General features: G+C 44.2%; 4 protein-coding genes and 2 non-coding genes across 8 annotated transcripts in view; 5 read left to right on the top strand and 1 right to left on the bottom strand.

Moving 5' to 3' along the window:
* The window catches only part of LOC103163467 (pescadillo homolog), a 9,627-nt gene extending 5,169 nt beyond the window's left edge, over window positions 1–4,458 (top strand). The window contains 10 exon segments of the mRNA XM_035453724.1: window positions 186–215; window positions 917–1,033; window positions 1,128–1,202; window positions 1,318–1,404; window positions 1,567–1,697; window positions 2,038–2,163; window positions 2,301–2,485; window positions 2,826–3,007; window positions 3,099–3,260; window positions 4,065–4,458. Of these exon segments, the coding sequence (XP_035309615.1) occupies window positions 186–215; window positions 917–1,033; window positions 1,128–1,202; window positions 1,318–1,404; window positions 1,567–1,697; window positions 2,038–2,163; window positions 2,301–2,485; window positions 2,826–3,007; window positions 3,099–3,260; window positions 4,065–4,148 (1,179 nt within the window). The 3' untranslated portion in view covers window positions 4,149–4,458.
* A 30,846-nt stretch (window positions 4,459–35,304) lies between these two features.
* Rpl4 (ribosomal protein L4) lies at window positions 35,305–37,703 on the top strand. Its single transcript, XM_035453725.1, has 6 exons — window positions 35,305–35,350; window positions 35,972–36,101; window positions 36,508–36,664; window positions 36,894–36,977; window positions 37,072–37,192; window positions 37,388–37,703. Exons 2-6 carry the CDS (start codon window positions 35,990–35,992, stop codon window positions 37,619–37,621), a joined length of 708 nt encoding a protein of 235 aa, XP_035309616.1. The 5' UTR covers window positions 35,305–35,350; window positions 35,972–35,989; the 3' UTR covers window positions 37,622–37,703.
* On the top strand, window positions 35,666–35,764 carry LOC113838813. The gene has a single exon (XR_003488739.1). It is a non-coding gene; the product is annotated as a small nucleolar RNA SNORD16 (small nucleolar RNA).
* On the top strand, window positions 36,301–36,372 carry LOC113838812. Its single transcript, XR_003488738.1, has one exon. It is a non-coding gene; the product is annotated as a small nucleolar RNA SNORD18 (small nucleolar RNA).
* Window positions 37,704–37,847: 144 nt separating the features above from the next.
* On the top strand, window positions 37,848–46,746 carry Snapc5 (small nuclear RNA activating complex polypeptide 5). Of its 3 annotated transcripts, none has more exons than XM_027434327.2 (4): window positions 38,035–38,950; window positions 41,069–41,158; window positions 41,952–42,083; window positions 43,294–44,047. In XM_027434327.2, the coding sequence occupies exons 1-3, from the start codon at window positions 38,861–38,863 to the stop codon at window positions 42,063–42,065; spliced, it is 294 nt and encodes a 97-aa protein (XP_027290128.1). In that variant the 5' UTR covers window positions 38,035–38,860; the 3' UTR covers window positions 42,066–42,083; window positions 43,294–44,047. The 3 variants fall into 3 exon arrangements, with proteins under 3 accessions (XP_035309617.1, XP_027290128.1, XP_027290127.1); XM_027434326.2 differs by lacking the exon at window positions 43,294–44,047 and adding an exon at window positions 45,771–46,746 and having other exon boundaries at window positions 38,039–38,950; XM_035453726.1 differs by lacking the exons at window positions 41,069–41,158; window positions 43,294–44,047 and adding an exon at window positions 45,771–46,746 and having other exon boundaries at window positions 37,848–38,950.
* On the bottom strand, window positions 45,632–47,112 carry LOC113838810 (dual specificity mitogen-activated protein kinase kinase 1-like). Its single transcript, XM_027434328.2, has 3 exons — window positions 46,894–47,112; window positions 46,517–46,562; window positions 45,632–45,984 (listed from the first exon to the last, which is right to left on the bottom strand). Exons 1-3 carry the CDS (start codon window positions 46,971–46,973, stop codon window positions 45,871–45,873), a joined length of 240 nt encoding a protein of 79 aa, XP_027290129.1. The 5' UTR covers window positions 46,974–47,112; the 3' UTR covers window positions 45,632–45,870.
* Between the last annotated feature and the right edge of the window lie 13,963 nt (window positions 47,113–61,075).

Raw genomic sequence — 61,075 nt, 5'->3', positions numbered from 1 at the left:
ACAGGCAAATATCTGTGACACTGCAAGACCCCTGTCCTGTGCATCCACTCTCCATGGAGGAAATGCTCGGAAGCCTTTACCACAGCATCGTTGCCCCTCCTTCCAGGTGTTTGTTCGGAAGCTCTGCAAACCCTATGGGAAGAGTGAGTGGAATTTGTGGAGCGCCTGAAGGACAATAAACCAAGCTACAAACTCGACCACATTGTCAAGGAGCGGTGAGTCCTGCTCCTCAGAGTGCCCCTGTTGCTGCTGAGTATTGTCCCCATTGTATCCCAGCACTAGGACAAGACCAAGACTGACTGACAGAGTGCATTCCTTTTAGAGGAGTTAGACCAAAACCACGCTAGTAAATCAGTGTCGTGATTATGAGTTGCACTGGGTACAGTAAAGGTTGTAAGGCAGTGTGCAGAGAACTGGGGTGTGCAGTACATTTACATTGATGACCTGTGCCCCTCCCCTGGGCAGCCAGTGGTTGGGCATACAGCAGTGGGACTTGGGGTAACCTTTTCTGGCCCATGGACCATGAGCTATATACCTAGGCCTTGCTGGGCTCTGGAAAGTCTGCCTTAGTGCTCACAGCAGCCCTGAAGCAGATCTTAGGCATGTGCTGGGATGTGGGTGGTAGACAAGGTGTGTGTTCTGTCTAGGTCTCACTGATAATTGAGGGAGGAGTGGGAGAGCCAGGCCAGGAAGAGGTAGGGTCGGCTGTAATGGTGCACTGTGGACTAATTCCCTTGTCTCTAGCCTGACTCCCCTTTATCATATGGGATCCTGGCACTGATCTCCATGTACTCATAGCCTTTGGGTCCTGCATCCAGAGCCTGTGTTGTACTTGAGATGCCTGTGAGTTTGTGTGCATAACACCTACATCCATCCCTGTGCTTAACACTGCTGATGTGTCTCTTTATACCCCCAGCATCCAACAGATGTGGACTACAGGGTCATGGCCACCTTCACTGAGTTCTATACCACTCTTCTTGGTTTTGTGAACTTCCGCCTTTACCAGTCACTCAACCTTCACTATCCACCCAAGGTAGAGACCCAGCACCTTCTCACTAGCTTGGATCTAGCCCTTCTAGCCACATATTGAGGCTCGGGGCTGTAGTTGTCCTCTTCCTTCTTTCCAGCTAGAAGGTCAAGCCCAGGCAGAGACATAGATCAGCGAGGACACATATGCATTGGATTCTGAGAGCTCTCTGGAGGTAAGTGGGTGCTTTTATGACTTACCCTTAGCGCCCAGACCCAGATGTGGCCTCGAACTGTTTTTGCTCCCCACCCTACCCCACACCCAGATGAGGCTCTGCTTCCCACCTACAGAAACTAGCAGCGCTCAGTGCCAGTCTGGCCCAAGTGGTGGTGCCTACTATAGAGGAGGCTGAGGCCAATGAGTTTCCTACTGATGGGGTGAGTGAGCAGTGTGCTGCCTTCCGGCAGTGCACAGCATGGGACAGGATGGGGGCCGGGTCATCACCTAGAATCTGTGGGATCTAGAAGGAAGCTGCCAGTCCCTTCCTTCTGGTGGAGCTGGATGGCCTGGTGGTGTGAAGCTTGGCTCCTTGTCTCCAGGAGGTGACAGCACAGGAGGAAGATCGCAGGAAAGAGCTGGAGGCACAGGAAAAACAAAAGAAACTCTTCGAAGGCCTGAAATTCTTCCTGAACCGAGAGGTGCCCCATGAAGCATTGGCCTTTATCATCAGGTGCAGAGAGAGGCCTTTAGCCAGCCTATAGTTGGGGCTGTACAGTAGTCCAGTCTCCATCTTAGCCTAGAGGCCTGATGGTAACATCATGAGGGTGTCTCCACTCGGCTCAAAGCCGTGTGCAGAGCATTCAGACAGACACCTTCAGAGCACAACTGAGGGGAGAGCTGCTGTCCTTCCTGTCACTGGCTGAGTCCTACTGGACTAGGAGTGCAGGTGTCACCCAACCAAACAGGAAGCACTTCCTTGAAGGGTGGGTTTGTGAGTAGTAGGTCCAGAGAAGCTTCCAGGGCAAGCAGCTCATGCCTAAAAGGCTTACAGGTTTTCCCTGGACCTGTAGAAGTTTTGGTGGGGATGTGTCCTGGGACAAGTCTTTGTGTATCGGAGCCACCTATGACATCACAGACTCCTGCATCACCCACCAGATTGTTGACCGGCCTGGGCAGCAAACCCACATCATTGGCAGGTAGACTCCCAAAGCCCTCGTGTGACCTCTGTGGGGTGGGGCGTGGGGGTGAGGGGAGTGCTAGGCCCTGGTGATGCGGTGGTTGGTGCCTCTGGTTGTTCCCTTGTGACCTGTCTTTGCTGGCCGCTCTGCACCAGGTACTACGTCCAGCCCCAGTGGGTGTTTGACTGTGTGAATGCCCGGCTCCTCCTCCCTGTGGCAGAGTACTTCCCTGGGGTGCAGCTGCCCCCACACCTCTCACCCTTCGTATCTGAGAAGGAAGGAGATTACATTCCCCCTGAGAAGCTGAAGCTACTGGCTCTGCAGCGGGGAGAAGATCCAGGTGAGCTGGACAAGGAGGGATAGCAGTATGGACAGGCTCTTCTGGTGGCCCTGGCTCCTATGCCCAAGCTGGCCATTTCCTTTGGCTATGGAGTTGGCAGGCTCCAGAGAGGAGGACAGCTGGAGCAGAAAGCCCTCTAGCCTTTCAAGCATTTGCAATGGTAGTCTGGTGTTGACATTTGGAGTAGCTGAGCAGAACAGCCTAGGGTTGCCAGTGTTTGATGGATAGCAAGCGTGTTTCCTTTGAAGGCAGCTCAACTGGGGCTGTGCGAGCTGTTGGGGGCCATTGGGGGAGCATCCTTCTGCCTTTGGAATGCAGACGCTTCACCTGCTGTCTGCAGGAGACTTCAAAGAGGAAGAGGACGAAGATGAGGATGAGGATGATGAAGATGATGACAAAGAAGGTGATGGTGATGGTGATGTTGTGGGGGAAAATGAGGATGAGGAAGAAGTGGACGCTGATTCAGAGAAGGAGGAGGAAGCACACCTGTCGGTCTTGGAGCAGCAGAGGCTGGAAGGGAAGGTAGGGAGGGAAGCACTGGACAAAGCCCTATTTGGGAAGGAGCCCAGTTCCCCAAACACCAAGGGCACATGCAGCTACATTGTTTCCGCAGAAGCCCAAGGTGGTGGCCGGCACTGTGAAACTGGAAGACAAGCAGCGGCTGGCCCAGGAGGAAGAAAGTGAGGCCAAGCGCCTGGCCATCATGATGATGAAAAAGCGGGAGAAGTACCTTTACCAAAAGATCATGTTTGGCAAGCGGCGCAAAATCCGTGAGGTGAGCTCAGGCATGTGGCTGTCTTCTGGACAGACCCTGGCCCATTTGGCCAAAACTTGCCGCCTTTGGAGTTCTTTTGGTTTGGTTTGGATTTACGCAGCTGGGAATAGAAACCAAGGCCTCACGCTAAAGAGTCCCGACCACTAAGGAACCTAACTAGTCCCCCATGCCTACCCATAGCTGTCCTAAGGATGGGGTAGCCCAGCAGACTTGGGAAGTCCTTCAGCTCGGTGTGCTTGTTCACAAAGCTACCCGTGCTTGTTCAGCGTGTGTCAGCTGGGAGTTCACTTGAAGTGGCTGGCAGCCTTGCCTGGGTGGGGGGGTGAGCAAGGGGACCAGATTCTTCTTACATAGCAGTAGCATGGTAGCTCCTCAGGTCTTTCCATGACATTGTACAGTGTGACCTGTTCCCTGTTGATGGTCATGCTCAGGAAACAGATCAAAGCCTGCCCACCTCTGAATGGTTCTTAGTAGCATTACCTGTGTTCCAGGAAGGAGTCTCCTCCTTATGCCCTCTCTGCCAGCTCCCAGTAAAGGTTTGAATGGTGTTCGTCTTTCCCTCAGAGGAGCTTGGGGAAGAGCCAGCCTAGATTCTCCAAGCTGGAGATTTGTGAACCATAAAATGAGCTATATGGGCAATAGTGGGGTTCTTCTCTTTCACCCTGAGGTACAAGTCGGGGGTCTTTGGTTATTTGTTTGTTACCTTTTCTAGAAGCTCTGCTAGTAATGGGTAGCTGTAGTAAGGGAAGAGATCCCTCCCTGCTTTCCCCCAATCTCTCCTGAGTTCCTCCTTTCTTCTCACAGGCCAGCAAGCTGGCAGAGAAAAGGAAAGCCCATGATGATGCTGGGAGGTCTGAGAAAAAAGCCAAGAGGACAAGGCCTGTATGAGCACCAGCTACCTCTCACTGGGAGTTGGACAAGGCAGAAGCAAGCTAGTGCAACTCACGAGTACCAGCCCAACACCCTCATACTTTTGGTGGTGGTGACCAGCCCTAGCCTCCCGTGAAGTTCATGCTGGTGTCTGGACAAAGAGGCCTCTACCCAGCCCAATTCTTACTCCAGGAGTCTGACAAACATCCTCATTTTGCTTTGCTTTCCACAGCCTCCTACACAGCTGTGCCTGTAATTCTCAGGATGCTGTCTTGGAATAAGGGGGGGGAGCTCTTATTAAATGGCTGGACTTTTGCAGTCAATTGGATTCTGTGTTCTGAAGTCTACCTGGGGTTGGAAAGGAGTCTGTCACCTGGACAAACCCAGATGGGTCCAGGGATGCTAGGAAGGACATAGGTTCTGGGCGTGGATTTCACATTCACCCAGGCCTGGTTCCTGTTTCACAGCTCAGGTGATTCTCTGAACCTGCTTCCTCAAGTCAGGGTCTGACATTCTGGAACCTTTCTACAAGCAGTGTTCTGAAGGTTCACTCGCCCAGGTATGGGCTATAAACGTCTCCTAGCTTCTATCACTTCCTGCTGGAGCTCATCAGAAGGTGGAAGAAGTTTTAGGATTTCTGTTGTGGTAAAAAATCATGACTAAAAGCAAGCTTGGGAGAAAAAGGTTTATTTGGCTTACACTTCCATATTGCTGTTCATTATTGAAGAAAGTCAGGACAGGAACTCAAACAGGATGGGAACCTGGAGGCCCGAGCTGATGCAGAGGTCATGGTGGGGTGCTGCTTATCTACTTGTTCCTCATGACTTGCTGAGCCCACCCTAGAAAACCCAAACCTACCAGCCCGGGGATGGCACTATCCTCCATGGGCTGGGCCCTCCTTCATTTGTCACTAATTGAGAAAATGCCTTACAGCTTGATCTTATAGCGAGCGGCATTTCCTCAGCTGAGGCTCCTACCTCTGATGACTTAAGTTGACACACAAAACCAGCCAGTACAACGGACTCCGTATCGACTTGACATACAAACACATCATTAAGCCACAACCCTTCCTTTCTTTTTTCATCCCCAAGATCTCACATTAAAAACATAAATAAAAGCCCCACAGTCTTTACCAATGTAGTTCAGGTTGGCCTCAAACTGGACATGTAGCTTAGGCCGGCCCAGTCTTCCAGATGCCAAGCTTTTTCTTTCTTTCTTCCTTCCTTCCTTTCTCTTTCTCATTGCTGCGGAATTGACCCAGGGCCTCAAAAATGTTAGCAAGCAACTACATCATGTTGTTTTTCAGGTTGGCTCACTTCTCGTTCTTTCTTTTCATCTAGATGACTTCTGGGAATGGGCCTGGTATATATGATGTCCCTTTTTTCCCTTGACGATGCTCACTGAAGTTTCTCTCTCTCTCTCTCCCCGTTTCTAATCAAGTTGCCATTGGCACACATAACTTGGTACGCTTTATACACTTGTCTATAGTGACAGGTCAGTGAGACTCATTTGACACCACTGCATTCTGGAAACATTCTCTCCAGCCTTTACCCATCTTACAGAATGAACAGTGCTTCTCTCACTGTTACAGGGAAGGAAAAATTCCCTCCTGTGTGGTTTCTTCCTCTAACAATTGCTTCACTCTGTCCTTTTCTGTGAGGCAAATTTCCTAATTGAGGGTTCAGCAAGTGCTGCCACCTTTTCTGGGGGTGGGCCTGGAGGGCTCCTCTCAGCAAGCAGTCGTGGGCACCTTAGGTAACTTTCCCAGGGAAGCTACCTGGCCGTGCTGCCTCCAGATGCAAATGGTAGCACACCACACATGTGGTCACGGGCAGTGTGTATGACCTCCTGCAGCCTCGGGAGTTTGGAGCATCAGCTGGGAGAGAACTGGAAAGTTTTAGACCTTGATTTTACACCTCCCTCTATCCCCAGCTTCAACTCTCTTGGATTCCAGTTCTGAAGCTTGGACCTAACCTCACATCTCTGTCTCCTGTGAATAAGGCCACTGCATCCAGATCAAACCACACTCCTCCCAAACAAACAAATACAACAAAAACTCAGCAAGACACCCTGTTAAAATGTTAGTGGTTTTGTCTGTTTGTTTCTCTGTGTAACAGCCCTGGCTTTCCTGGAAATCACTCTGTAGACCAGACTGGCCTCAAACTCAGAAAGATCCACCTGCCTCAGCCTCCCAAGGGCTGGGATTAAAGGCTTGTGTTACCACTGCCAAGCTGAGTTAGCAGTTTTAATTGCAGCAGGGAAAGTGGTGAAGTAGACAGGGAAGACTGGTTCTGCCTTCTGAAAAGATTCTCTAACCTTCCCTATGAGTAGGGTCTGGAGCACTAAGAGGTTAAGAGTTCTTCTCCTTCTGTTCCTCAGAATGCATTCATTATAAAGTCCAAAAGGCCTACAAAGGAGGGTGTTACACACGTGTCCTTACTAGTCAGCTAAAGTTAGAACTGTGCTCAGAAGAACCTTCTCTCTGCCCATTTGCCTCCTCTCCTTGAGTTAAGCCTGCTGTCTTCCTCCTCTCTAACTGCTCCAGCCCTGTCAGCATCCTTCCTGGGAGTCCAAAGAGCTGGCAAAAGCAGCCCCCTGTTGTGAGCCCTGACAGCTGTACAGACTCTGAGACTAACCTCTCCACACTTTTGTTTTGTCTGTACTGTCCCTAACAGTTGCCCGAGATGCCTCTGCTGCCGAAGAAGCCCTGAGAGTCCAAGGCCAAGGGGCTGGTGCTGGGAGCTCTCTTTACCAGTTTCCTGTTGCTGCTCTACTCCTATGTGGAGTAGTCTTAAAAGTCCTTGTTAATTACGAAAACTAGAAGCCGTATTTAAGAGTTCTTGTTTTCTAGATCTGATGTAAAAGGCTTGCAACCCCATTCACTCAACATGTATCCTTGCCTTTTGTTCCTTCCCTTTTCATTGTATCCTAAGCAGTGTATAGACACCATGCCTTCTCACCCCGTGAATACTCCTCCTAGAAGACTTTCGGAGGCCAGCAGGGGTGCCCTCAAATCCCGATTTAGGTTGAGGCAGCCAGCTGAGCAGTCCTGGTGCACCCCACAATACAGCTTGCTTAACTGGGTAACTGTGGACTTGGTCTTTGATCCTCACAAGTCTCAGGCTTAACAAGTCTCAACCAGAAAGTTCAGATTCAGTTTTAAAGAGCAGTACTTTAGAGGGTAATGGGGGAAAGTATGGCCCCGTTTCATAAACTACTCTGAAGTACTAGGATTATAGCTATTCTTCATAGAACGATACTACAGCAAATGTAAATCACAAAAGTGATTGAAGCCTGTTTTGTTTCCCAAAAAGCTTCCAGATGCACATGGAGTATTTAAAAGACCTGACATTTACAATGAGGAAAACAGAACCACAGCACTTTGGATGCCAGGCTGATAAGAAACTATCTGTCAGTTTATTTGAGGAGCTAGAAGCTTAGTGGCAAGGGCTGAGGGACTGCAGAGTCCCGAGACTATATCCACAGTGAGCTTTATCACCTGTGTCCTGATCACAGACAGCCAAGTCACCCCCTTACAAAGGAACTCTGCACTAATGGGAGGTGAGCCACATTGATGGTCCTTTATCTTTCACAGCTGATGAGCTGTCATTGGATCATTTTGCTTGCTTAATGGGATTCTGTGTAAAGGCTCTGTTTATGGTCTCAGGCTCATCCCTCATTTAACCATCAATGACTGGAACAGCAGTAATAACAAAATAAAGGATTAGTTGAGCCCTGTGGTGCCTGCTGGGCATAGGCTGAGGATAGCAGGGAATTAAGACTTCCCCTGAGGAGGCCCCTGCACTCCTGGGAGCCTCCGGAGGTGGACTGGCGTTTTGCCCTGCTGGGCAGGGGGACTTCGAGAGCCCATCCCACTTGAAGGGATTCGCTCTGTCTCTGAACACATGGGGAGGGGCCTAGGCCCAGCACAGGAAGATTTGGTGGACTTGGTGGAGCCCCGGTTGGGGGCCCTACCCTGCCTGGGGAGTGGCGGGTGGATGGGGTGGGGGGTAGGTTGGAGGTGGGGGAGAAGGAATGGGGGTGAGGGGAGGGAGAGGGAGAGGGGAAGTACATGTGAAACAAGCCTGTTCCCTAACTTGAATTAATAATAATAATAATAATAATAATAATAAAAGACATAAAAAAATAAAAAAAGACTTCCCCTGAACCTTAAAGGTGGTGTGCCCTTGTTTACTTTTATAGTCCAACAGGAAGAAAACAAACATCCTACCTCACTGGAGTTTCCTACCTCTCTTGTGCACAAATCCTCTCCCCCCCCCCAGCCACATACGGGAACTTTGGGGGAGCCGAGGTTGTGTTTTGCTTTTTTTCTTGAGAATGTAACTCACAGGCCTCTCCCTTCCCTTTCCTTCCACCAAACCCTCCCATGTACCCTTCCCCAGCTCTTTAAATTCCTGGCCTGGAGCTTTTTTGAGCCTGTAAGTCTGTCCTCCACGCGCCCCCCTCCCCCAGGTAAGAAAGAAAGAAAGCTTCTTGGCTTTCTTTTTTCAGAATATGCGGATTCAGACTTCTCGCTATGCAATTCCCAGGGGCCTTTTCTGAAAGACCAGGAGAGAGTTAAGAAACGAGGGAGAATTATAGGCTGTAGAAAGCTTCAGAGAACGAAGGAAGCAGTTTGTCTCTTTGTGGGTGGCAGGGAGGTAAAGGCAAAAGGAGGCTGCCAGTGCAGCTGTTGGAAAGAAGAGCAGAGACACAGCATGAGAAGAGAAGAATTTTTTGCCTAGCAGATGCCCCCATGGTAGAGGAGTCATGAGGCAGAGCCATCCTTAACGGTGAACAGGTTAACGGGATGAGCAGGTCTGCGGCTGAGCCCCCCCCCCACGTCTCCTTCTTATAGACCCTCTTACTCCTCCCCCAATTAGCGTAAGCATTGCTCATTGGTTGAGTTCTTTCTTCCCGTCCTACTGCTGGGGCAGCTGGGGCCTTGCATTTACTCAAAACCTTCTGCACCTGCCTGAAACACAAAGCTGAAGGTGAACTCAGGATCAAGGCCTAGCAACTAGGCAGCTAATCTAATGAGACAACCCTTCACTTGGGAAACCTGTGGCTTACTTAGTAGGTGTGGTGAGTGGTGAAATTCACCTTTTTCAAGCTGGGGTAGAGTTGAAAAAACACAAACATTTCTCCAGTTTCAATATATTAAGTAAGCCGGAAGCATGGCCTAACTGAGAACAAGGCTCGGTGATGCTACATGCTCACCCTTTACCTTAATAAGTCCTCAGGAGTTCGGCTGAGGTCTAGATGGCCATTGTCTCTTCAGAGTGTTTGCAGAATCCCCACATCATTAAATCCAAGTCAAAATCTACCTTGTTAGCCAAGGTGGCATGCCCAAGAAATTTAAATTTTATATTTTCCACCTGGGTGTCACATCTCACATGACATATTCTCATAGTAGCTTTCCAGGTACCAAGCAGGACTTTAAAATTTATACACATACATACATACATACATATACATACATGTAACAATAATGCAAAAAGAGATAATGAATTTGAAAGAGAACAAGGAGAGGTATATGGGAGAGTTTGGAGAGAGGAAAGAGAAGGGAGAAATTATATAATTAGAATCTTGAAATCATTTTTGTAAAACAAACATTTTTGTAAGTTATTATTTTAATCACTCAGATTTGTGTGCTTCCAGATGGTGTTGTGATTCATGCAGACGGCATGCAATGATCTAATCAAGGTCATTAGCATTCTATCTACGTAAACATTTTATATTAGGTGAACATGTAATCGTTGCTTGCATTCTTAGGATACAATGTGGTTATTTTGATGCAATTATACAGCATATAAGAAACAAATTCAAGTAGTGTTGCTCTAACTTCATCATATGTTTGGAGTCATTGAGACCCTCTTTTCTAGCTATAATATATACTGTATATTAGAAATATAATACAAAATAAGTATAATATAAAATTCATGAGTTTACTGAAATTAGTCTGCACTGAGCTGTAGGACTTCAGAACTTTACTCTCACTGTATTTGACACTTGCTCTCTGACTCCCCCACTTTGGCTCCATCTCAGCCTTTAAAATTCGTAAGACATCAGGTATCTTGCTTTGTCATTTTATCACGCCTCCTTATTCACTTGAGACAAAGTCTCTTCTAAGCTTGGGGTTCACTGTTTGGGGACTAGGCTAGCTTACTGACTGACAAGCTTCAGTCATCCCCAAACCTCAGCACTGGGGATTTTAGGTGTGTGTAGACACACCTGCTGTAGCACAGATCAATAAAAGACCCAGAGACTGATATTGAGGTACAAACTTCTAGCTGAAGATCAGCAAAGCAAAGCAACTGATCACTAGCTCTTACTCTACCTCAGACTGAAAGGCGATCCTGGGTCCACCAAACCTCAGACTGTAGCCTCTCCTCAGTGTGGCTAGAGAATCCTGAGAGTTCAGAGTCTTCCTATCCTCAATCCCTGATACTGACTACTGAAGAGCCTGCTCCTATCTTTCATACCCCTCTAGTGCTGGATTAAAGGTGTGTGATTCCAGGTGCTGAGATCATCTTTGTGTAAGCCACTTCTCTTTAGGACTGGATCAATCTTGTATAGATCTGGGCGGCCTTGGACTCACAGAGATCCATCTACCTCTTAATCCTGAGTGCTAGGATTAAAGGTGTGTACCACCACCTCCTAGCTTCTGGCTGCTGGGATCACTACTGCCTGATCTCTATAGCTGGAGGCTGACTTTGCTTTCTGAATCCTCAGGCAAGCTTTAATACATCATAAATAATATGTCACCACATCTGCTTTTATGTAGGTGCTGGAGATCTGATCTCAGGTTCACATGCTTGTGCCATAAAGGCTTTTACTCAGTGAGCCATCTCCTGTGCACCTTCATATTACCAGCTGACCTAGCCTGTGGGGCACTTATCAATGCAGGAACCTGGGTGGGGGATACAAATGAAGGACAGCAGACACAAAGAAGGGTAACAAGACGAAAATGCTGATCAAGCTCTAAGTTTATTAAAGGAAGGGCAGGGTTTTTATAGTGGTGGTGGTGGGGAGGTGTTTTCCAGGGTGGGGAGGGTGATAAAGGAATGCTCAACCAGGCAGGAACTGTTGCAAGGAGGTAGCACATCTCTGGTCTGCAGGCCTAACTGCAGGTGGTCATTTGAGAAACAGCTCTAAGAAGAGGAAGCAGAAATTTAAGCTTTGGGTTTTCCACAATGGTGTTGCTCAGGATCATTACTTGTTAATTAGGTTGGCTCCCTGAAACCAGCTTTTTACCCAGTTCATGAACCTAGAATTTAAAAGCAAAGCATTCAGGAAATTTAAGGGTCATTTTATACTTTGCAAAAGTGTCTAAAGCATAATTTAGGTTGAACAAGACAGAGTATCAAAGCAAGTCATTTAGGAGTGGGCCAGACTCACCTCCTTTTCCTTTGGCTCCACACCCCTTCCACACAAAAGGATCTGAGTTTCCCCAAAGTGTTTGCTTGAAGGATTTGCTCAAACCTATTTATTTAGAGCTATGTAGGTTTTCTTGCTAACCTCATACTAACTGATATAGCATTTCAAGCCTGCACTTCAATTTCATGAAGTGGCCCTCCTATGCTTACTAGTCATACTGGGATGTCTAAATGACCTCGGGATAATTCTGGATAGAGGTGACTTTGGAGTGTGAAGCTACTGAAGTGACCAGTGTAGCACCATACTGTTCTGATTTTATCCTGATTCCATTTTGTGTTTAATCGGGCACTTTTCAACTCCCAGTGCCCAGAAGAGTCTTGGCAATACACTTGGGAGTTTCTACTAGCCTGTTCATGGCCCAGCTGTAGAACCAAAACAGCTGGTATGTTTTGCCAAAACAAATGGTACAAGGGTCCCCTGAAGTATCTTGAGTGAGAATAGTGTGGTTCTTCTGATTTGTGCCTTTATAAATGTTGTGTCCAGCCAGGCTATGGTGGCACACACCTTTAGTCCCACTACTCAGGAAGAGGCAGGCAGATCTCTGTGAGTTTAAGGCCAGCCTGGTCCACAGAGTAAGATCCAGGACAGCCAGGACTGTTGTACAGAGAAATCCTGTCTTGAAAAACAAACAAACAAACAACTGCTGTGCCCCTCAGTTTCTGTGCCAAGAATTCTTTGATAGTAAGAGTTTGTTCTAGATTGCTGGCTTTAACAAAAGACTCTTATTTGGCTTTATATGTGTGTGGTCTGTAACTCCCTTGCCTGGACTATGACATTATGCACTGAGGTGTTTTAGTTTCTCTGGCTGATAATGACAATCCAAAGCCAGAAAGGAAAGGAAGATGGGACCCCTAACAATGGGAGATACGCAGCCTGAACTGGCCATTTCCTGTAACCAGGCAAGACTTCCAGTGGAGGGATTGGGACATCAACCCAGCAACATGACCTTCAACCACAATTTGTCCTACCTACAAGCTGTGCTGGGGAAAAAGTCGTGCAGAAATTGTGCAAGTGGCCAACCAGTGATTGGTCCAGCTTGAGACCCATGTCATGAGAGAAAGAGCTCACCCTTGATACTGGAGGGCCAGGACCCAGAGGCTGGATAGCCCAGAGACCTAGGATAGAACCAAACATGACTGGCAAAAAAAAAGTCATGAATGTTGGGTTCTGGCCTCCACGGGGTCTCTCTGAGTTGCTTGTCAGCCAATAGCCACAGGTGCATCCTGTACTCTAGTCCTGGCTGACAGCCCTAGCCTTGCCCTCTAGCATCAACCTCTAGTTGTGACACCTGGGAAAACATGGACTCTCACACCTGGGGTTTCTCCTCTGTGCTGTAAATGTATATAAGGCTGCTCTCCCCCTGGAATAAAGTCAGACAGATGCACATAGCATGAGCAGCCGGACGTCTCATCTTTTAATTAAATCTCCAGGCTTTCACCTAATACTCAGACTTACTTGTGGTTTAGATGCCACAAATGAAATAATTTGTAATGATATTCTGCAATACTCATAAATTGGTTCTCGAGGTCAACTGTCATCGGAGAGGCTTCATCCAGCAACTGATGGGAACAGATACAGAGACCCACAGCCAAACATTTGGCAGAGCTCGGGAATCCTGGAGAAGAGGGGGAGGAAGAATTGTAGGAGCCAGAGAGATCAAGGAAACCCACGGAAAAAATTAACCTAGTCTCATAGTACCTCACAGAGACTGAGCCAACAATCAGGGGCCTTCATGGGACTGACCTAGGTCTTTGCATATATGTGAGAGTTGTGTAGCTTGGTCTTCTTGTGAGGTTCCTAAGCAGGGGGAGCAGGGGCCGTTCTGACTCCGTTGCCTGCTTTTGGGACCCTTTCCTCCCACTGGGTAAGGTTGTCAAGTCTTACTGCAGAGGAGGTGCCTAGTCTTCATGCACCTTGATATGCCATGGCTGGTTGATGTGCATGGGAACCCTGCCCTGTTTTTGAAGAGAAACAGAGAAGGAATGGACGTGATGGGTTGGTGGGAACAACTAAGAGAAGAGGATGGTAGACTAACTGCCTTCAGGATATAAAAACAAAACCAAAGTAATAATAAAATGATAGCAAAAATAATAATCATGACAATAAAAGAAGAGGAGCCCACTCTAGCTAGAGGACCAGGGTCCATGGACTCTATCATTTTCTGTTAACAGAATTGGGTTTTGGTAAATTGATTAACCCCTCTGCTCCTCAGATTACTTGGATGTAACATAAATATGTGGATCATATAATTTCTTTCCTTAAAAGGTATATTTTAGTTTTAATTATATGTATGCGTCAAGGTGGCATATGCAAATGTCCATAGAGGACAAAGGTGTCAGATCCCCCTGGAGCTGGATCTACAGGAAATTAGTTATCAGACAGGAGTACTGGGAACTGAACTTGTGTCATCTGCAAGATTAGTACACACTGAGCTGCTGAACCATCCCTCTAGCTCCTGGGTCATATGATTTCTAACATTTCCCAATTCAGCTGTTAGAGTCCATGAATATTTGAAATTTCACAATTAGACATGATTGTCACTTTCACTCCTTATAAATGATTTAATGAAAATTCAGAAAAACAATGTATCTTTCTTACTCAACTTTGGAAAAGTGAGTCATTGGGACAGCATTACCCAGGAGATCAAAAACCCTGAGTGTTGTTTGCTGATAAAATGTATTATAAAATTATATATTTCTTCTTAGAAGAAAAAAAAGCAGAGAGGCAACTGTGAGGTATAGACAGCTTTTACAGTCCAAATGTGAGTGGGTTGTATGTGATCTTGGATCGGGTTCACCAAAACTCCACCAGGCCCCAGTCCTGCTGAGACAACCACCTTGCCTTCCTCTGTGCCATCTGGGTCAGTTGGGGCAAGCCTTTCTCACTGTGTACCTCCCAAATCCCACCCTTGGTCCTATTGGCTTACAACTGTTTGTGGAGATGGAAAATGCCCTCCACTGCCAAGGGTAATGTTCTAACTGAGCCAGCAAGGACCTAGAAACAAATATAGAATCCCCCATGATTTATCTAGTGCCTGCTGGGTTTCAGTCCTTGGAGCTTTAAATATGCTGTCTCACACCACCCAGGAATATAGTTATGCATTGCAGACTGATAATTAACAATAATCTTTCAAGTCGTTAAAGTATCCTGACTTATTTTTTAATAGAACTTTTTGTCTTATTTCAAATGAAACCATATATGGCTACCTCTTTACTCACCTCATTAACTCTTGTACTTAGATATGATTTGTGGGTGACCTACCCAGCAGTTACTGGCTCTGTGTAAGAGCGAAAAGCCTTAATGGAAGCCAATCTTGCTCTGGATGTGGGGACTCTCCATTACTCTGTGCAGGCAAGGCTAATGGAGCCTTCTGGGAAGAGTTGCTTTCCATGTTCGGAGAAGTCTAGTGTAAAGCACTTTCCCTTCTCCCCCCTGGATAATGGGTTGGTATTTGAAGCATGGTATTGTCTTGGGCTGGGCATAAAGGCACACAGCATGATGATGTATTAAAAAGACAGGAAAATCATTAGCCTTTGACAATAACATTGGCTCACTGAACTGGCAACTGTTAGGTCTCATTTTAGCTTTAAATCTAGAGTCATGTGCAGTAATATACCCCTTTAGTGGCTAGGTAATTTTGAACCTGGAGTCTGATGACAAGGAGTCCAGATCCTCCTGCTTGGGGCGAGCACTCCATGGAGCCTACCAGGCTTGTGCCTTCAGGCTAGATGCTGAGGTGAATTCGAAGGACTTGAAGGTATGTGTACAACAGGGTACATGGGAACTCCAAGAAAGGAAAGTCTAAAATCTGTGAGATATTCTGATGAATCTTCTCATGACTAATGCAATAGGATAACAGCATTTTTTTGTTTGGTTTTTTGAGACAGGGTTTCTCTGGGTAGGTTTGGAGCCTGTCCTGGCACTCGCTCTGGACAACAAGGCTAGCCTCAAACTCACAGAGATCTGCCTGCCTCTGCCTCCCGAGTGCTGGGATTAAAGGTGTGTGCCACCAACACCCAGCAAGAGCATTGCTTATATAGCATTCTTGACTCACAAACTGTCTGCTCTGTCTTTCATAAGGTTATTACCTGATTTAGTAGTTTTTAGTTTCTCCATCTTACAAATACTCTAGGTGAATTTTGCACTCATGAGCTGTGGGCAGTTTAGCTCTATGTTATCTGTATTGGTTGTGTCATTCCATTTTATTTCATCCCTAGAACATGACTTAATTTCACTGTGGTCAGAGGATATGGACTGTTTAATAATTTCATCTTCTTGAAGGTTTTTTAGATAGTACCTGAAAAGTATAAGAGTATAGTATAAAAAAAGTATAAGTATAGTATAAGAAAAGATTATTCCAGTTTAAATTGTGCATTCTAAGTGAGCAGCTATATTGTGTATTCTTTTTATTCTTTCCTCTTGCTATGTTGTAGCATCAACACATACTGCACTTGAATGGAAGTGACTGTAATTAGTGTGCTTAAGCTTTGGTTCTTTCTTATGTTATATGCTGGGGATTGAACCAGGACCTTCTGAACTCCAGGAAAGTGTTATTCTCAGACTAAAGGTGCTTTTTAAAATTGTACAAAGGCACTACCATTATATGAAATACTAGCAAGATAAGTTGTACATGGAAGAGAGGGTGTACAGAAGCTTTAAAGTGTATGCCCATGAGTATTCTTAGAAAGATAAGCATTTTATACTAAAATAAATTTAACCTCAAGGATTAGCTCAATGAATAAAGCGCTTGCTTTTCAGCCATGATGACTGGAGTTTGAAACTAAAAGCTAAGTGAAAGACTGGTAAGGTGCCCACCTGCAATCTCAGTACTTGCAAACTAGAGATGGGAGTATCCTTGAAGTAAGCTGGCTAGCCAGGCTAGCCAAATCTGTGACTTTCAAGCTCAGTGACGGACCCTATCCCAAAAATAAGGGTCAGAGTGATTCAAGAAAATACCCAGTGTCAACTTATGGCTTCTACATGCATGCCCACACACTTATACCCATCTACTGTGAACATGCAGACACACATGCACAAACCATACACATGGCAAAAACAGCTTAACTTGAAAGAAAAAGTCAGAGTGAACGTGGTAAAACATTACAGTATCATCATGACCAGCAGGAGTCACGGGCATCAGAGTATGTAGCTGTGATGCTAGAGGAATGGAAAGGGTTGCTGAGGTGGCCGTGGAGGGGCTAAGCGAATGGCTGCACCAATAGTGAGTACAGGTGATTGGACCATAGATTCCGAGACAGAACATCACGAGTAGAAATGGGAGACGGACATTGGCAAGTCCATGAAACCTTCTGGAAACCAAAGAAAGAGCCACTGAGAGTTTGAACCAAGGGTTATATTATGTTTCCCCAGAGACAGGAGTTGGCAGTGGCTCCAGGCCTTATCTCAGGAAGTATTTTCCTTATCACTGCAACAAAACACCTGACGGGAATCACATAAGAGAGATGATATTTACTTTGGTTCAGAGCTTTATGTGCTATCAGCCCGTAGTTGTGGAGATGGCATTTTGCTCATGGTGGCGCTGACCATGGTGATGGGAGACTGTGTGTTAAATTTGGAAGGATTTGGAAGCAAAGGGAAGGGTGGGAGTTATAGCCTCTCCCTACTCTTTAACTTTTAAAGGGTCACACCTGATTACCCACCTTTAAGGACCCACAACCTGCAAAACTTTCAGGCAACCAGGTATTCAAACAAGTGAACCTGTTGGAGGCCATTTCAAACTAAAATCATAAGAGATCTTGTGCTAGTGAGAAAAGATAAGCCAATTTGGAGTATTTTCTAATCAGGAAAATCTGAAAGGTCTAATCTGGTGTTTCTCTATACCGAGAGAATAGTGCTAATGGTACCTATGGCCCCTGGACAAGCATCACTCAGTATTTTAGAGTTTGTGAGTGCTACATAAAATTATTACACTCAGATGACCCATGTAGCTTCTGTCTGTCCACACTAATTGATGGTAGACTGCCCTGAGAAACAGGTGGCCTGCTTGTCTGTAGAATTTGTGTGGGGAGTACCCACACCAGATTTGGAATGGAGCAAAACTCTAGAAACTGAAATTCAAAGCATGAAATTATGTCATAATCCAACTATCTTAATAGAAAGATGCAGAAGAAAAACCCTAATGTGGATAACATTAAAATCACAGAAATGGTTCCAGCCCACCTTCCAGCACCCTTCCTGGAGCCCCCTGAGGCCTGGAGACTGTGCACTGGGGAATCCCATCCCAGTAATCCAATCCACCCAGAGACTGCCAGCACCATAGTACCTTTTTCCTTCAGCAGCATGAGGTGTAGGCATGGGCCTGATTGTAGCCTGCCTTCTGATGCCTGGCTCAGAGCAGCTTGAGGCCTGGGGACTACTACTGGAAATCCCATCCTGGAGGTCCAGCCAACCCAGAGACTCACTGGTACTTGTCCCACCTTCACCCACTGGAAGAGGAGAGTCATCAGAGTGTTGGACCTGCTCACACCCACTGGAAGGGAACCTTGGACCCATACCAACAGGACAGGCAGAGACTCCTCCTGCACTGTAAGAAAGGATGGGAAGAAGACAATACAAAAACAAATTCACGAACAGAAAAACCAATATAACACCACCAGAGTCTACGGACTCTACACCAGAAACACCTGAACATTCCAATACAGAAGAAACAGAGAATGACCTTAAAAACAACTTCATGATGATGATAGGGGCCCCCAAAGAGGTTATGAGAAAATCCCTTAAAAAAATAAAAGAAAAAAACAAACAAACCAAAAAATACAAGAAATCAACAAATCTCTGAGAGAAAGCCAAGAAAAAAAGCAAACAATTCAAACCATTCAAGACCTGAAAAATGAAATAGAGAAAATAAAGAATATACAAACTAAGGGAATACTGGAAATAGAAAAGCTGGATAAATGATGAGGAACTGCAGATGCAAGCATAACCAACAGAATACAAGAGATGGAAGAGAGAATCTTAGGCATTCAAGATACACTAGGAGAAATAGATTCATCAACCAAAGAAAATCTAAAGTCCAACAAATCCAGGAAATATGGGACACCGTGAAAAGACCAAACCTAATAATAATAGGTATAAAAGAAGGTGAAGAAACCCACCTCAAATGTGCAGAAATCACATTCAACAAAATCATAGAAGAAAACTTTCCCAACTTAAGAAAGACATGCCAATGAAAGTATAACAAGTTTACAGAACAGCAAATAGAGTGTACCACAAAAATGTGCCCTCATAACATAATAATCAAAACCCCAAACATACAGAATAAAGAAAGAATATTAAGAGCAGCAAAGGAAAAAAGGTCAGGTAACCTATAAAGGCAAACCTATCAGAATTACACCTGACTTCTCCGTGGAAACAATGAAAGCCAGAAGGTCCTGGATAGATATTCTACAAAAACTAAGAAACCATGGATGCCAGCCCAGACTCTATATCCAGCAAAGCTTTCAATCACTATAGATGGAGAAAACAAGATATTCCATGACAAAACAAGATTTAAACAATACATATCCACTCTTCCAGTCCTATAGAATATTCTGGAAGGAAAACTCCAACCCAAAGAAGTTAACTACACCCAGAAAAAACATAGGCATTGGATAATTCCACTTTCCAAACAGCCAAAAGAAAAAAAATGGGTGGAAATCCACACATAATTCCAGCACTACTAACAAATCCAAAACAAACAAGATGAAAATTAATGGTCATTAAAATACCTCAATATTAATGATTTTACCTTGCCTATAAAAAGACATAGACAAACAGAATGGATAAGAACACAGAATGCAACCTTCTGCTGCATACAAGAAACACACCTTAACCTCGAATACAGATGGTACCTCAGAGTATGCATCAAATGGATGCATAAACAAGCTGGTATACTAATTCTAATATCTAACAAATTAGATTTTACACTAAAAATCAATCAAATCAGATGAATGAGGTCATTTCATTTTCATCATAGGAAAAATCAATCAAGATGAAATTTCAATTCTGAACATCTATACCGAAAATAAAAGGCATCCACTTCATAACAGAAACATTACTAAAACTCAAATCAAAGATAAAACCCCACACACTTATAGTGGGAGACGTCAACACCCAACTCTCATCAATAGACAGGATCTTCAGACAGAAACTTAACAAAGAAACAAAGGAACTAATAGAAGTTATGATCCAATTGGGTTTAACAGACATCTATAGAACATTTCATGCAAACACCAAGAATATAACTTCTTCTCAGCACCCCATGGGACCTTCTCTAAAATTGACCACATATTGGCAATATAGCAAATCTCAACAGGTACAAAAATGGAATAATCCCCTGTATCTTACCAGAAAACCTGCTTTAAAGTTGGAATTCAACAACACAAATTGCAGAAAGCCTACCAATTCATGGAACAGGCACAATTGCACCATTCCCGGGTCAAGAAAGAAATTAAAAAAAAAAAAAACATAAAGACTTCCTAGAATTCAATGAGAATGAAAACACCACATACCCAAAATTAATGGGACACTTTGAAAGTAGTGCTAAGAAGAAATTTCATAGCACTAAATGTCCACATGAAGAAACTTGAGAATAGTCACACTAGAGAATTAACAGCAACACTGGAAGCCCTAGAACAAAAAGAAGCAAACTCATCCTAGAGTAGTAGACACCAGGAAATAACCAAAATGAAGGCTGAAATCAATAAAGTGGAAACTAAGAAAACAATGCAAAGAATCAATGTAACAGGAGTTGGTTCTTCATCAAAAATCAATAAGATAGACAAACCTTTATCCAAACTAAGCAAAAGGCAGAAAAACAGCATGCTAAATAACAAAATCAGACATGAAATGGAGGACATAACAACAGACCCTGAGGAAATCCTGAGAATCACCATTTCATACTTTGAAAATCTATACTCCTCAAAATTCAAAAATATAAAGGAAATGGACAATTTCCTGGATAGATATCATTTACCAAAATTAAAACAAGAATGATAAGCAATTTAAATAAACCTATAATTCCTAATGAAATAGAAGCAGTCATCAAAAGTCTCCCAACCAAAAAAAGCCCAGGGCTAGATGGCTTTATTGCAGAATTCTACCAGAAATTCAAGAACAGCTAATACCAATTCTCCTGAAAGTATTACACACAATATAAGCAGAAGGGATCATTGCCAAACTCTTGTTTTACAAGTCTTCAATTACCTTGGTACCCAAGTCACACAAAGACACAACTAAGAAAGAGAACTACAGACCAATCTCTGTCATGAACATGATGCAAAATATTCAAAAAGCACTGGCAAATTGAATCCAAGAACACATCAGAGAAATCATCCACCATGATCAAGTAGGCTTCATCCCAGAGATGCAGGGATGGTTCAACATATGAAAATCTATCAAAGTAATCCACCATATAAACAAACTGCAAAAGAAAAACCACATGATCAACTCACTAGATGCTGAAAAAGCCTTTGACAAAATCAAACACCCCTTCGTGATAAAGGTCTTGGAGACATCAGGGATAACAGGTGAAAGACCCCCTAGTCCTCTAAGGGCCTCACGATCCCAAGGAGCTCCCAAGACTCAGAAACCAGACCAAGAGCTGCAAAAGCAAGAGGGTTTATTGAACGAATGCGCATTCGGGTGTCAGCAATATGGGGAAAGCTGCACACACCCCAGCAAGGGTTACAGGCTCCTTATATAGGAAAAAACCGCAGATCAGCATACAGGCAAGGGGCACAAAGTGATTGATTACAAAGTACGATCTCATGTTAGGGTGGTCACCCAGGTGTGACCTGCTGTTTTACAAAGGAAAAACCGAAGAACGTACCCTGGAAAGTCCTTGATTGTCTGTTAGCCAGCCAGGTGTGACCCAAAGAGGGTTGTCTTGGCCATTGCCCCTGTCTAAACCATAGGATGTGCCCGGGATTGGGCCCAACTTCCTTGTAATGGCCAAGGCCTGTGGGAAACTTTTTTTCTCTGTTAACTAAAATCTTTTAAAACTTTTTCTCTCGGCAAACTAAAATCTTTCACAGGAACATACCTGAACATAATAAAAGAAAGATACAGTAAACCAACAGCCAACATCAAACCAAATGGAGAGAAACTCAATGTGATTCCTCTAAAATCAGGAACAAGACAAGGCTGTGCACTCTCTCCATATCTCTTCAATATTGTACTTGAAGTTCTAGCTACAGCAATAAGACAACAAAACGAGTTCATGGGGAAACAAATTGAAAAGGAAGTAGTCAAACTTTGACTTTTTGCAGATGTTATGATAGTTTATGTAAGTGACCCCAAAAACTTCCAGGGAACTCCTACAGCTGATAAACACCTTCAGCAAAGTGGCAGGATACAAGATTAACTAAAAAAAAAATCAAGCCCTACTATATGCAGATGATAAATGGACTGGGAAAGAAATCAGAGAAACATCACCCTTTACAATAGCCACAAACAACATAAAATATCATGGGGTACCACTAACCAAACAGGTGAAAGACCTGTATAGCAAGAATCTGAGTCTTCAAGGAAAAAAAATAAAGAAGATGGAAAGATCTTCCATGCTCTTGGATAGGTAGAATAAACTTAGGAAAAATGGCAATCTTGCCAAAAGCAATCTACAGATTCAATGCACTCCGCATCAAAATACACGCACAATTCTTCACAAACCTTGAAAGGGGGGGTGGAGGGGAGGAAATTAGGGAAGCAGGAAGGTTGAGTTGGTGGAAGAATAGAGAAGAGCAGGATGAGAGATACCATAATAGAGGGAACCATTATAGGTTTGATGAGAGATGTGGCACTAGGGAGATTTCCAGAGATCTAACATCAACTGGCAATCTAAGCAATAGTGGAGAGGCTACCTTAAATGTCCTTCCCCTGTTATGAGATTGATGACTACCTTATATGCCATTCTAGACCCCTCATCCAGTGGCTGATGGAAGCAGAGGAGACACCCACAGCTAAACACCGACCTTAACTCCTGGAACCCAGTTTCAGAGAGGGAGGAGAGAAGAGCAAAGGGGTCAAGACTAGGCTGGTGAAATCCACAAAAACAGCTGACCTGAACAAGCAGGAACTCATGGACCCCAGTTTGATAGCTGGGTGGTCAGCATGGGACTGATCCAGACCCCCTGAATGTGGGTGTCAGTGAGGAGGCCTTGGCAATGTATGGGGTCTCTGGTAGTCGATCAGTATTTATCCCTGTTGTTCTAATGGATTTGGAAGCCCATTCCACATGGACCAATGCTGTCTTAGTTTGGACACATAGTGGAGGGTCTAGGGTGATAAGACAGACTTTGCTGCTCCCACATGGAGGGCATCACCCATCCTAGGGAGTGGAGGAGAAATAGGGTGGGGGGGTTGTTTGGGGCAGAGAGAAAGGGAGGGAAAGGGAGCTGGGACTGACATGTGAACAAACTTGTTTCTAATTCAAATAAACATAAATTAAGAGACAGAAACTGTATTCATGTCTGTGTAACTCTTGAGTTCCTAAACAAGCACAGAGTAAGCAGTAAGATAGATACCTTGGAAGATGTGCAATTCTGAGATCACCAACTGAGAAGCCCAGTTTCTGTTCTCACTGAACTGTCATCGATACACCAGCTAGGTAAGCCATTTAAGATATTAATAACTGTGTAATTATACTGTCAGTGATAGAAACCATAAAAGCAGAACCACCAAAGAGGGATTTTGTATCTATTGCTGTCAGAGAGGCAAGGCTGGTCACTGATTCTGGTGGGATCTCAGAGATTAATGAATTCATCTTTGCTCTACAGCCTTTCTTGTTTAAAAAACAAAAAACAAAAGCAGCACTTGAAAGTTCTCCAAGAGGTTACTTCCCTCTGCAGAGTGACTCATATTTACTAAACTAACAAGACCAAATCAGGCACCAATTTATTTGCCTTCCTGGGGAGACTTAGCTGCCAAAATAACGAGTTCCTTCCCTCATGCTGGGAAAATCCATTCAGAAGCCTAAATCAAAAGGACAAAATGATGAGGGATTGTCTGATGTGAATTGAATTTCTGTGAGGTTCCAGGCACCAGACATGCATTTATGTGACAGCATTGCACTCAAATGATGACTCTACAAAAGAAGTACCTGAGGGCTAGTGGAGTCTCTCTGCCCTCACCTGCCCTAGCATGTAAGTTGGGGGTTACTTCCTCCTGTCTCTGTCCAAAGTATACAGTATTCCCTAAACACTCCACTAACAGACATTGACATTGAGAATATTCCTGGGAGCAATTACGATGCTGTGTGATTCATTTGGTTCATATGATGTAGAGATAAAAACCATGACAGGGCAGGTAGTATCTTCAGGCTTCTGTGTTCTGACATCTGGTTCTGCCACTTGAAATCTTAGCATGGACTCTGGACAAGTGAATCAAACTCCCAAAGAAACTACTTTCAACCCCAACAAATCGTAGAGGAAATTAAATAATGCCTGTCATGCAGAGAGTGCTTAGAAATAATAATCACCATTTTTATAGGAGATTAATTGAACCTGGATCTTCTGCAAGAACAACCACTTTTAATCTCTAAGCCTTCTCTCCAGCCCCAATAAATTATTTCTCTTAATTGGTTTCCCAACCCTGAAACTCTCAGCCAAGCATGCTCTTATTTTTATTAGTTTGGACCATCAGCATCCTCTGGCTTTGAAACTCTTCAGTTCTACTGCCTAGTCTTGAAGAGGCAAATGCCATGGAATTCACATCACATAATCACTGGAAATTGATTTGCTCATTCTTTCCTTACATATCTTTCCCTCTTCCTTCTTTCCCCCACCTTAATCACTCTAGCTTCTCCATTGCTTGCATTAGTCCAGTTTATTTCCCTCTTGGGAGATAAGACTTCCGATTTGATCCCCAAATGCTGGACTGATTGAACCATACTTCCCTCCTGAGCTTGCATTGGCATCCAAATACAAATTTGATGCCCTGCAGGGCTTTTTCTGATTTGGTCTCCTGCCTCCCATTTCTATCTTCTCTTCCTCCTGGATCTTCCATGCTGTGACTATGCTGAGGTAATGATTGTCATTACCTCCCACTTTACCCTTCCTTCTCCTGGAACATCAGCTACCCCATGATCAATAGTCATCTTTCAAGGGGCATTTCAAATACAGCCATACACATCCAGTCATTCTCTATCTCTCCCTCTGTGCTTAAAGGTCCTGTAGCTGGAGTTTCTTTCTAGCCTAGTCCTGCAGCCACCTTGCCCCAAATAAGCACACAAAGACTTACATCATTTTACAAACTGTTGGCCAATGGCTGGAGCTTCTTGCTGACTAGCTCTCTCTTAATTATTAACCTATAACTACTAGCCTAAGTATTCCTACATGGCATTATCTTACCAGAAAACACCTGGCAATACTATCTTCCCAGTCTCTACATGGCATCTCTCCCTGCCAGCCTCCCTCTGTCTCCTCTCCCAGGAATTCTCCTCATCTCCTAGCCTTGCCTATACTTCCTGCCCAGCTAATGGCCAATCAGTATTTTATTCATCAACCAATAAGAGAAACATATGCAGAAGGACACACCCCATCAATGTCCTACCTTTAGGGACTGGAATAAAGGTTCTGAGGTTAAGAACACTAGCTGCTTTTCCAGTGAACTTCCTGAAACCTACATCATGGTTCACAACCTTCTCTAATTCTGCTTTGGGGGATGCAATGTCCTCTTCTGTCCTTCCCAATCAGCAGGCACGCATATGGTAGATAGACATACATGCAAGCAAAATATGTACACAAGTAAACTAGGAAGTTTTAAAAAGCGCTATCTTTACACATTATTTTTATTGGTGTACTTTATTTTTTATGTTTTGGTTTTTCAAGACAGGGTTTCTCTGTGTAGCTTTGGAGCCTATCCTGGCACTTTCTCTGGAGACCAGGCTGAGCTCAAACTCACAGAGATCCGCCTGCCCCTGCCTCCTGATTGCTGGGATTAAAGGCATGAGCCACCAATGCCCAGCTAAATTTTGGTGGTTTTTTTGTTTGTTTGTTTGTTTTGTTTTGTTTGTTTTGTTTTGTTTTGTTTTTCGAGACAGTGTTTCTTTGTGGCTTTGGAGGCTGTCCTGGAACTAGCTCTTGTAGACCAAGATGGTCTCAAACTCACGGAGATCCACCTGCCTCTGCCTCCCGAGTGCTGGGATTAAAGGCATGCACCACCACAACCCGGCTATACTTTATTTTTTATTACAATATGGTGACTTATATTCGTGTGTGTGTGTGTGTGTGTGTGTGTGTGTGTGTGTGTGTGTCAGTGTATTGTCTATAACAGGCTAGCCAATGCACTATGTATTTAATGCTGTATAATGTACTGCATATTGCAGACACAAAAGACTACCCTAGTACTTTCAGCTCTTCCCATTGAGAGCCAAGCCCAGATGTTTCATTGTTACTCATTCAATAATTGGGCAATGACCCTAGTCCTTCTCTCCCACTTTCCCTTGTCTTGGGACTCCCTTTCTTCAACTTCCAGGATCATGAACCTAGAAGTTTGAAATGTACACCTAAGGAAAAACGTTCCCCTAAACTCTTTAACTTTACTTCTGTCCCTTGTCTATCTGTACCAACAGATTTCTAGTCAACTAAAAATTACTCTGGCAACTCATTATCTCCAGATGTTCTCTCTAAATCTGCATCCTAGCTCCAGAGTGGCTAGCTCAAGATTGTCCAGCCTCACAAACTATTTGTGGTGGTTCCAATAAACTGGCCTCTGGGGTGAGTTTGCTTCTTTTTGTTCTAGAGCTTTCAGTTGTGTTGTTAATTCTCTAGTGTGACTATTTTCCATTTTCTTCATGTGGGCACTTAGTGCTATGAACTTTCAAAGTGTCCCATAAGTTTGGATATGTTGTGTCTTCCTTCATTCTCATTAAATTCTAGGAAGTCTTTAATTTCTTCCTTGACCCAGGAATGGTGCAATTGTGTCTTGTTCAATTTCCATGAGTTTTTGTAGGGTTTCTGTAATTTGTGGTGGTGTTGAATTCTAACTTTAAAGCATGGTGGTCTGATAAGATAATAGGGGTTTATTCCAACTTTTTTGAACCTACTGAAGTTTGCTACATTGCCAAGTTTGTGGTCAATTTTAGAAAAGGTTCCATGTGGTGATGAGAAGAAGGTATATTCTTTTGTGTTTTGATGGAACTAGAAAAAAACATCCTGAATAAGGTAACCCAGTCTCAAAAAGACAAACATGCTATGTAGTCACTCATATATGGATTTTAGATATAGAGCAAAGTATTACCAATCTACAATCCATACCACCAGAGAAGCTAGGAAACAAGGAGGACCCTACGAGAGACAGACATGGTCTTCCAGAGAAGAGGAAAGGGACAGGATGGGAGGAGGGGAGAGGGAGCTAGGAGAATGAGAAGGGGAGAAGAAGAAGGGAGAGTAAGACATGAGGTAGCAGGAAGATTGAGTCAGGGGAAGAATAAGCAAGAAAAGAGATACCATAATAGAGGGAGCCATTATAGGTTTAAAGAGAAATCTGGCACTAGGGAAATGTACAGAGATCTACAAGGACAACCCCAACTAACAAGCAATAGTGGAGAGGCTACCTTAAATGCCCTTCCCCTGTAATGAGATTGATGACCACTTTATATGCCATCCTAGTGCCTTCATCCAGTAGCTGATGGAAACAACCATAGAAGCAGACAACCATAACTAAACACTGAACTGAACTCCTGGAATCCAGTTGCAGAGAGTAGGGAGTGATGAGCAAAGGGGTCAAGACCAGGCTGGAGAAACCCACAGAAATAGCTGATCTGAACATGGGAAAGCTCATGGACCCCAGACTTATAGCTGAGAAACCAGCATAGGAGCAACACAGACCCCCTGATTGTGGGTGTCAGTTAGGAGGCCTGGGCAATCTATGGGGCCTCTAGAAGTGGATCACAATTTATCCCTAGTATACAAAAGGACTTTGGGAGCCCATTCCACATAGAAGAATACTCTCTCAGCCTAGACACAGGGGAGAGGGCCTAGTCCCTGATCCAAATGATATGATAGGCGAGGGCGTGGTCAGGCTGAATTCGAGTAAGAGTTTCAGGTGGCTGGGTTTCACTTTTGTTTTTCCCTTTCGGCTTGCTGTACAGACTGCTGCGGAGCTGGCTGGCTAGGTGGCTCTGTAAGTAAGGCTTTTCCCTATTAATACCCTTATATTTCTACCTGGCTCTGTATTGGTAATTTCCCACTATATATGGTTGTCAGACTAAAGGAGATGCTCAATAGACAGGCTTGGAAGACTAAACCCCCCAAACATAGGTTGCATAATGCTTTATTAACGCTCAACCTTCTTAATGGCAATGAGAAAGGACAAACAGCTGAGAAAAGACACTGGACTACAGAAAAAAACTGCTGAACTGAATCAGCCGGTATACTTCAAAGATGTACTAACCTCTGTATGGAAACCAGGACATGTGTTACGTTGGGGTAGGGGTTTTGCATTGGTTTCCACAGGAGCAGAAAAACTTTGGATACCATCAGAGTTGATCAAGAGTCAAGTTGAAAAGGAAAAACCTCTCGACTAGGAGAAATGACAGGTATTCTACTAAGGTATATCTCATAAACTAAATAGAAATCTCCCAAAGGAAAGGGAAGTGTTTTGCTCTTATCTTCACAGGAAAACTCATCTCCAGAAGGCAAAGGACACTTCATGGGTAGATTCTTAAGAAGAGAAGGTAGCTATAACCATCAAACAAAAGGAAGGTGGCATACGGTAAACTTTAAGCTGTCTCTCAGAGAACTCTATTTCTCTTTTTCTAGTCCCTATTCAATTAAATCAATGCTGGATTTAGAGGTGGATTTGGCTTTCCTCCTCTAAAATCCAAGCACGTTATTTAGCTAAACTTTAGAGTTTCTGTATTGTATCAAGAAGCCAATTGATGTAATACAGAATTAAAGAAGAATTTGGGGACTCTCTTTGTCTTTTCTTGGATCTTTCTTTCAAGGTGTATACCCTCTCATAATCATTGTTCTCCCATGGTTGCATTTCCCAGTATGTGTACATCACAAGCAAACATTTCTCTGCTAACTATTTATGTTTGAGTCCCACACAGCAAATGAAGACCTGCCTGACAGCAATCCCTTGACACCCCGGGAAGAAAATGGGCCACACCTCCTCAACTGCACTGGATCCAACTTGCTCCATGTCAACTGACATTCTGGACAAAGCTTCGGGTACTGACTTCAATCAAGTTGAGGATTTCAAGCGAGATCTTAAATCAAGTGAATCCCATCTAACATGGACTGGATACAATCCATTCAAGACTTTCACTATACTAACATTTTCGTCCTACAGGACCCCGCAAGGCTATCGTCGTCCCATTTCAGTAGGAAGTAACTTGGAGGATGCTACGCCCCCCTTTCCCCATTGTTGTCACTTAGGGTAGTGTATAGACCTAGTTAGGGATAGCTTCCTATTGTTTATGGTTGGGATTGGAAGGAGGTGTTCAGGCTTAGACACCTCTTTCAGATGACTTTAGGATTTAATTAAAATAGATAGTTAGGATGTGGCATAAGCAGATTGTTGTCTCTTCTTATATTTCACCTTTATGATTGTTAATTTTAGATACTTTACATTGTTAAGTTAATCCTCTTTTAGACTAAAAGGGGAATTGTAGGGGAACTGTAGCCACGCCTGCTTAGGGGCTGGCTACAGGTCTGCCTGACCATGCCTGCGAGGGTGATGTAGAGTAAGAGTTTCAAGTGGCTGGGTTTCACTTTCTGTTTTCCCTTTCGGCTTGCTGTACAGACTGCTGTGGAGCTGGCTGGCTACATCACTCTGTAAGTAAGGCTTTTCCCTATTAAATACCCTTCTATTTCTACCTGGCTCCGTATTGGTAATTCCCACTCTATACACTTGTTGCCCTGCCCAATCACAACTTACCTATTCATCTTAGCACAGCCTCCTGGCTTTTCTCCTTAAAACCAACTCCTGCAAAAAAATCACTTGGTGCTTGCTGTTTGCTTTTGTCTGATCCAGAGGCAGCCTTCATCTCTCCTTGCTCCTCCATGGAAGTAAGTCCCCTTTGTGCTGAGAAAAAAAAAGAGAGAGATTGGGCAATTAGCATGTAGAGGTTTATGTACACATAGCCAGCCATGGGGGAAGTCATCTGGTTATCACAACAACAGTCCCAATTCACTTCTGAAGATAGATGGCAGGAATCACTATTTAATTAATGTTCTGTTATTAATAGTGACTCCAGGCTGACAGCCTCTTTCAGCACTGATCTCAACCACTCTGTACAGTGCTTTTGTCTTCCCATGAATGGAGCATATGCTTTTGGCCAGAAAGCATGATTTTGTTGAAATGATAAAAGTGCAGGCAAACTAAAGAATGTAGTGAGCATGCGCTGTTTTACAGTAAGTTGAGTTTACACCGTTTGGATTTTGAGGAGGTGGGGACCTGAGTTTGGATCTCCAGGACCAATATAAATTTGGACAGATACAAGCATCTATAATCCTAGATATTGGAAGCAGACATGGAAGAATTCCCCAGGAGCTCACAAGCCAGCTACCCTGGCACACACAACAACAAATAAAAGCAAGCCATCTCTATGAAGGTAGAAGATGAGAGCTGACATCTGAGGTCATCCTCTGACCTGTACACACATATAAAGACAGGATCATGCCAAGCAGAGGGAGCAGAGACAGAGATAAACACAAAAGAGAAAGAGTGGGGAGGGACTCAAGAAGGGAGGGATAAGAGAAGCATGAGGAAAAAATTACTTAGTTTTAAAGACTGAGGCCAGACCCTCTTCTCTTCATTGGCAGGCTCATAGATTGAACAGGTTGCTTCTCTCCCAAAAGTGGGCAAATACCTGTGTGCTTCATGCCCTATGCATTCTGCAATGATTCACCAGGGCCACTGGAAAAGCATTCCATCAATAAGAATACGGAATTACAGAAGCCTAAAGAGAGGCTGCTAACAGGAGCTACACTGCATGGGAAGAGGAAATCCATGTGGGCAACCAGAATTCATCAGCAAGCCACTTGTGATTCCAAGCATGTCCCATGGATGCCATGTAGGAGAATCACCTGGACAGAGTGGTGGTTCCTAGGTCTATCTTCCAGGACCAGAGATCAGGGCGGGTGCAGGGAGGCCTAAGAACATGATGATCATCAAAAAGCCTAAGCCTGTGAAGCTCCATGAGGAGGTTGTAGAAGGGGACTATGTTAGACCCAGGAGAGACAGGAAACCCCTTTCTCCATCTTGCTGCACATGAGCAAGATGATAGCAAAAGAATAGCATTTCTTTCTGGGAGTGGGCATTGAAAGTGCAGAATGGAGCATACTGAATAGAACTGTAAGCGAAACAGCCCAGTGGTACAAAGATGCAGGACTGAGTCTCATCTAACAGTAGAGAGAGGGGAGTTGTCTCCCTCAGGGCAAAGCAAAACTCTGATCTGAATTGGAGTAGTAATACATCTTTGTTAGCTTTCCAGGCCCTGCAACGGGTATTTCAAACTGTGAGACTTAAAACAATAGGCTTGTACTCTATCACAGTTTGGAGGTTTGAGATCTGAAATCAAAGTCCTGACAGGGTGTGCTCCCTCTGAAGGCCATAGGAGACCACCAGGAAGTTGTCTTCACTTTCAACTGTGACTGGATATATAGTTCTCCCTTCATTTATCATGTCATATCTTATCCTCTGTGTCCCTGGATTTTCCTCTTTCATCAATCAAGGATGCATGCCATGGAGGATTAGGACTCGCCCTGATTCATTTTAATTTTGGCCATGTCTGTAATAGTCCTCAAGATCACATCATTCATAAGTGTTAGAGATTAAGCTATCAGCATGTCTATCAGTGAACACAATGGAACCAATGACAGTATCTAGGAGGTGACTTCCCAGCTCTTGAACACAATTTAATTTAAATCTCATAATTAGATAATGTAATTTGTTTATGGATCCATTCTACCCATTGTCCTGTCTATTGGATATGTGCAAGCAGCACTGATACCTCTATATTGGAAATGCCTTGGAGTTTTGGCACAAGACCAGGAAATAGGATTTTGAGGGATTAGTGTATGCACAAAGTTGGACGAAGAGGGACTATTTTTTACGTCAGATTGTACCAAAGATGTCTTGAGGGACTTATGTCTTTCATTCGATCTGATATCAGGCCATCTTTTGTAGTGCTGTTTGTTCTAGATTCTCTTGTGAATCCAAGCCTGGACTCCTTCCAGGAGCCATACATGTATGTGTCTTGTAGTTTATACATGGGTTTAAAAATGAATTCATGGAGCCCAAGGTGGAAGGGATGTGGTATGCAGTGCACAGTGCACATATTTCACACACGCTTGGACAAGAAGGGACACACTCAAACCTGAAGAAAAATCAGTCCTCTGTCAGATCTGCAAATTCATGCAAAAGGAATTCTAATTTCCTTTTTTAACTTCAACACAGTGGTTGTACCTCAGTCTACTGCTATCTCAGCCAGCAACTTCAACTCTGCTGTTACCTGACTGTTTCTTTAGCAGAGGCCTGGAGATAATTCTTCTCCCCCAGGCACTGGCCCTGTTACTGCTGCTTAAGGTAGCTTTAACTAAATCTCTGTCATCCTAATTATGAATAAGACTCAAGATTCAAAGGCTGGGGTGAAAACCTTCAAGCTCAGAGATGCTGAGTAACAACTACCTAACCCTTTCCCTTTGCTGGCATACACGGAAGACCTGTACTTTCGTTTCCCCAAACCAGAAAAGGCTGCACCACTTCAAACCCTGCCCTACTACTTCCTGTGACTGTGTCTCCTGGATGCCCTCTGAAGCTCTATGATTACTTTCTGTCAACTAATTGCTAACTCAGCCTCCTGACCCAAGGCTAATTTTTATTTAATCAACTCAAATGAAAACTCGGGGTTCACAGTGTGGCCAAATATCCCACAACAATTCAATTTAAAAGGCAATCTCTTTTCTTCCAGATAATAATATCTCCAGTGCATTAGAACTCAGGAGGGGTGCAGAATTTGTCTTAGCTGCCCCCCTTGCCAATTACAGCAAGGGTAGGCATTGTTCAATGGTAGTGATTTAACCAAACATTTTACACTTTACAAGTGATTTCCCCAGAAATAATATCACCTGTGGACTAGCAAAGTGGCTCAACAGGTAATGATGATTGTCACCTATCCAGACTCTTTGACTTCAATCTCAGAGACCTATGTGGTTGTATGGGATAACATATCTCTATAAGTTGTCCTCTGACCTTCACATGTATGTTGTATACATTCATACATGTATCAAAATATTCACACATATTATAATTGTCAAAGGTAGACTGTTACATCTTCCATTTTCTGTTTAAGTTTTAAACATTACAATATATTGCATAGACATGCATACAGTGAATGTTTAGCTGAACAATGGAGCATATTTGTCAACTCACAAACTTATATTCTTATAGAATGAGTGGGACATAGTTCCTAAAATCTACTTTTGGAAAATTTCTGATGTACAGTGAAATATTATTAACTTTAATTCTGTGCTTTTGGTTACTTAGCAATAAAACAAACAAACAAAAAACCAAGAAAACCATTATCAATGAGGTTTTCGCCTATTCTTATGAGAGTTTTGAGATTTCTTTTCCTTTAAAGAATGATTTATTAATTTTAGTTTATGCATATGAGTGTTTCTCTGAATGTATTTATATATGCCATCTGCATGTGGCACCCAAGGGAGACAGAAGCAGGTACCGTATCCATCTGGAGCTAGAGTTCCCATGTGAGTGTTAGGAACTGAACGCAGGTCCTCTGCTGAGCCATCCCTCAAGTCTGAGCTGGGGATTTCTAATCCTTCATTTAGGTCTTTAATCCCTTTTGAGCTGATTCTTTTTATCTTTACTGACCAAATAAGACATTCCAATCAAAGTATCTCTCTAGGAATCCCTATGATAAAAGCTGTACTGTTATTTACAAGCTATGTGACCCTAACATGGTAATTAACATTTCATTGAATCAAGTTCTGCTGCTGTACTATGGGGCAGATAATCTGGCAAAGGAAATAAACTCTTAAAAAGTACCCACTGAAGTTGCTCCTCTGTGAGCCTGTAATAAATGGAAGCTTGTGCTGATGGGACAGATACCCATTATTAAACAAATCAGAGCATGATGACATAGGCAGTAAGTGTCTATCTTCTATGGCAGTCCCAGCACTGTCATATTCTGAAGTTTCAAATAAAGCTACTTCAGTCTTTAATGTAAGTTTTTTAGTAATTTTGCTCTCCTGTGTAGGGCTTCATTGCTAATGTAGTTCTGGTATAATATTTGAACAGTATGTTATGAGGAATAGATACACAGATTAGGACTTTATATGCATGGAATTCAACTTTATTATTGGTTATATTTTGTACCTTAATATCCAAATTCACACATACACACACATCCCAGTTGGTATTCTCCTATTAATATATTTTAATGATGTTATCTAACAATATATTTCCTCTGATTTCTCCCTGGATAAGATGATACTCCAACAGGGGACTTTCTGACAGGCTGAAGTACCCATCCATAGCTCCTAGAAATATTGGTTGCTCAAGTCTGACAGACATGTCCTGAACTGTGCTTGCTGCTTAGTAACAGTGATCTGTACTCCTTATAGCTTCCTCCAGCAGGTAGCTGTGGCCAATGGTAGACTGTTAAGGGAATGTCTTGCTGTGGATACCGCCAATCTGGATTGGTCAAGCTTGTGATTAGAGCTACCTTCCACCACCCTCACTCTTGGCCGGTTCTTGCCTTCTCATACTTTCTGGTTATATTCACCAAGGATACTTTCCCCACAGGCCTTCCACATGGGATTGACTGTCTTATGTTTGTTTTCAAGGACTTTGATCTAAGGCTTTCACTTGGAACTTCCACAGACAGTTGAATGGGACTTTCAAGAAATGAGATGTTTCAAATCATCCTCATGAGGATAATGCTCCAGAAAAGGTTCTCAGGAACCTTTAGCTTCAGACTTATGTACCTCCCAGGAAACATTGCTTTACAGGAAGCATCAAGGGCATACGGGGCGATCCTGTGAAGCCTCAAGAAGGCCCCTGCTATTGAACAAATTGTTCACACAGATTGTTAAGGTTTTGGAGTAGATTCACAATTTCTCGACAGACAATTACCCCTCCCTTTGAAAACACCTTCTGTAATACAGGGCCTGGATAAATTTACTGAGTCATGAGACTACTGATTTTTGCAACCTCCATCTGCTGTCATAAGATGAGGAATACCTGAACCATAAAATCATCAAAATCATTGTTTGGTGAAATGGTAATAATCTATGAGACTAGCACAAAGTGAATCACTGGCAACCCACATGAGAAATTGATATCTACCTCAAGAAAATCTAGCTTACACCCACCACCTGTCCACACTTCTTCAAAGTCCAACTGAAGATGTTCTGCTTTGTAAAGAAAGCCCTCTTTGCTATACAGTGGGAACCTGCTTCAAACACACAGAAAGAAAGAGGAGAGGAAGGAAGAAAGGAAGAAAAGAAAGAAGCAAGGCAGACAGAGACAGAGAAAAAAAGCACCAAAGCTAGGAAACTATATATTTTATTTGTTGACATTCAGGAATTGGCAAAACTATGGAGACAGAAAACAAATTAGCAGCTGCAGGTACTAGAGACATAAAAATGCTTATACAGGGACATGAGCACACTTTTAGACAGGAAATTTAGACAGTCTACATTTTCATAATGGGGGTAGCTGCACTTCTGAAGCTATTTGTCAAAATTCATAGAACTATGTCCTAAACGGGTAAAATTTAGCAAAATTTAGCTTGGAATGACATCAAAAAGGTAGGTTCAACATCACATTTACTATTCAAAATGCAGATTTTGATTAAAAGGGTTAGTGGGTCAGCTTTTAGTTTTGATTAGTGATGGATTATAGGAATCTCTGAAAGATCCATAGATGAGAGCAGTTGTATTAACCCGTTCTCTGTAGGTAACATATCTCTAGTACAGCGTAGATTTAATTTGTGTTATTTAGAAAACAAAAAAATACAATATTTATATAACCACTACTGTATCGCATTTGTCATTTGTGTGTAAGAGGAGAACTTGCAGGACTTACTTTCTTACAGGACATGCTTGATACAGTGCAGTTTTGCTTGCAATGATGTTGTAATTTGCGTCCTACTCTGTTTTCAGTGACAGTTGCCTGCTGTCAGTAAGCTGATTCAGAAGGTTGACGAAAATTGTTACTGAGCAAGTCATAACCCTTTAGTAACTGAGATATGAAATGTGAAATAATAAAAAAGAATTGTGAGTCCCGGGGACCAAACATCAGGTTTGGCTGAGAATGCCTCTATCTGCTTGACAAGGCTTCTCCAGCATGGGTTTTTGTTCATTTTTAAGCTGGAGAGCTGATGGAAAGGTTATACCTTGATCAGAATACTAAGGCTGCTCCCTCTATAGGTCTATGCCTCTCAGAGAATGAGAGCGGGCAAAGGCAAAATGAGAAACCGAAGACGGATCCAGCGCAGGGGACCCTGCATCATCTATAATGAGGATAATGGTATCATCAAGGCCTTCAGGAACATCCCTGGTAAGTCTTACAATGTTAAAGAGTTTTGAGGCAGGGATTCTCTGTAGCTTTGGGGCCTGTCCTGGAACTAGCTCTGTCGACCAGCCTGGCCTCCAATTCAGAGCACCACCTGTGTGGGGCAAGTGCTGTGAAGTGCGTCACCACCACTTGACAATGTTAAAGGCTTTAACTGCCTGTTTGGTACACACTCGCTCAGCTTCGGTAATGATGAAATTCCACTTCATGGTCCGTGCTTCTGAAATAAACATGATTTTGTGCAAGTTCTGATTCCTAGATGAGTGAGTTCCACCATGAAGGCTTGAACTTCACAATTCATTAGACTTGAGTGCCTTGTGTAGCTCAATGAGCCATAAAGTTGTATTCCCCTGTCGATTGAATCCAGACTGATTCTTCCTTGCCTTTGAAGGTATTACTCTGCTCCATGTGAGCAAACTGAACATTTTGAAACTTGCTCCTGGTGGACATGTGGGACGTTTCTGCATCTGGACCGAGGGTGCCTTCCGAAAGTTAGATGAGTTGTATGGGACTTGGCGTAAGGCTGCTTCCCTGAAAAGTAATTACAAGTGAGTGAGTTTCCTATATTTATTATGCATGGATGCCTAGAGTGTATATTTATATTCACACTTGATTTAGGTTTATATTCCTAAATTACGCATTGGATTTTTACATTTCCTATTTTGAGGGTGTAAAAACTCTTATGTACTTGGAGAGTTAACACAGTTGAAATGCAGTTCTAATGATTTACCTTCAGTTAGAAGATTAAATTTTGGACTTACTGACTTTTTTTCCAAGCCTTCCCATGCACAAGATGATGAACACAGACCTAAGCAGGATCCTAAAAAGCCCAGAGATCCAAAGAGCCCTCCGAGCACCACGGTAAGGTTTTGATACTTAAAGCTCTTGCTATAGCCCGATACTTTGACTTTTAAAGGTTTATGTGTTGATTGATCCGTGTGCTACCTCTTTATAGCAAGAAGATTCATCGTAGAGTCTTGAAAAAGAACCCACTGAAAAACCTGAGAATAATGTTGAAGCTCAACCCGTATGCAAAGACTATGAGGAGGAATACCATTCTTCGCCAGGCCAGAAATGTAAGCCATAATTTGCTGTGTCAAGCATTGTTGGTCTTTTGACCCACACCCGGGTTCTCACTCCTTAGCTGACTGTCCTGGGCATCACTATGTAGACCAGGCAGCTGTTAAACTGACAGATTCTTCCTCTCTCTCAAGTACTGGTATATAAAGTTGAGCATTTAATTCTTAATTTCCTACTTGTCTATGTTGCAGCACAAACTGCGGGTGAAGAAACTAGAAGCAGCAGCAGCAGCGCTAGCAGCAAAATCAGAGAAAGGCGCAGCAGATCAGAAGTCAGTAGAGAGTAAGAAAGAAAAGAAGCCTGTGGATGTCAAGAAGCTGAAGAAGCCTGCAGGGAAAAAGGCTGCAACTACCAAGAAACCAGCAGCTGGGAAGAAACCAGCAGAGAAGAAACCTACCACAGAGGAAAAAAAGCCTGCTGCTTAGAATTATTAAAGTCTGTTTCATTCCATAGAGCAAAGAGAGACAGCCTATTTGAATAAACCTGATCAAAGATACAGAGAAACAATCTGTGTGAATCTTAATTGTGAATGTTTCCAAGATCTCCCTTCCCCCTTTGTAGAATGAATGGTGGCAAGACACTTAGAAATAATGGGGTTCTGGGTATCCAAGCTTAGGTCATCAGGGTTGCAGAAAGAACAACATTTTTCTGACTAGCTTTTAGAACTGGTCCCATAAAGAGGCCACAGTAACCATCAGAGGACATGTAGGCCCTCTATAGGTGTGGTATCCTTGGGAGTGAAGTACTTAAACTACTTGTGTTAACCAGCAGTGATGTTTCCTCATCTAAACATGTCTATCTGGTCATCTGACAATTGACCTGATTTCTTGTTGCCTTCGTGGTATTTGGTCAAAACCATTAGCAGGCATAGTGAGCCCTGAAAACACAAGTCTCCATTATGATGGGACAGACTTAGTAGACTTCCTATGGGAGGCCTTACCCCTCTCCGTGCACAGTATGGGAGGGTGAACTGGGATTGGAATGTAAGAAATAAAATAGAGGAAAAATAGGTCTTGATTGTAACATAGGCTTTTTCATGCCCTGCAAAGTGGGACCTTAAGGGTTTGAACTTAGAAGTTGGTTTATGCCTGCAAATGTCTCCATCTTTCGGGTTTTTTTGTTTTGGTTGTTTTCAAGACAGGGTTTCTCTGTTCTGGAACTCGTTCTAGGCTGGCCTCGAACTCAGATTCGCCTGCCTCTGACGAGTGCTGGGATTAAAGGCGTGCACCACCAACGCCTGGCTGTCTCCAGCTTTTGTAAAGCCATTTGGTACATTCGACAGCGGTTGGCGGTGATAGTGGATGCCTTTTCATCCCAGCACTCCCGAGGCAGCAGCAGGCTGATCTGGAGGCCAACCTAGTCTGCAAAGGTACACAGAGAAAGCCTGTCTCGGAAACCCCCTCTAAAAAGGGCTACGGTCGTAACTGACTTCCTGAGGCCTATGAAACGAGTTTACTCAGTTTCATTTTCTGGAACCAGCAACAGAATTAAGCCTCCAAGTTCCTTGGTTTTCCACTATCCTGTTTCAGACTCCCGGTGGACACTAAACCCATACTAAGTGGATTGAAGAGGATAGTCTGGCGATCAATGCCTGCTTCCGAGAGTCGGTAGTGACGTCATCACCCGGCGCCCGGCAAAAGACAGCGGCCTAACGAGCTGAAAGGATGTTAAGCCGGCTACAGGAGCTTCGCAAGGAGGAGGAGACCCTGCTGCGTCTAAAGGCGGCCCTCCACGACCAACTGAACCGCCTCAAGGTGAGCTACCCGCCCTCCAGCCGCAGCCCCTCGCGGGTGTCCGGGCGCATGCGGTAGAGCTCCGCGCAGTGCAGCTTCCTCCCCACCGCTCAGTCCTCTAGGTCTTCAGCGGCTCAGCCCCCTAAGCCCAACTCTGGCTCGCTAGATCCCGCCAGAGCTGCTGGTTACTAGTGTTTGTATACACTGGAAAGGACTTTAGTGTTTAGATCCTCCTGGGGTGCTAATGAGGTCTGGGAAAGAAACTTGTTCCGTAGAGTTTTCAGTAGCTCTTACACGGGAGCAGATACTGACTAGGAGGAACCCAGAATTACATTTACCTTGATCACTCCCTAGACCAGGGGATAATTTTTGGCCCCTGTGAAATGACGATGGTAATCCCAGCACCTCACTCGTATGCAAGATCTTTAAATATAAGTGACATGAGGATTACAGAAACCCTTTATAAACTGAACTTGTATACAGTGGTACAGACTTACTGCACCTTACTGCACTCACACTTACTGCACCTAATGATTGTGTGTTGATTATTTCCCAAACACAAGTACCCTGATGCTCCAGGAAACATCTGCATTTTCTGATCTTCTGTCTTCACTTTCTCATTAATGTGTAGACAAACTCAGGCCTAGGACATCCATCTGTGTCTGTGGAGCCAGCTTACCCCTGACTTTTTTGAAGGTGTGGTGGAGGGAGGGAGGGAGAGGGACAAGGGAGAGGGAGAGACTGACTGAGACTGATCTGGAACCTTCTCTGTAGCCCAGGTTGATCTCAAGCTTGCGATCATTTTGCCTCCTCCAGTGCTGGGATTACAGGAATGCAATTGCACAACAAGCTACACCTGACTATATATAGTTATCTATGTTTTTGTCTGTTTATCTATGTCTTTTGCTTGTTTAAATTTTATATCTATTGGTGTATATAATTTTGTTATCTATTGCATGTATGTCTGTGCAATACGTTTATGCCTAGTGTCTGGAGAGGGCAGTAGGAGGTGCTTGGATTACCTGGAACCGGAGTTACAGGTGGTTGTGAGCTACCATATTTGGGCTGGGAATAGAACCCAGACTCTCTGGAAGTGCTCTTAACTCCACTGATTCATCACCCTGGCCCCTATACCTGGCTTTTTAGTGGTGTGCCTGCATTTCCTCACAGAGTTGCTTGGTTGTGGGGTGTGGAAGCCTGCAGCTTAGCTAAACACTTAGAAAGACCCTCATTTAAAAAGAAACAACAACAAAAAACAAACAGGTAAGCAGAGGCAGGTTCATCTCTAAATGCAGGGCCAGCCTGCTTTTCAGAGTGAGTTCCTGGACAGCCAGGTTTACACATAGGAACCCTGTGTGAAAAAAAGCAGGTAAAGCTGTGTAGGGAACCTCAAAGTTAGCTCAGTACACTGCAAGACCAAGTTCTCAGCACAAAGGAGATTCATTTGCCCCAGAGGGAGAGGCGGCAGGGAATAATAACAAGGGAAAGGGGACAAAAGTATTTGTCCCTTAGGACAAAGGACTGCCTCTGGATAGAGACAAGATAGACATGGCCTATAGGAAAATAGCAGCTTATAAAGGTACAAGAGGAAACCTCGTGTAGGATGGGGTGTTTAATTTTAATTGAGCATGTTAATTAGATAAGCCAAGGGGAGATTTTGATTGTTGGACCTTTGATAGCTGGACCTTAGTAGTCAGCCTCAGGAGGAGGGATTGGCCAAATAAGGAATGGACCATGGGGGCTAGCTTCAGGAATGTAATCTAATGATTTTAATGGGGAGAAGGGCAAGGCCTGCCAAAGCCACATACTCCATCTAGTGGCTCTTCAGGCCTAGTGTAGTGGTGCACACCTTTACTCCCAGCACTTAGGAAGCAGAGGCAGGCAGATTCTGTGAGTTCAAGGCCAGCCTGGCCTACATGCAGAATTATGGGACAACCAGAACTAGATGGCGATACCCTGTCTGGGGTGGGGTGGGGAGCAGGTAAAGGTTAAAAAACACCCTCTACCTTTCTGGAGCAGTCCTGGGATTGGAAGCAGTTTCCTCTCATGATGCCAACCTTTACAGCATCCAGTGGAATTCACTCACTTTGGTACCCCAGCAGACTACTCAGTAAAATGTCCTCATCTCTTCTTCCCTAGGTGGAAGAATTGGCCCTCCAGTCAATGATAAGTTCTCGAAGAGGGACTGAGATGCTGTCTTCTCAGCCTGCACCTGAACAGTTATATGATGTAAGTTTAGTTAACAACAGGCTTCCAGATAGTGTGGAGTCCCATTGTTGCCTTGCTGCATGGGTTAGCGAATGCTGTATACCACATTATCAAGTCCGAAGGACCCTGGAAAATGCCAATCAAATATTTGGGGCATGAGGGAATTATCTGCGGATTGAACCTGGGAGCTTATACATGGTAAGCAAGCATGAGCTACATACATCTCCAGGCCCTCAATATTGTAGTTCAATAAATAGCTAATCTACATTAATCTATCAGGCAATAATAGCCTGTCTTTTTTACTTGTCAGATTTAAGCAGCCTCTACTCTTGTATTGTACACCACTACGCCCGTCCTTCCCAGTTACTCAGACTGCCCCTTTATTTCCAGTCATTCAAGTGAACCCCAAGAAACTGGTAATGATTATTGTGCTAGAGAGGTCATGGTGAGTTTTGTGTTGAAGCAGTGTCTTATACACCCAGGCTGGCCACCTTCTGATCTGGGGTTATAGGCATGTGCCCCCACAAATGAAATTTGATTTTAAAGAATTTGCTGGGGATTTTGTTTGTTTGTTTGTTTGTGTTTTTGAGAGGGTTTTCTCTGTGGCTTTGGAGGCTGTCCTGGAACTAGCTCTTGTATACCAGGCTGGTCTCGAACTCACAGAGATCTGCCTGCTTCAGCCTCCCAAATGCTGGGATTAAAGACGTGCACCACCACTGCTCTTGGAATTTGCTGTTTTGATGAAGAAAAAAAGAATGTTCTGATTTGAGACTCAGCTCCCTCCTAGTCATGTGCATGTTCTTGTTTTACACAGATGTCAGTGCATGTAGACAATGAAGCATCAATCAATCAAACCACACTGAAGCTGAGCACAAGGAGCCCTATGGAGGAAGAGGAGGAGGAGGAAGAGGAAGAATCTGATTCGTAAAGGCAGACAAGAACTAGGGTTAGTTTTACCAACTAAAGTTTTAAATCTCAAGCACTTGCCTTGGGTCCTGGGGCTTATGTGAAAGAGTATATACACTTGTGAATGGGAATATACACTTGTTTTAACGTGTCTACCATACAAATATCAAGACCTGAGTTTGAGTCCCCAAACCTGTGTAAAAAGCTGGGCACAGTGTTACATGCCTGTAACCCCAGCACTGAGGATAGGGAGACCAAAGATCCCTGAAGCTGTGTGGCCAGCCCGTCTATTGAAACCAGTGAGCTTCGGGCTCACTGAGCAACTATAGCTGAAGAAAATAGTGATGGTGGGAGTGGAGGTGCAGTACTCAGGGTTTAGAATAGTGCTAGTATACAGCAAGCTACAAAGATTTTTTTTTTTTCCTGCTCAAGTATATGAAGCAATTCAAGGTCAACTTCAGAGGACTGGGAAAAGGTAGACTGTTATCTAAAAGATCTTTAGAGAAAAAGAAGTTGTGACATATACACACCTGTAATCCCAGGCTATGATATTCTCCAGCAAGAATGACGGTCACCCACTGAAGCCAGCCAGGACTATAGCCAAAGCAAAACACAATGCAAAGTCTTAGTATGGCTTAATCTCTAGAGCATTGTGCTAAGTGAAATAAACTAGTCATTCTATTCCATCTTTTTCCTGAAAAAGGCAAACACTATACAAATTGAAATAGTTTTAGTCATTACTAGGGACAATCGTAAGGGAAGTGATTGGGGGATGCAGAGGCAGGATGTCAGGCCAGTGTGATGGTCTACATGACAAGTTCTGGGACAGCCAGGACTACATAAAAGAGAACCTGTCTCAAAAAAGGAAAAATGCCATGCAGTGGTGGTGCACTCATATAATCCCAGCACTCAGGAGGCAGAGACAAGTGGGTCTCTGTGAGTTCAGGTCAGCCTGGTCCTGCTGTTGCACAGAGAACCTTGTCTCAATGGCCAAAAAAAAAAAAAAAAAAAATCTTTTTGAGTATGTGTGTTGTGTGTGTGTGTGTGTGTGTGTGCGCGTGTGCGCGCACGCGCGCACATATGTATGTAAGTAGATGTTGGTACAAAGCTCAATTTCCTCAGAGCTGCAGTTGCAAATGTTTGTGGGATGCCCAGCTTCTAATGTGGGTGCTGGTATTTAAACTACCTCACAGTTGCACAGCAGTATTCTAAAGGATGAGGTCACACATCTTGTTTTTCTGACTTTGCAGCTACCTCATAGGCATGACAAAACCAGCACTGAGAGTACCTCTCCCTGGAAGGTGTAGTTAACTCTGTAAGTAATGAAAGGAAACCACTTCCCTGTATAGCACAGCGGACTGACTAAACCTGGATGAAGGCTCTCCTATGAGAATGGTTACCAGAACTGCAGGCAGGCCCTGCTACAGAAAATAAGAAATGGTCTGGGAGAACAAAAATCATAGCTTATGATTTTCCTCAGACAGATGCCCAACCCCACTATGCTGGCAAGGTTTTTGTCAGCTTGACACAAGTTATAGTCATCTGAGAAGAGGAAACCTTGATTGAGAAAATGCCTCTGTACGACTGAGCTTTAGAAAAGCCTGTAAAGTATTTTCTTGGTGGTTGATGTGGGAGGGCCCAGCCTCTGGGTTGGTGGTCCTGAGTGCTATAAAAAGAAGTCTGAACAAGCCAGGGTGGTGGTGGTGCACACCTTTGATCCCAGCACTCCGGAGGCAGAGGCAGGGGGATCTCTGAGTTCGAGACCAACCTGGTCTACAAGAGCTAGTTCCAGGACATGCTCCAAAGCCACAGAAAAACCCTGTCTCGACACCCCCTCCACACACACACAGAAAAAGAAGTCTGAACAAGCCCGTAAGCAGCATTATTTCACTGCCTCTAAAATAGCTTCCAGGTTCCCACCTAGTTTGAAAGTACCTTCCTTGGTTTACTTATAGTGGACTGTGATTCAGGATATGTAAGCCAAATAAACCCTTTCCTCCTAAATTTGCTTTTGGTCAAGGTGTTTTATCCCAATAGAAACCCCATGACACCCAAAAGAGACTACTTATTCACAGGTCCTGGAAAGGTATAGTCACAGTTCTGCATGAGTATAGTTGTTCCAAAGAGTGAAGTTGACCCATTAGCCCACCACTGCACAGAGCTGGCAGTGTGTGGGCTGGTGTGTGTGTGTGTGTCGGGGGGAATGGGGAGTTGTTCTTTTTTTCTTTTTCTGAGACAAGGTCTCTCTACATAGCCCTGGCTATCCTGGAATTCACTATATATACCAAGCCATCTGCCTTTGCCCCCCAAGTACTGGAGTTAAAGACGAATATGCTACCATGCCATGTGTGTTGGCTAGTTTGAATGTAAACTCAAAACAAGCTAGAGTCATTAAGGAGGAGAGCCCCAACTGAGAAAATGCACCCATCAAATTGGCCTGTGGGCAAGCTTATGCATTTTATTGAATGATGACTGATGTGGTAGGGCCCAGCTCACTGTGGGCTGTGTCACCCCTGCGCTGGTGTTGCTGGGTGCTTTAAGAAAAGCTAGGCAAGCATGAAGGGCAAGCCAGTAAGCAGGGTTCCTCCATGGCCTCTGCTTCAGTTTCTGCCTCCAGGCTCCTTTGCTGAGTTCCCTGGACGATGGACTGACTACAAGCCATAAGCCAAAGTAAGCCTCTTCCTCCCCAAGTTGCTTTCAGTCAGGGTGTTCATATGAGCAACAGAAACCCTCAGATGTAGTATTTATGCCTTCCAGTTGTGTTCCTGTCTTCACTTTCCCCTACCCCAGTGCATGGCTAAATCACTTCATTTCCTATAGTCTAGAGAAATTGAAAGGCCTGCCACAAAAGCAGAAATATCTTTTCTCCTTTTTATTTTAACTCGATAGTATTTTTATTAGAATAAGAGATTAGATTGATAAACATCTGGATTAAAATGGTTAAAGGGTTTTCATACAGTTTGTAGGCACTATACACGTTGTTTACAATAGCATTGGTGCTTGGATTGGAGGAAAGATAGAACTCTGACACATACTGATGCCATAATCCATTTGTGACATTCAAAAATAACTCCACCTATTTAGAAACACTAATCCAAACTTAAGAGACACACACCACACTAAGTACTCCACATAGTATATTTAAAAATAAATATAGAAATACAACCAGAAGTCTAAAAAATCACCACAGTAGACAGACTGAAGCCCCAGCTATCATGGCAGTGATGGGCTCTGGTTAGATTTTTTTGTTTTTGTTGTTTTTGTTTTTTTGTTTTGTTTTGTTTTTTTATGGGAATTGCTGAGTTCTATATCAAAAGCAAAAAATAAAAATAACATGATGTACACAATCTGATGCTCATTTCAGTAGCAGCAAAGCATGCTTCCCATGCACTGCCTGTGAAGGGTCTCACCAGGCTCCCTCTCCTCAGACTGAGAGGTCACCAGCAAGAGTGAAGTACCAAGGGTCCGAGAATCCTGACAATAGAGGCAGCCAGCCAGTGAGTCACGGAACATGAACAGCAGTGCAAACATCAATAAGAATGACCACTCAGGTCACCAGGGTTTCACTATAGTTCAGCCTGGTATATGTTTTGATCAACATACATATAGCCCCAAGCACAAAGCCAATCACTTAGGGGAGTAACCATAGTGATAAAGACAGTGATATTAAAAATGACACACACAAGTACAGTTTGGCACATGCTGTGTTCTTCATCCTTTGTCACAGATGAGATGCACGTCTGAACAGAGACAAGCATGGGAGAGGCCTGAAAGCAACATGGCATGCCACTGGGCAGAGGATTTCCTCTTTGCTGCTTCCCAAAGGCTCAGATGCTAGCGGCATGGGTTGGTGTGCTGGGCTGGTTAAGCCCAATGGTGGAGCAGAGCCAACCTGCGAAGTCTACCTCCTCAGCATCAGATCTCTTGATGAAAGCATGAACCTGTGTGCAGAAAACAGGGAAAAACTACCAGGAGGGAAAAGCAAGGGAAAACTGCCTAGGTACCACTTGGAAGATGCTTATAGCATTGTCCCTTTAGCAACAAGTAGGCTAGCTGCAGCCCAGAGACCCTCTGCCACACATATAATCTGGGGCAACTTTGTCTCTCTGAGCAACTCTCTGAGTTTGTTGGAATGTACACTACACTCACGGCTGCACATGTCATGGAGTCTGGATCTTAAAAAGTATCACCTTCCTATGTCATGGCCATCACACAAGAACTAGATGAAGAGTAACTCAGGAAATGTGAGGTGAACCAGGCAGAGATAGAAAAGGCCTGTTCTCAGGAAGGTTATGGATGCTGGCCCCTCCCTGACTTGCATCCCAGCTGTGTGCCCCAACCCCGTAACTCATAAGAGGACTGAGGAGACTGATGTCTGGCACTGTGCAGCCCCAAGCATGAAAAAAGAACAAGAGGTGGGGCAGGGCAGAAAGGGGCTCAATACGATGGATACACAGGCTCTTTAAGACTTACCAGAAGCTGCTTTAGATCTGCTCTCTCTGCAGGGTTCTTTATTAAGCTGGAAAGAAGAATGATTAGTGTGAGTGCACTGGTTCTCAGTCACACTGCTGTTTGCATGGCTGCCCTTTACACTGATGGCTTAGGAGCTGGTGCCTGAGCCTTGCTCACCCTCCGTTCTAGGCACACCATCATGCCTAAGCACATAAATGAAGTCTTGGTAAATAAACAAAGCCAGAAAGCAATAGAACAATCCCTGAAGGTCAAGTAAGAGTAGTGCCCAGGATCAGATAGTCATGAGTCCCAGCAATACAAGGGGTATAGCACAACCAGGGTTAATGCAGAGGGGAAAGGGTAAGGCCACGGGTGTCAGAAATACTGTGCAAACTTACCATTTATTCACAAAATCTTGAAACTCCAGACTGAATACTCCACTGGGCAATTTTGGAGGAGGCTGCAAACATGTCAACATGTGAGACACTCGACTCCTGCTTCAGTCATCTCCCCATCACACCCATGTCTGTGGTCACTGCTACCCTCATCAGTTCCAGGAAAGTGGCCTTAGGAAGTCCTGCTCCTCCTGGCTCACCTTGTTGGGACCACTTCATGTATTCTACCACTCTGATGACTGAACAAACTATGCTACCCTCAGCCTGTTCACTCTGAAATAAGGTTGAACTATCAGCTCTAGAGCCCTCTGACTTTAGACATTAAAGTGCAGAATGGCAGTATAAGAGTGGTGACTGGCCTGGAAGTGCCAGCAGTAGTTACCAACAGCAGAAGCCTCAGGGAGGCACAAACTCAGACATGATAGCACCCCCAGAAATCATAAAACCCTTTTATGAACCCCAAATAGTCAGAGGAAGCTACTACATTAACTGGCAAAGCTGAGTATAGATGAATATTACTGACACATTGCAGCAACGTGGTAGCTCCCAGGTCTCTGGCATGGATCCTGACAGTAGTTCTAGGAAATCTGTCAGTTTATGTGACCTGTGCCAGCAGCTATGTGTAGCTTTCTTGGGAGGAGCAGTATTTGAGATATGCATTAAGATGTCCCTGCTCTAATGAGACACTAGCCAAAGCATGCAGGAGGCAGAAGCAGCTGAATCTCTTGAATCTCTAGGCCAGCCTGATCTACATAGTGAATTCCAGCTAAGGACCCTGTCTCAAAAAACAAAGGGAATGAGGGAAGCAGGAAGGAAAGAAAACACCAGTTGGATGTTGCCTGCTTATAGTCCCATCACGTTGGGATGTTGGGGCATTTGAGACTATTCCTGGCTACATAATGAGAGAGGCCCTATCTAAAACAAACACTGACCCAGAAGGGGTCAGTTTCCATAAACAGGAGAAGGGCACGCCTGTTCTTGGGAGGCAGAGCCAGGCAGACCTTTGAGTTTGAGGCTAGCCTGATCTACAAAGCCAGTTCGAGAACAGCCAGGGATACACAAAGAAACCCTATCTCTATAGTCCAAAAGGAAAAGAAAAAAAAAAGATTTTAAATTCTGTTACTTCAGACACCCCCTACTAGCAAGACATAGTATATGACTACTGATAAGACTAAAAAGAATGGCTGTAAGATCCCCCTTCCTCGGCTTCCAGTACTGGGATCGCAGATGTGTGTCACCAAACAAAGCTCATTTACTCATTTTTTTTCCTCAAGTTTTTTAAGAGAGGGTTTCTCTGTGTAGTCCTACAATATCTGCCCTATAATATCTCTCTTAGTCCCTTCCCTGAGCCAGTTAGCCCGAATCATCTTCAACCTCATACCAGCTCCAGCAAGGTAGGGAGGGCGATCAGTTTGTCTCACCTTGTTAAAGCCCAAGCCAATACGAACCCCACAGAATGGGCATATCTACATTCACTGTAGATGTGCATCTGATACACAAAGCATACCATAGTGTGTACCTCTAAGGAGCCAGAAACCTCTCTGCAACTCTGCCTCCCACAGAGGCCCTCAGAGTTCAAGCACTAGGAGGAATCTTTTTTTTGGGGGGGGGGGGTAGTTCAAGACAGGGCTTCTCTATGTAGCTCTAGAAGCTATCCTGGAACTCTCTCTGTAAACCAGGCTGTCCTCGAACTCACAGGGATCCGCCTGCCTCTGCCTCTGGAGTGCTGGGATTAAAGTTGTGCGCCACCACCACCTGGCTCACTATAAGGAATCTTAAATGCATCAGGTTCTTCCCCCACTTCCAATGCAGATCTAAGGGCCTGGGGATTATTTATCTACCCTTTATCTGCCCTTTATCTACCCTTTATCTACTATTTATCCGCCCTTTATCTAGCATCCTACCACCTTCCTAGCTTCCACTTTCCTCAACAGTCTCTCACCTACTGGTCACTGAGCACCTGCCTCAAACAGGCACCCTGCACTACCAGGAAAAGAACAGGAACTTGCTGCCAAGTTCCCAGTAATGTCCAGCTCACATGCTACTGGTGTGAGGAGATGAGTCAATGAATAAGTGCATACATAATACTAGGTCGTCCACAGCCAGGTGACAGCAGAAAGGAATGCACTATGTGCAGGTGTGCGGACACACCCACAAGGATTACGACTGGAGAGCTACTTTAACAATAGGTGGGAGGTGAGAGGCTAGCTGTCCCTTCTCCCACAGCAGCTTACAAGAAGCTCTTCTTATAAGCAGAGACCTCATAAGAGGACAGACCTCATAGATCACATGTTCAGGATATGGGGCCAACCTAGGAAGATCAGGGGTGTGATGTGCCCATAGGGCCTGGTAGGGGTAGCACATACATAGGAGGCTTTCAACATGAGCCTTCTCCTCAATACCCCTCACACATCTCAGATGTTTCCCATGGCCTTTCTGATATGACCTGAAGCAAAAGAGGAACACTGGCTTGGAAACTGTCACCTACACTACATACAGTCTTGAGCAAGTCCACTTGGTTTCTCTGACCAGGGCAGCTCACACCACAGAGTAGAGGCCTAATCCACATATGTACTACACATACACCATCTCCAGAGGTGGTTACCTTGACCTCCTAAGGTCAGAGCATCCCCTCCTGGGTGGCTGCATTTGCTGGCATTGCTGCTTCTCTCCCTCCACACTGCAGTTGTTGCTCTCCAAGGCTGAGCTGCCTCTAGCTGTCTTAGCATCTGATTGCTATTCACATGGCAAGCAGGCCTCTGCATTCAAGTTTACATAATCCTGCTCTCCCTTCTGAGCTCCAGCTTCAGCCTCCTAGATCCACCCCAGGCTGCAGAGATCACTGGAGATAATGAGAGTAGGATACTCTGAAGGGCTTTACCCTGTTTGGACCCTTCGGGACCCAAGAGCCAGTTATACAGCATGAAGCACCTCCCAGTGACCTAGAGTATGCTGCAGGAGTACCAACCAGAGCATGCCCCTCACCCTACCCCCACCCAGTTAGTCCAGCTAATTCTTCCTTGACAGCACAAAGTCTGAAATGTCAAACAAGACCAGAATGAATTCTTTTCCTAATCTCCAGGGGTACCTTGATTTAGCTTCCCAAAGCTGAGAGACCCCCCCTCCGCCCCCTCCCCCGCCATACCCATCCTCTCCCTAGATTTCATCCCTCTACCCTGTACACATGGCAACTAGAACTCCTCCAGGACAACCCCTGTACAGACTGCTGTGGCTCCCATCTGCCTTGCAACCCAGCCCAAAGCTCCCTTTCCTGGCTTTGCAAACTTCCCAATGTTTCTTATACCTACCATACCCTCCCTCTAATCCAGACTGGCCTGCCCCAGTGTAAGTCCTGCCTCCTTACCAACTTTTTGCTGTTTCCTGCATCTGAAATATCCTTTCTACTCACCCTCTGGTGTCTACATCTGGTATCTACTACCTCTTAGTGCCCTTCCCAAGGTGAGAGTTTTATTTGAGCTTCTTCCCACACTGTCCCAGCAGATGCCTCAAAGGTGATTCACATCAAAGGCCCATGGTATTGTAATTTTTAAAAAGTGGAGCCAGAGAGAAAGACACCATGCAACAGAGTTAAGTGGAGGAGTTTTTTATTAGGGAAAAGGATGATAAAAAGGGAAGGGGAAAGACTGGTCTCCAGGCACAGGAGCATCTGAAGAGAGGAAAGAGGATGGGGGGGAGGGCGTAGGCAGGGACCTTTTAAAAGGGAACACAGTGAATGTGCACAGGTGGTGCTCTTAGTGGCTGGAGCTGAGGGCATATCCTGTCAGAACCCCAAGGGCAGGCCAGTACAGATGTCTGAATACTAACAAATGGCTTATTCAAACCTCCAGTTCTCTCCCAACCTTTCAAGATCAGGAGTTGCTAAGCCAAGCAGCATTCTGTGTTAAGTACCCACTGGGCTCCCAAGTTGCTAGGAAACCCACAGGATTACTGAATGATGCTCCCTTTCCTGCCCTACTAGTATATTCTCTTTAGCAACAGTGAATCTCTTCTTGGAAAAAACAGCAAAGAGTAGGGCAGTGGAAGAATGATATCTCACAGCACTTTCGAGGCCTGGGTTCCATCACCAACACCAAAAAGGAAAACAAAATAACACAAGAAGTTTTATATAAAACTAAGTGGATAGCAGGGCGGGTGTGGCTCACGCCTTTAGTCCCAGCACTCAAGAGGCAGATGCTGGCAGATCTCTGTGAGTACGAGACCAGCGTGGTCTACAAGAGCTAGTTCCAGGATAGCCTCCAAAGCCACAGAGAAACCCTGTCTCAAACACACACACACAACAACACACAAAAAAACAAAAAAAAAAAAAAAACCAAAGTGAATAAAGTATTCTGTTCTGCCACCAAAATAGCCACTGTTTGGCTGGGCGATGATAGCACAAGTCTTTAATCTCAAATCTTGGGAAGCAGAGGCAGGTGGATCTCAGAGAGTTAGAGGCCAGCCTGGTCCACAGAGCAAGTTCCAGGACAGGCTCCAAAGCCAAACAGGGAAACCCTGTGTGGAAAAACAACAAACATACAAACCCACTGTTCAAAGCTCCCTAAATTTTCAATTTTGACTTCTGGATATTTCCTACCTGCTAAAACAAGGGATCTGCATAAAATGCTCTGAGGGCTGTTATTTATGTTACAAACATAGCATTACTGCACTAAGGAATCGGCAAAAGGGCAGCCTTTGTCCTTAAGGCTGTGATCCCCAGAGGGACACTATACATAGGTATGACCATGAAAACAGACAGAATTGTGCCTCAATTCTCTGAATGAGCTGGACTGGTGCCACCCATAGACAGCTGCTGCTTAGCTGCCAAGGCTAGCAAGCAGTTGAAAGAGGCAGGGCAGCCCTCCAGGGGATCCCTCTACGGTGGGTCCCTCATGTTTCTTAGGTTAAGCTGCATTCCCTATGATGTAACTTAATGGGTAGGCATGGAGGAAGAGAAGGGCAGGAGACAGGTGTGGGGGTAGGAGCCCTAGAGAATCAGAGGAGGAACGAGGAGGGAAGAATAAGAGCCCTGCAGAGAAGCAAGCAGTGACAGGACCATCTGTGGCAAGGCTGGGACCTTGGGCAGTAAGAGCTGAAGTTTGTTTTAAAAGCAAATGAGCAATTGTTATTTGCCATTATTTACTTTGTTTTTAAAGACAGGGTCTCATGAATCCAGGCTGGCTCCACACTAGCTATGTAGTTTAGGATGATCTTGAAGTTTTTATCCTCTTGCTACCAACTCCCAAGTGCTGGGATTAAGAATATGGGCCACCACACCAGGATAAACCTAGGACTTCATGCATCTAGGTGCAAACAGTACCAACTGAGCTACATCCCCAATTCCTAATGAGATTTTCTTAAATAGTAACTTTAGGTTTCAAATGACCTGCCCCTTCCCAGCATACTTAGCAGAACACTAAGAGCCCTCTAAACAAATTCGCAGGCAAACGGACAGAACTAGAAAAAAACATCCTGAATGAGGAAACCCAAAACCAGAAAGACAAAATTTAGTATGTACTCATTCATAAGTGGATACTAGACATAAAGCAAAAGATACCTGGCCTACAATCCACAGCCCCAGAGAAGGTAGAACCCTCTTCCAGAAACAGAGGTAAGCAGACGCAGAAATCCACAACTAACCAATGGGCCAAACTCCTAGAGTACAACTGAAATGAGGGAGGAGAGATAATATGAACAAAGGGGTCAAGACCATGATGGTGAAACCCACAGAATCAGCTGACCCAAGCTAGTGAGAGATCACTGACTCAGGTCTGACAAATGGGGAACCTGCATAAGACAGAACTAGACTCCCTTAATATAGGTGACAATGGTGCTTCTGGGACAATATATGAGGTCATTGGCAGTGGGTCCAAGACCTAACACTAATTCACAAACTAACTTAGTGGAGCCCATTCTATATGGAGAGATACCTTGCCCAGCCTAGACATAGGGGTGTGGGGGTGGAGAGGTACCTTGGTCCTCAATGAGATGATGGGACAGACTTAGTAGACTTCCTAGGGGAGGCCTTACCTTGTCTGAAGAGCAGATGGGGGGGAGTAATGGGAGGAGAGAAAGAGGAAACTGGGATTGGAATGTAAAAATTTAAAAAAAGGGGGGGAAGAGACCTCCATAAGATGAAGAAATAGAAGAAGCTAACTCAAATGACTCTATTCACAGCCTTCATGGAGCTATCTCTTGCTACCCATGACCTCAGAGAACTAAGCAAAAGGGGAAAAAAAAAAAACCAACCTCCAAGAATTCCAAAGCCTTCAATTAGTCATTACTTGCAAATGTAATCCTTTTCTCACTTGAACTTTTTCCCCCAGAGTGCTGATAAAAGGTTCCAGCTTCCCCACCATGTTCCACTTCCCAAGAAAAATGGATGTAGCTGGGGCAGCTGAGGAAAGCTGGGGCAGGCTGAGAGTCTGGGCAAGCCAACAGACCCAAGCTGAAGGTCCAGGCCTGTTGAACATTCCATTTGCTACTCACAGTAGCATTGTGAGGGTACTAGGAACTCTGAGCCATGGCTCTGTTGTAACAGTAGGGCAATGTGAGAGCAAAGGTTGGGTTTGAACTCCAGACTCCTGATGGTATACCGTTGCCAAACTGGAGAGCCAGGGCCCTGACTACAGTGCTCGCACAAACCACAAGAGTCATGCCTTGAGGCTTGGCAAAGATATTCGAAAGCTGAAGTTGGCTGTGGCAATAAGCCTTTCTGGGAATGGATATGACTTGGGGATGGCTGAAATCCTGGAAATCCAGGTGTGAGAGAAACCCTACCTTCTAGTCTCCCAACACTGCTGCTTCCTCAGCTCTAGCCCATTTGCTTCTTCCAGAGTCTAACTGACAGAGGCCTTCAAGGTGTCTCCACTTCTGGTTACAGCTGAGTTCAAGCAGCAAGCAGTCATAGAGTCCTAACCAGCAGCTATTTTTATCCCCTCCACTTTCAAGATTTTACAGCCACACCCAGCAACCACACCGAAAGGATTTTTTTCTCTCTCTCCCATCCAAGACACAATAGGTTTTTAAATGCTTTCCTATGCTCCCTCCCTGGGCCCTCTCACCAACTCACTGTTCACCCAGCCTGACAGTAATAGGCACACAAATCTTGTCAATGACACATGTTACAGAGTCCAGGGTTCCATTTTTATAGCACATGTCATTTGAGCACTAGTACAGATTTTGGAAACATAAAAGCAAAGCAAGACGCATAGGGGTCACACATAGACAGCATAATAAGTGGAGTCCAGGAAGGACAGAAAAAGAGATCAGCAAGGGAAATCCTCCCGACTCTGGGTCCTTGCTTTCTCATTTCTATGATGCTATAGCAACATCTGGCACAGCCATGGAAACTGAAGCTTCCTTGCCAAAAATAAAAAAGTAATCTTCCCATCAAAACAGCTTCACTGGGGTTAGGGAGGTATACAAGCACAAGGACCTATGTTTGATCCCCAACATCCATGTAAACAGCGGAGCACAGTAGGACACACTTGTAATATCAGTGTTTCAGAGGCAGAGACAGAAGGATTCCTGGGGTTCACTGTTCAGCCAGGCTAGCCAAAACAGTGAGCTCCAAGTCCACTGAGAGACTTTGTCTCAAAAAAATAAAGCAGAGAGCAATTGACGAAGACATACTGTGTCAACTTCTGATCTACACACACAAACACACCAACATGCACACACCTAAATGTACACACCCACACAAAAGAAGAACCCTCCTTAGTTATGTTTCTACTGCCGTGATACAACACTATAACCAAAAGCAACTCTCAGGTCTATCACCAAAGGAAGTCAGAACCTGGAGGAAGAAACTGAAACAGAAGCCACACTTTGATTACTGACTTGCTCCATATGCTTTGTTCAACCTGCTTTCTTATACCACTAGGATCACCAGTCCAGGGGTGGTACCATCTATAGTGGGCTGGGCCCTCCTACATCTAACACTAATCAAGAAAACAAGACTTGCCTAAAGGTTCATCTTACAGAGGAATTTTCAACTGATATTTCCTCGTTCCAGATAACCCTAGCTTATCTCAAAGCACAGACACCTCCCCCCCCCCAATACAAGACAAACAAAAAAACAACCAGAACATCTACATTAAGTGCTATTTGTGTTATAATAGAAGAAAAGCAGGCTTGCTGCCTGTCTCAAAGCCAATCAGCTCCCTGTTGACAGGAACAGAACTTACTACCTTGTACACTAATCATACATTATTTAAGAAGGAAAATTAGCTAAAACCTTGTTTTGACCTCCTCAGACTAACATGCTCAATAGGAGGAGGAGAAAAATAAAAGGTATAAGGTGACAGACCTATGGAAATCTGTTTGCCTTAACTGGAAAAGGGGGACAAGGACTAGTGATCTCACTATGTGGACCAGGCTCCACCAAAGTCAGGAATCATAGAAAAGTCCAGACAAAATGTCAAGAGGCTACTCACCAACCCTTCTTAGTTTGGTGAAGATCAGGTACTTAAAGGAACACAGGAGAGACTGACAAGTTATGGACAGAATTCAGTCCTTGTTTAGTGACTAGCAACCATGTACTCATCCCCAGCTTCAGCCGCAGTTCACTTGCTGTCAAATATGCTCCATCTAAAATCCTAGCCTTTTCTTAACAGGATAAAAGGGAGTCCACCATCTCAATACAAATTCCAACTCTTTTACATCAATTCTTCCATCTATCATTGATCTGATTTTTCCTGTAGTCTTGTTTCTCCAACTCGGACCAGAACCTGTGAGGCCAGGAACTACCTTCTCATAATAGTCCAGAACTTTATGTTCAATGTTTGGTTTTTGTGGGGGGAGGGGTTTATTTGGAGGGAAGGGAGACAAAATCCCACTTTTTAGCCCTGGTTGGCCTGGAATTTGCCATGTTAACCAGGCTGGCCTTGAACTCAAGAAAGATCTGCCTGTTTCTGACTCCCAAATGCATACACCACCACACCCTGCTCAATGAACTTTTATTAATTGCCTTTATCTTGACAATCATTGGCCAGAGTTTCATCTGATCCTAGGCTGTCCGAAGATATAGAGGATGTGAGACTTGAGAAATTGCTGACAATTTTGCTGAGATCATTCGAGGAGCCAATGGTAGAGTTGGAAGCAACCTCCCATGAAGTTTTTTTGTTTTTTTTTTTTGTGTTTTTTTTTGGTATTTTGAGACAGGGTTTCTCTGTGTAGCTTTGGAGCCTATCCTGGCACTGGCTCTGGAGACCAGGCTGGCCTCAAACTCACAGAGATCCGCCTGCCTCTGCCTCCCAAGTGCTGGGATTAAAGACATATGCCACCAACGCCTGACCCTCCATGAAGTTTTACCTGCAGCCAGGATGCTAAAGGGAAAGACATGGTTTTGAAGCCATTTGATGGACAGCAGCTCCCAGGAGATTCAGTGCTGCAGCCACTATCTAGTGATAGGCACTGTGTGGGGCCGGTCAGCACTTACCTCCTGCAAGAGAACTTGAAATCAGCTGTCTCCAGGAAGAAGAAAATCCCACAACAGCTATCTGTAATTAACATGGTTCCCAGCCTCAAGCTGAGAATGACTAGTGTTGTTCCTCCATGGTGTCAAGCCTTATGAGCTGCTTTCCATCTTCTTTTGGCGGTCATTAATGAGACCACCTCCAGAGTGATAACCAGGTAATGAGACTTGCAGATCAAACCAGTGTCTGTGGGGATGGGATCCTCTCAGGATGTTATCTTTAAGAGACTGGCAGTCCTGTCCCAGGGTTCTTACCAGGACATTACTCTCCAGGACTAGCAAGTTCAGCCACAAGTCCTCTCTTAATGTGACACTGCCTCCAATAGGGCCAAGAGCAAATCCTCCTGACTCCACCTCTCCCTGCCAGTACCTGCCCTCTGTTCCCCAGGGACTCTCAGAAAACTTATCATCTCTCTTTCCCATCTCCCCTCCTGCCCCTTCACAGTGTTACCACCTCACTAACTCACATTGAGTCACTGGGCTATGTTAACTCCTGAAGAACTGTCCTCCCTTATCCAGATAGCCTTAACCACAGCACCTGAGTCCTTATCCTTAGAGACCAGGCCTACACACTGTACAGGAACCTTCCACTACCTCCTGGAGCCAAAATAAGCTCCAGCGCCAGGACAATCAGGAAAGCCCCTTCCCAATACTGGAACCACTTTTTACTTCAGTTCCTGACCCTGACATGTTCTAGAAAACTTATTTCTAGTATGAAATAAGTTTCTGTGTGCCTGTTTCTCGTTCTACCTGGAAAGTCTTTCCAGGCCACAACCACATGTACACTTTGACCTCAGCTTTACAGCTACCTCAAAAACCTCCCCCTCCATGGCTCTTCCCAAGTAGGAAACACTCTCCCTCTTCTAATATCTGGTCCTGCAGGGATCTTGAGGAACTGAGATATGAAATCATATTCAGCCATAATCCATCCTTGTGGGATTAACCCACAGGATAGTTCCAGTAGAATAAGACTCACATTTCTATCAAAGGAATCAACCCACTGGATTCCAGATAAAATCCCTCCATCTGCAAGGAACAACAGTCTAGACAGGCAAGAAGAGGTCCCTCTCCCTATATTCCACTGTCCTCTTGAAGCTCCTGCCCATATAGCTGAAACAAGGAGGAAGGACAGCCTCCTAGAACTCAAGGAGCAAGCAGGAAAAGCGACTCTGTACACAAAGACAAGAAGATAGTCTCAGGACAGATGCCTTGGTACATTCTCATTCCAGGTGATTTGGGTAGGCAGAGGCCTCCCCAACTTTCTGTGTGAAAAACAGTAAGGACAGTGCCCAATAGGGACAAAAGTCATCTAGAAACACAGCGTATAAGATAAGACAAAACCAGACCTGAGCCACTTCCAATTTGGCTATATGGATAGATGTGTCTGAAGAGACAGGAGTTTAGAGCCTGAAATCCTGACTGTTGCTAAGGACTTTTTGTTGCAAGCTGTTGCTGGCATCCCTGTGATTTTCTGGAGAATACTGGCACCCATAGGGGACTAGGAACTGAAAATGAAGGCTCTGAAGACCCCACTTTCATATAACTTGACTAGCCAAGGCATTCAGAACCTCTTTAGAATGCATGTCAATAGGGCAGCAGCCAAGGACATACCACCACTGCTTACACTCAGATCTGTGTCTCCTTAAAAACTTATGCTGGGGTATGATTGCACACACTTAATCTCAGGGCTCTGGAGGCAGAGGCAGGCAGATCTCTGTGAGTTCAAGACCAGCCTGTTCTACAGAATGAGTTCTAAAACAGCCAGGGCTACACAGAGAAACCCTGTCTTGAAACAAACAAAGAAAAACAACAACAACAAAAAAACATCTCTTCTGTAATTAAATCATTATCTTCCTACAGAAGACTTTAAAAACAAAACAAAAAAGCCAAATCCCAGCAAACAAAACTTCCTGCTTGTTTTCTTAAGCACGTCTTCGTATGCAATACTGGGTTTATAAAGACAAACAAGTCACCAACTGCATCATCTGACAGATGGAGAAGAAAACAGGTTAAAGCATGGGCTGAAATTGTTCTCCAGGCCAGGGAGTTTGCTCAGCAGGCAAAGGATCTGTAAGCTTATGATCCACCCTGCTCCACCTCTCCAATTTAATCTTTTTTTTTAAAAAAGTTTATTATATATACAGAGTTCTGTCTACATGTATCCCTACAGGCCAGAAGAGGGCACCAGATCTCATTACAAATGGTTGTGAGCCACCATGTGGTTGCTGGGAATTGAACACAGGACCTCTGGAAGAGCAGCCAGGGCTCTTAACCTCTGAGACATCTCTCTAGCCCCTAATTTAAGCTTTTTAAAAATAAAGTAGAACAGTTTGTTGTGTTTATTACTCTTTATCAGCAAGCAACTCCAAAGCAGAATTAAGTTACAGACTGAGTTGTATGACCTCTACAGATCTAAACCAGGCTTCTTCAAAATCCTGATAAAAATAAGGCCTGGCAGAGCAGTGAGAGTGGATTGAGAAGAATGGCTGATGGATATGTAAATCAGTCTCACTAACAGAGAAAGAGATGTACCTTGGCCACCTCCATCCCTGTAACTCCTATGAGCCATTTGGCTAGGCTTTGGAAACATGGGCCTGTCACGTGAAATGAAAAGACACATCTAAAGTTTGGTATGAAGCTGTGTGGTGGTGGCACATGCCTTTAATCCCAGCAGTTGGGTGGCAGAGGCAGGCAGATCTCTGTTGAGTTTGAGCCCAGCCTGATCTATAGAGCTACTTCAGGGACAGCCAGGGCTACACAAAGAAACCTTGTCTTGAAAAAGCAAAAGGATTGGTCTGAAAACAATTCTTTTCAGAGCTCAAGGGTAAGAAAAGTATCTACTCTCCCACCTATGCCACCTTTCTATTCATAATAGAAAGCTGTCATTCTTCAAGAACTTACAGAGATAAGCTAAAAACCTAGGTTTGTACTTAGATTCTTCTTAACTTGGTTTAGGACTCTTTTTTAGTGAAGGACTAGGAAGTAAATATTTTAGGATTTGAGTAATTTCTTTCACAAGTAAATGTTCAAAAATGCCAATCTAACCACAAAGCAGTCACAGACAACACTCAAGCAATTAAGTTTGGCTGTGTTCCAACACACCTTTATTTATGGACACTGAGCTTTATGTTTGGTTGAGGCAGGGTTTCTCCCTGTAGCCCTAGCTGTCCTGAAGTTCACTATATAGACCAGACTGCCCTGCTCAGAGCTCTACTTGCCCACCTCCCTTAAGGTAGGATTAAAAGCATGTGCCGCCATGCCTGGTCATGTACATTAAAATTTGAATTATACGTAACTGTCACATATCACAAAGTTTTTGAAAACCATCCTTAGCTTGCAGGCCATACAAAATTAGAGAGAGCAGGCACAATGTGATCTATAAACCATCTGCTCATTACTGCTGAAACGATTCACTATTGTTTTAATACTCTGTTAGGAATGATTGAGTTGTTTGTATTTTTGACTCAAGGCTTAGAAAAGTTTTGTTCTGTTAGAACTTCTACCTCACTCCTGCAGCTCTTTCACAGTTTGAGAAGCCACATTCCTGTCTCTCCAAACCCTGCCCACTCAGGGAATTTCCAACAAACGGAAGGCACAAAAAGGCCAGTTCTGCAACTCCTCCCCTGAAGTTGCCAGCAGCCCACGTCACCACCAAAAGTGTTCAGCTTTTGCCCACACTTGGGCATAAATCCAGCTTGTGGCAGACACATTATCACCCCTCACCTTCAAGCTGTATAATCTCCCTGCTTTAGTTCGGGTGTGTGGCTTCTCTGGCCTTGATCTCTGGAACTGGAGAACCTGCTCAGGAGTTGCTTTGTTCAAATAAACCTATTGTCACACTTTTTCAATTTGGCTTGCTCTGGCTTATTCCATCAGAAGAGAAAACTATTATGATGCACAGAAAACCTATGCATTTTGTTATGGAAAACCTTTTACTTCCTTTTTGTCTTAAATACTGGGAATTGAACGCAGCCTTATGCATGCTAAGAACATGCTCTATTACTGTGTTATATACCCCCAACTTTTAATTTGCTTGCTTTCAATATCCATTCCTTCTCCTTGACTCCTACTAACAAATTCCATCCTTGTAACTAGAATCTGCTCCTTCTGAAATACCAAATAGTTTTGCTTGGGTGTCAACCATGAGTCCCCATCTATGCAACCAACAGTGAGCATGTAACCCAGAGTGGCCCACCACAGTATGTTAATGCCCTGGTACAAACACTGGGTCAGGTGAGAGCAGAACTTCAGCAGAGCCAAACACTGATGCAGACTGGGAAGAGTAGGTAAAACTTTATCTGGGGTGGAGTACATCCTGGACCTAATTAATATGTAAGTGGCTAGTAGGGTCCATGCTGCCATCACTAAAGGGAAATCTGCCTGGCCAGGCAGTGTTGGTGCACGCCTTTAATCCCAGGACTGAAAAAAAAAAAATCCCAGGACTAAGGAGGCAGAGGCAGGTGGATCTGGTTAGTCTGGTCTACAAAGCAAGTTCCAGGACAGCCAGATCTATTACATAGAGAAACCCTGTCTTGAAAACAACAAACAAACAAAAACAGACAGAATCTGCCTAAAAAGAAAGCCATACACAAAGGAAGAAGACCAGGTTGACCAGAGAATCCTGAAGCTCTAATTTCAATCCCATCTGCCTCACTATCTTCAGATTTGCTAGTGACTCAAGTCAACACATTCCATCCTCTGAGTAAGTAT

This window comes from Cricetulus griseus, unplaced genomic scaffold (assembly GCF_003668045.3).
Source record: "Cricetulus griseus strain 17A/GY unplaced genomic scaffold, alternate assembly CriGri-PICRH-1.0 unplaced_scaffold_141, whole genome shotgun sequence".
Classification (NCBI taxonomy): Eukaryota; Metazoa; Chordata; class Mammalia; order Rodentia; family Cricetidae; genus Cricetulus; species Cricetulus griseus.
Note: the sequence above shows the minus strand (reverse complement) of the source record. Positions and strands in the feature narration are given on the sequence as shown.

What these genes read in the sequence shown, in the direction of transcription:
- Rpl4 (XM_035453725.1), top strand. Translation starts at nt 35,990, where the DNA reads ATGAGAGCGGGCAAAGGCAAAATGAGAAACCGAAGACGGATCCAGCGC. An exon ending in GGCCTTCAGGAACATCCCTG is followed by an intron (nt 36,102 to 36,507) that starts GTAAGTCTTACA and finishes TTGCCTTTGAAG; the next exon opens with GTATTACTCTGCTCCATGTG. An exon ending in AGAGCCCTCCGAGCACCACG is followed by an intron (nt 36,978 to 37,071) that starts GTAAGGTTTTGA and finishes ACCTCTTTATAG; the next exon opens with CAAGAAGATTCATCGTAGAG.
- Snapc5 (XM_027434326.2), top strand. Translation starts at nt 38,861, where the DNA reads ATGTTAAGCCGGCTACAGGAGCTTCGCAAGGAGGAGGAGACCCTGCTG. An exon ending in ACCAACTGAACCGCCTCAAG is followed by an intron (nt 38,951 to 41,068) that starts GTGAGCTACCCG and finishes CTTCTTCCCTAG; the next exon opens with GTGGAAGAATTGGCCCTCCA. An exon ending in CACCTGAACAGTTATATGAT is followed by an intron (nt 41,159 to 41,951) that starts GTAAGTTTAGTT and finishes TGTTTTACACAG; the next exon opens with ATGTCAGTGCATGTAGACAA.
- LOC113838810 (XM_027434328.2), bottom strand. Translation starts at nt 46,973, where the DNA reads ATGTTGACATGTTTGCAGCCTCCTCCAAAATTGCCCAGTGGAGTATTC. An exon ending in CAAGATTTTGTGAATAAATG is followed by an intron (nt 46,563 to 46,893) that starts GTAAGTTTGCAC and finishes TCTTCTTTCCAG; the next exon opens with CTTAATAAAGAACCCTGCAG. An exon ending in CAGATCTAAAGCAGCTTCTG is followed by an intron (nt 45,985 to 46,516) that starts GTAAGTCTTAAA and finishes TTCTGCACACAG; the next exon opens with GTTCATGCTTTCATCAAGAG.